The sequence below is a fragment of the Nymphaea colorata genome, chromosome 6, assembly GCF_008831285.2.
Source record: "Nymphaea colorata isolate Beijing-Zhang1983 chromosome 6, ASM883128v2, whole genome shotgun sequence".
Lineage (NCBI taxonomy): Eukaryota > Viridiplantae > Streptophyta > Magnoliopsida > Nymphaeales > Nymphaeaceae > Nymphaea > Nymphaea colorata.
This window is the reverse complement of record NC_045143.1, coordinates 2,833,596-2,886,575: the sequence shown is the minus strand read 5'-3', so window position 1 is coordinate 2,886,575 and position 52,980 is coordinate 2,833,596. Positions and strand designations below refer to the sequence as shown.

General features: G+C 38.2%; 3 protein-coding genes across 8 annotated transcripts; 2 read left to right on the top strand and 1 right to left on the bottom strand.

Annotated features, from left to right (window-relative positions):
* Window positions 1-17,523: 17,523 nt before the first annotated feature.
* Window positions 17,524-37,454, bottom strand: LOC116256025 (RNA cytidine acetyltransferase 1-like). Of its 4 annotated transcripts, none has more exons than XM_050078190.1 (27): window positions 37,183-37,454; window positions 36,294-36,735; window positions 36,088-36,179; window positions 34,919-35,090; window positions 33,931-34,053; window positions 32,785-32,958; window positions 31,901-32,011; window positions 31,674-31,807; window positions 31,472-31,565; window positions 30,341-30,433; window positions 28,851-28,987; window positions 28,551-28,648; window positions 26,822-26,948; window positions 26,645-26,735; window positions 26,442-26,541; window positions 26,312-26,364; window positions 24,224-24,400; window positions 24,097-24,134; window positions 21,687-21,792; window positions 20,673-20,852; window positions 20,458-20,566; window positions 20,308-20,377; window positions 20,071-20,233; window positions 18,956-19,084; window positions 18,703-18,873; window positions 18,384-18,449; window positions 17,524-18,083 (listed from the first exon to the last, which is right to left on the bottom strand). In XM_050078190.1, exons 2-27 carry the CDS (start codon window positions 36,396-36,398, stop codon window positions 17,835-17,837), a joined length of 3,162 nt encoding a protein of 1,053 aa, XP_049934147.1. In that variant the 5' UTR covers window positions 36,399-36,735; window positions 37,183-37,454; the 3' UTR covers window positions 17,524-17,834. The 4 variants fall into 4 exon arrangements, with proteins under 4 accessions (XP_049934147.1, XP_031488014.1, XP_031488015.1 ...); XM_031632154.2 differs by having other exon boundaries at window positions 36,294-36,699; XM_031632155.2 differs by lacking the exons at window positions 36,088-36,179; window positions 36,294-36,735; window positions 37,183-37,454 and having other exon boundaries at window positions 34,983-35,087.
* Window positions 37,455-38,476: 1,022 nt separating this feature from the next.
* Window positions 38,477-45,845, top strand: LOC116256919 (DEAD-box ATP-dependent RNA helicase 58, chloroplastic). 3 transcript variants are annotated; one of them, XM_031633488.2, is made up of 11 exons: window positions 38,477-38,988; window positions 39,933-40,026; window positions 41,110-41,223; window positions 41,320-41,442; window positions 41,601-41,705; window positions 42,143-42,217; window positions 42,314-42,382; window positions 42,596-42,685; window positions 43,092-43,232; window positions 44,071-44,337; window positions 45,349-45,845. In XM_031633488.2, exons 1-10 carry the CDS (start codon window positions 38,735-38,737, stop codon window positions 44,332-44,334), a joined length of 1,329 nt encoding a protein of 442 aa, XP_031489348.1. In that variant the 5' UTR covers window positions 38,477-38,734; the 3' UTR covers window positions 44,335-44,337; window positions 45,349-45,845. The 3 variants fall into 3 exon arrangements, with proteins under 3 accessions (XP_031489348.1, XP_049934149.1, XP_031489347.1); XM_050078192.1 differs by having other exon boundaries at window positions 42,086-42,217; XM_031633487.2 differs by having other exon boundaries at window positions 38,480-38,988; window positions 42,059-42,217; window positions 45,349-45,844.
* A 1,270-nt stretch (window positions 45,846-47,115) lies between these two features.
* LOC116256794 (uncharacterized) lies at window positions 47,116-52,768 on the top strand. Its single transcript, XM_031633280.2, has 15 exons — window positions 47,116-47,397; window positions 48,130-48,213; window positions 48,311-48,382; window positions 48,467-48,538; window positions 48,646-48,948; window positions 49,049-49,159; window positions 49,327-49,440; window positions 49,606-49,725; window positions 50,209-50,277; window positions 50,433-50,539; window positions 50,764-50,847; window positions 50,955-51,045; window positions 51,150-51,269; window positions 51,392-51,573; window positions 51,939-52,768. The coding sequence occupies exons 1-15, from the start codon at window positions 47,272-47,274 to the stop codon at window positions 52,246-52,248; spliced, it is 1,965 nt and encodes a 654-aa protein (XP_031489140.1). The 5' UTR covers window positions 47,116-47,271; the 3' UTR covers window positions 52,249-52,768.
* Window positions 52,769-52,980: the final 212 nt, after the last annotated feature.

Here is a 52,980-nt window from a genome sequence, read left to right as displayed (position 1 = left end):
TAGATAGTGTAAGTAATTGTTCACATGCACAATTACGAGCACAACCACCAAATTAAACTACGATCAATCCGACGACCTTCTTTATGAAGAAACAGCAGCAATCGCATCATAAGACTAGACAATAGTGGCTCAGGCAGATGTACCGTCTCTGCATATAATAAATCCCCCTCAACCAAGAAAAATGAGGGAGATGTATCTTAATCGTAAGGTGATGTCTACTAAAAAATTGGAACCAAAACCTTCCAGACACTGAAAGCAGCCCTGAACCATGGGAGGAAAAGAAGAAAGAGGAGGGAGGAAGAGAGGACGCTTGGGCCCTCACTTAAGATTTTCTCCTACTCACCCGAAAACGAAACACCCAACTTGGTAACTTTCATTTACAGCGGTGATGTGTTGGGTCTTGGCGCTTGTAGTGTTCCAAATAATTGCTAAGACTTGTTCTCCGTAGCCTTGACCATTAAACACTAAAGAAGACCCAATTTATGATAGTAATGATTGTCTAAACTAGTCCTACTCTATAATTCGGTTGATCAAAATATAAATTGTAAGTTAAAAAACCTCAATTGTGATGAAATCAGGCATCGCTTTTTTTCAATTTTTTGTCGAAATAAAGTAATGCGAAAATAGTGATCTTGGAATTAAATAATCATCTAAAACTGTTTTTCGAAGTGGTGCTGAAATGTTGTGACATGGTCGCCTACACAATAAGTAATGTTTTAATATGTTGATAACTTAAAGAACGAGTAATATAGGTTCGTGTCAAGATGGACCAAAGTGAGCCCAGTTTGCAGAAGAAGCGAGCTAAGCAAGCCAAAGCTTGAACTTGTGGACTTGTTTCCAGAAAAGTAGTTCATGAACAAAATGATAAATTATAAACTTTAGAATTATCTCATGCTAGAGGCAGCATGTTGACAACTTTATAATTCCTGAAACCACAAGTACTGCTTCAAATTCAGGACTCCCAAACATAATACCAATGTCAAATTTCTACAACTTTTGTCTCAATCTTTTCTTCCCCCTTTTTTGCATAACATAAGAGCTTTATGAAATTCTTGGACATTCATAACATGCTAAAAGAGTGTGGTTCGTATATCAAATTGATTTGCACCCTTGTCCATAAGATAATCACATCAAAGTTAGAAATTGAAAAGAATACATGTTTACAGCAACATGAACAAGAACAAGTTCTAACTGCATGCATTTCTATTGCGGCATCTTTATTTCTTACAAGCACCGGCCGGAGTTGCCCAAGTGGTGGCAGGCTTGTGGCTCCGGCTCAGACTAAGATGTGATCGTATTCAAATGATCTAACTAGCTCAAAACACAAAATCCAACGTTCAGATCGAAACCCATATAAAAGAATCACCGCTTCTTCGTTTGGCTTCACAGGAACTTTCGCTTCTAAGTGTAGTGGACCCCTAAAACGACCCATATTTCGAGGAAGTTTCTCCTTCATATGTGGCGGCAAAAAGGAGAAAGCGTTTATTCTTTAACGAGAATAGATAAGGACGGAGCATAAATTCTAGAGAGCAAGAGGATCTAACCAGAAAAAGGGGAAATCCAGCGAATTCGGGAAAAGAAAAGTTTTTCGTGAACTTGCGTGCGAAATTCAATATCGGACCTCCTTTTCACCACTGTGTTCTTGAAAAATGAAACTCAAAATCTGGTAAACCTTTCCGTCGTTTAAGATCCCAAGAAATTTACAATTCCTTTACAAAGCCTCAAACTACAGTGGAACAGAGATCTGATTCATAAGGCAACTTATTGCAGCCGTTCGATGGCCAAGATAAACGGTCCGTGCTAGTGATAGAAGGCAACGCGTCCTCGGATTGTCCATCCAAATAACCCCTTAGACGGCCAAAATATGGCTGCTCCGGCAACAACCATGCACGATTCATGCTGATCTGATAGTCCCAGGTCGCCGGAATCCGTTGAGCTGGAATTTCGTGGCAACTGAACACCCCCTGCTCGCCGTCGAGCTTCAAGGACCGACGCCGGAGACTACCCATCATCGTCCGACTGATGCGTAGCGTAGATATGGTAGTCGACGTTCCTGCTCACGCGGTGCCCTCGGAATCTGACCGGAGAATTGGGCAGACGCGTCAGTCGGAGAGGGCGTGGGCTTGCCAGCAGAGGAGCATAACTACGCAACGCCGGAGTATGTAGAGCCTGGTCTTATGCTGCTTCAGCATCTCGGAAAAGCGCCTCATGAAGCTGGACTTCCGGCGAGGCCGCGGGGATTGGGAGACGGCGGAGAGGTGGGAGGCGGCCGCCATTTGGTTGGTGTTGAAGATGGCATGCCAGCAAATGCGTCGACAAGAAACTTATAGAGGCGTGCCGCGTTGGAGGCCCAACTCGTAGGGCCCATATGGCCAAGAATCTAGAGAGAAGAGAGAGAGCGGTTATCGTTGCTTCTTTCCTATGCGATTTTTTTTTTAGACCACTCGAAGTTTTAATTTTTTTTTTTAAGTCGGTGGAACAGAGAGTGCCTTTATGCATTTAGATTTAATCCAACTTGTCCATAAATTTTATACACAAAATTTTGCTCGAATCGCAAGACCAGCTTGTTTTGACTCAATCTAATCATATAACGACATAAAACCATAGATGCATTGATACGAACTATAATTTTTAAAATTTATAAAGTTCGGCTTGTGAATCCAGCATGAGCTCTCTAGCATCTACAACGGGTAAGTTGGTTTGCCAAAAAGTTAAGTTGATATAGCGGTACCCAACTAATTCATGAGGGCATTCTAATAAATTTTAGTAACTACTTTTTTTTGTCTATTTTCTATGTAATTGTTTTTTCACCTTAAAACTTGGCATATTTTAGGCAAAATTGAACATTTAAAAGCTTCATTTCTTTTACATATACATATCTATCCCATCCCTTTTCTCTTTCATATCATTCTTTCTCTTTCTTCCTTCTTTTTTTTCTTTGTTCTTACCTTAAGATATATACATATATACCTTTTCATGCTAGGTAACTAAGAAAAAGCCAAGAGAAGAGGTTACATCGCTATGAAAAAGGAATGGTATTTTCTGGTTGTTGGTGGGATGTCCTTTCTCTATGGTAGAGAAAAATATTCCCCACCATTATTAATTCCTTGTATCATATGAAATTTCATAATAAACTTTGTTCCAATATGATAAAATCCATATTCTCTATCATCATAGCAGTCACATATACTCCACAATAAATTCCTGAACTCCCCAGTGAATCCCCAAGTGGCCAACCAACGGTGAAGTCGTGGGGCCGAGCCCTAATTAGGACCCTTTCTCTAGGTGCAAGTTGCGCCATTATGGGCTTTCTAGGTGCGCATGTGTGACAACATTTCGGTATTTTTTTTATACTGATAACATATTGTTACTGTCTAATTATTTTGCCTCAAACTTTAAAATATATTTAAAAAGCACTATGTTTCAAGGTTTCATGAATTTACTGTAATTTTGATGAGTCGATGACAGTTTCACTAGAGAGTAACAATTTGTTGTTATCACCAAACGGCCTTTTATGGATGGTGTTCGATAATGAACAAAGCACAAATTTTTATTTTGTATGAATAATTGATTAAACTAATCTTATTTTTTTCTCTAAATAGTCGTCACCCCATTTGACTAATTGCGCCAAAGAGATAAGATAAACTGCGATAGTCGGCTGATATTGTCGATGCAGGGATTATATTATAACAACGGAAATCCCACTAACCAGCTGTTACAAATCTGCTATTTTGCACGGAGGTGCCAACTAACGTGAACATTTGCATAAAACCGCGTCAAGTTTGAACAGTGACCAATAGAACTTATGCACGTACCTTTAAATAATCGAAAAGCTCGATCAGGCGCTTTTTATGAAAAAAAAAAAAAAATACGACGCATGCTTCCTAAAGGGAAGGGAAGGCGGTAGTATAAATTTGACTAAGTTGCTTTAATATGCCAAGTTTGCCAACACATCTCGAAAAAGGGTGGCAAAAGAGCATTTTGCTTTTTACATGTTTCTTTTGAGCGGCCAACCAAGACAAGAGTCCATTCGGGGGAAGAAATTAAAGAAAAGGTGTGAGGCGTTTGATCCTCGTGATCATGTTTCCTTGGGGGGTCCCATTCTAACATAATTTATAGGAAAAGGGAGCCTTAAATGTGATCCAACATGAGAAGAGAGGAAGCTTCATATGTGATGATGCAATAAAGACAAGGCGCAGTGGGAAGAGTCATAAATACAGACTGTCAGAGATAGGCCGTCAACATCACTGGCCCATCTCCCATGCCTGATTATGATGCTTAATAATCAAACACTACCCAAAAATGTCTCTGAATCTGAGAGATAGAGATGACTATGATGCTTACTGTTCAAAAATTATGTGTTGATTGTGATACTAGAGTGTGTGTGGGAAAGACAGGGAGATGACTATGATGCTTACTGTTCAAAAATTATGTGCAGCAAGACTGTTGATTTGATTGTGATACTAGAGTGAGTAAGTGTGTGTGTGTGCGCGCGTGCTTTTGTACTGAAATATGCAGACTATAATGCTGACTGTTTTATAATGAGAGAAATAAGATTACGAGTAGTTGTCGATTAATCTTGTAAAAAGAAAAGAGGAGATAAAATGTTTTTCCATCCAATCTTGGTCATCCGATGCAATATATTAGGTAAACCTAGTCTTATGCAATGCATCAAACAATGTGCTATGAGAAAACCTGGACAGAGGAATCCATTCATCTCATTCATGAGGGTGTATATATATATATATATATATATATATATATATATATATATATATATCCTGGACGCCCAAATTCTTTTCCAAGAATATCCAGGATTATCCTACACGGTGCAAATTCTAGGTGAAGCACGATGGACTGCTTGAGGAATATATATAGGCTGCGGTCTGGCGAAAGTTATGAGACATAGGTCTGACGTTCTGGAAGGTCAAAAAATCAAAATATAGACAACGAAATTTAGTCCGTAAAGATAATCCTACTAAAAAGTAGCGGCATTATTATTATTGCCCTTCCTATTTTTATAAAAAAAATAATATTTTTTGACATATTGAGTCACCTTGGAAGAGATAGGGGATCGGTGCCGGATTATGTTTACAACGGGTCAGATCCGTTCGAAGCCCGATCCGATTTTCGTAAAAGAGATAAGGCAGACACTCGTCAGACTCTTTTGTCACATGGCGCGTTGGAGGCGTGGCCCCGCTTTCTCGCCCACTGAAAAACGTGGAGGAACAAAAGTGGGGACCCTCTGCCCTCCCCTTTTCACAGCGTAGTGTGGGGCGAAGGCTGAGGACTCCTTCCGCCGCTTCTGCTGGTAGCGGTGGACCGGTGGTGGAGCGTCGCCGTCGCCGCCGCCCAAAATGGAAGATGACTAAGAAGCTTCGTCGTCGGCGTCGTTTCACAGCCGCTGTTGTGTGATCTCACGCGCTTCCATCTCTTTGCTCATAAAAACTTAAATTAAAAATAAAACAAACAGGTGGAGTTCAAGATTTTTTGCAATAATAAAGCCGAACGTACGCCGGTCTTTATCGTTGCTTGTTCAAAGGAATCTGATGAGAGCTGAGAATGACTTGTTGAGTTTGCTTCCAAGAAATAAATTGGTGGTAGCTCGAATTGCTACTCCTTTGCGGATAAACGATACTGTAAATTGCTAATTAAGATCATGGATCGGCAAGAGATTTGACTCAGATTCGATTCAGAGCTTCTTAAAATCCGCCACTGAGCTTCATTTTGTGGTCGAGGACGGGCGACGATTCAATTTTTCATGGTATTTGATTCCCACCGGCCACCGCCACCGCCACCTTTGCCCATTCGAATCTCATTATTCTTATTATGATCGTCGTTTTGTCAGGCCATCGTCACCCTTCTGACGTGAAAAAATTATGCCCTCCCAACTATTGGTCAATTGTTATGCACACTGCACAGTAATAATTACAGTATGCAAGCTAAACTGAATATATCAGCCATAAATTTTAGTCGTTTTCTCTCCTGATCCTTAACCAAGTTAGTCCAATATCTGGTAATCAATTCCACTTGGTAAAAACCATCTCAACAAAGTCGAGAAAAAGATTATTAAGAAAACGTTGAAAGTGGTACAAATATTTAAACAAAAAAGATTCGTTTGAAAGACAAAAGTTGAAAAGTCACCAACATTTTTTTAGATTTATGGCGAAGGGCTTTGGAGGTTGTGCCATCTGCAGCAGAGAGCATCATACTTTTTGCCTATTTTCCGATGGAACTTAAATGTTGAGGCTGATTCGTCAGCCGGTCGTTGCCGTTGCGCTAGCCCATCCCTTTCCGTGTATTGAGTTTAAGAGCTGCATCACGAAAGCGTTTCACGTTCTTCTGAAAGTGCAGTAATTGTGCATGCGTCAGAGAATATATATGTGCAGTGCGGATCTAAGCCGATGCTCTGCAACGTGTTCAGCTTGTTCACTGTGATCACTCAGCGGCCTTGATTCCTGTTCATGGTGTTTGTCTCCTTTCGAAATCTAACGACATCCTTTCGGTATATGAAGTCGACTTAATTGTGGCCCTTTCTGCTCTTTGGTATTACCGGCTTAGTGAGGACACTTTTTAATGCGTAAATTAGCTCTTCTTTTACTTGAAAAGATCTGTATATGGTGTTTGTAATCGTATCGAAATAAATCTGGGTGTTGAAATTTTATCAAGATTCTAAGAACTGATTAGGTATGTTGCTGAGATTTGGAATTGTTTTAGTGAGAAGAATCAGGAATTTTTATATGAATGTAATCGGAAAACAGATGTGGGGAGTTCCCGTATCTGAAGTTTGGACTTCTGGTCAACACGCCTATGATATCAGACGAGGTAAAAAAAACAATATGAGGTGAAAAAAAACAATCTGGAAGTTGAGATTCCGAGAAGTATATTTCCGTATTTCACCGACTTAAATGTTCGGTGGCCTGAATTTATGGCTTCTTCACCACTTATCTTGTGTTGGGAAAAAACAACGAAATTCCCCCTCTCAATAAATTTCAGTGACTAAAATAGGGAGACAAAAGTTACAGTTAATTCATCTCTTCGACGTCCCCCAACGACCTAAAAGACGAAAGCAAGAATTAACTCGACCTTCTATCTCTCATAAAAGATTCTTTGACCGAATGGAGCCCGCGTCTTGAGCCTCGCCGCGCTCTATAAATACTCGGTTTTCTATCCTATCCATCGTTGGCTTTCCATCTACGACACCAACAAATGGCGGCGTTCTCCCAATTCTCCGGCGTTCCTGAATCCCGGCGATCTCGCCGGAAAACCAGCTGCGGAAGGCGGTTCTCCGATATGCTGAAGCAGCAGAAGACCCGGCTATACATACTCAAGCGTTGCGTGGTCATGCTTCTCTGCTGGCACGCTCACGCCCTGTCCGACTGACCCCACCGGCTCCATTCTCCTGCCAGACGCCGGCGACCCACATGAGAATTTGCTCGAAAGCCGCCCTGATCGTGTTCGATGGGAGGATTGACGGTTGGACTCCGGGATCGGCGAGGTTCGACCTCGTCCCTGAAGCTCCACGGCGGCCACGGCCGGCGACTCACCGGAGAAACACAGCGTGACAGAATCCGGATAGCTTTTCAGGCGTCTCACGAGGTGGATTGACAGGAGGACTAATGGCTCCCCGCGTGTAAACCGACGCGTGTGGTGGCAGGACTTCTTTTGGTAATCTCTTGTAAATATAGATCATTCGTTGCTGTCTTGACGGACTCCCGCTAGATGTCTTCTGATCTTCAATGGCTTCCTCTGTTACCACTATGTATTCATCTTGGATCGTTGATTTTGCTAACCAACGGCCTGGATGCGCTCTTTCGTGGATTTCTTACATCCATGTACTATGACTTTATGAAGGAACTGTAAATTTCTTGAGTAGTTCAAATCAAGGGAAAATCTTGTGAGTTGTAGCCAGTTGAGCCTTTCTGTCTTGATCTCTTTGAAAAATATCTGGAAAAAGGAAGAAATAAGATTTCCAAAAATTTTGATGTACAAAATGAAGGGATTTTATCGTCCGGCGCAAGGAAGAAGAGTAATGAACCCTTGAACCCTTTGATGCATAAGGTGGGGAGCTATAATCAGAAGCGCCTCAACAGCCTTCATATAATTTATAATGAAGTCTTCCATTTGGCTCAAAAGAGGAGTTAGAATTGCTCTTTCGAGTGACTCGAAAATGGAGTTCGAAGTTTGGTTTTATAGTCAAAACCAGATTTTAGCACTAAATTTTGTTGCCAAGATCGTGTTTTCGTGTCATCCAAACAGGTTCAGAATAACCTAAAAGAACTCGAGAGTAGTTGGTTAGGGCTTCCTAATTTTCTTAAAAACATGGCAACTTTCCAAGTAGAAGCATGTTTGTGAGAAGCTGTACCAACCTGGTTTAACTAGGTTGGACTCAATCTTGACAAGGCTAGATGAATGGTTTGATTAGTTTGCACCAGATCCAGTGAAGAACAGGAGATTATGGATCAGCCCTCACAAAAAAAATCACTTCATCAGAGGGAACTAGTTCATGACTCTAGAAGATGTGGATATTTTAGAGTCAAAGATCTGGAGTGATGTGGCCCTGTAGTGATCCATACTAACTTGGTCCAAAACCTAGAACTGGAAACTAACTTTTGAACTTGACTAGGGGTTGATTGCATTTTCAAGAAAATTTGCATGTCTTTGGCTAAGGAACAAGAGACACCACAAATTCCTTTTGTTCTTTTCCATCCATTACATGGTGAAAGCACACTATGTAGTGAAGAATATATATATATATATATATATATATATATATATATATATATATATATATATATATATATATATATATGCCCATAGAGCCCTTATGGTTTGCCCTGCAAAGGGTGGCACACTGCAAAGAGACAAATTCGAGATTAGGTGGACATCTCTGTTAATTGTCGAGGCACACGAACACGTGTGCCACTTTTGCAAAATATTTGCCACCATACATGTGGACGAAGGAGGGACCTTCTGTAATCTTTAAGGTCCCATGGCAGATAGAGTTCTAAGAAATTGGCCTCATTTGATGTGATTATGAACTTTCTATAATTGATCTTAAGCTAAAAGGCCATTTGGATCAAGGTCGATATGCTTCTCGACATTATTGGAAAGCTTTGGTACATTATATCAATCAATATCAGTCTGAGAAAAAGCAGTTGGCTAGGGTTTTGCTAAGCATATAACGTTGTTTGTTAATTTTCCCAGTATATTAAGAACAAACAAGTTAGAAAAGAAGCATCCACTTTTTGCATCTAGTACTTAGCGAATACATACCTCTTGATCAAGCAGAAGATCTAAAGGTAACTAATCAGTGCTTTCTCTAATTAGGTTTGGTGCTTCATAATAGCCTTTTGCCTAATGCAGCCTACACATATATAGAGAAATAATGTTAGGTCAATGAAACTGGTTTGGTATATATGTTTCTTCTCTAAGAAATTGTGTTCAAGTCGCAATCTTTCTTAGTGTTATTCTCTGGGTCCTACTGCACATGATCTTTGGGACTTCTGCATCTTGTGGGTTAAGTTCATGACCAAGTTGCAATCAGAAATTTCAGTTAGAAAAATGAGATAGTGTTAGTCCTTTTCTGCCTACCTTCTCACTTGTTTAATATGGAAGAAAGATCAATGATGAGGTAGTGGGAATATATTGGTGGCTTTAACTCTCTCTCTGTTGATCATCGGCCTTGCACCGTGATATTGAACTCTTGATCTCCTTCAACTACTTAAAATAATGGAAATTAACCTAGGTCTGTCAAAGAGTATTTTGGCTCTCATCAACTTAAAATAAAAGAGATTTTTCTTTTATAAGACTGCTTTTGGTTATAACTTTGAATGTAGGCTTCAAAGAATTTTTTTTTCTATCGAGTCCTTGATTTTCCTGTCAACTGTCTAGAAGGCTCGAGTTAATCTTGGCACAGGAGGTAAAAGATTTTTCTCTCCTTTCTGTACAAAAAGAATGGATCATGTCATATTGCGTATCATAACTCATTTTTTAAAGAAATAGGGTCGAAGGGTAGCGGTGACATAACTCTTGTTGGAGTGAAACGGGTAATTTGTTAGGGCATTTCATGTGATGGTAGAATACCCAAAAGTTTGATACTATGAGACAAGCCATAGGTGGAACGTATCATAACTCATTTTTTAAAGAAATAGGGTCGAAGGGTAGCGGTGACATAACTCTTGTTGGAGTGAAACGGGTAATTTGTTAGGACATTTCATCTGTGATGGTAGAATACCCAAAAGTCTGATACTATGCGACAAGCCATAGGTGGAACCTTCTAACACCCAAGCCGTGTTCTTTGTTGGAGCAGTGTTGAAGCCTCTTGTTTAGAAAAAACACATGAAACTATGGTCAACGATGATCACCTAACAACTAGAATAAAAATTTTGGCACTTTATTGATGCTAAGCATACTGATATATTTTATTGAGTTAAGGAAAGCGAAAAAGTGAAGTGGTACTAGCCACAAAGGGTTTCACGCTGGAGTATAATTGGGTCTCATGGGTTTGGTGTGATGCTCCAAGGGGTTGACATACATGGCTACTAAAAGGTCAGTTCTTAGTTCGATTCTCATGGTCATCAAATCCTTGAATTAGACTGCGCAGATCTAAACCTTAGGACAAAAGGAAAAAGGGAGTCTTGGCTTCTCGTTCTGCCCTCGAACCAATTGTTTGTATGTCCAATGTGACATTTTGCTATTAGAAATGAAAACAAACGCATTTACAGCTAAAATCACTAAATCCTTAATCAACAGTTGAACATCTTTGGTATTGCACATATTTTATTCACTAAATAAGGTCGTGAGGAATTCATGGCAGAATCGAAATCTTCCACATTTCACTTTCAACTTTGGGTGTTGGAAGTGCATGTGGCCGGTGGCACATTTTTCTCACAATCCGTCAAAAAAAGGAGAGACCACTGCTTTTGTTAATCCTCTTCCAATCATTAACCCGTGCATTGGGTTCATTCTAATCAATTTGCCTCACTATTCAAATCACAAGTCCATGAGAGCTGCTTAAATTATATACCACCAACGTTCAACCCAAATGAGCAAACTATTTTTCTGTTGGCTTAGTTAAGTAAATATTCCCTTGGAATCATAAACAATGAAGTTTGACTTGTATTTTTTGTAAGCACCTAAGTTTTTATAATATTTTCCGGTCATCGGTGCATCTTTTTTACGTATATATCTCCCTTTATCAATCTCATTGGATTTAAAATATTGGAGACGACACGATATACTCGCTTTTGGTTCACGAACTCCACGTATGATGACATCGAAGGTGGGGCAGAACAGAAATCACAAAGATTCCCGAGAGCAGTTGTTGGCTGCAAGTAAAATATTAGACCTTCCTTCTCTTGTAATATTTATTATGATCCTCCTGATCTGCCATGGCGGTAAATGACAGTGAACCCTTATCATGTAACTGAAGATTGCAGTCACAAAAGCAAATCTGCATCATTGTACTATGGTCAAAACACGTGTGTGTAAGAGAAGGACACGTAGATTTCGCATCCACTTGACAAGATTCCTTTCTGTCGGCATATATATATATATATATATATAAAAGAGAGAAAAATCATTGGTTTTTTTTACGAAGTTACTACTAGTAATGAATTTAATGGCTTATGTATTTTTATAGTGTACAGGATGAGTATTTGATTTATAAGGGTTTATGTAATCACTCAACCCTTTTTCCTCCTACAATATATGTGTTTTTTCAATGTCTTGAAGCAATAACTCTTTTTTTTACAGCACCAAAGTTAATGTCACGTGGATTTAAAACAGAAACTGACCGCCTACCAACCTATCACGCCCACCATTGCACCAACTTCCTCCAAAACAATAAAATACATACTCATTATTTCACAAACTATGTTTTTAATTTTTAACTTGAAATATAGAAGAAAAGTGTGGATTCTCAATAAGACGAAAAGGTCTGCTTGCATGTTCTTTTGAGGTTATTCCAGAGCTAATTTTTGCTCAAATGGAACTTAAATCACATTTGCAGGATCAAATTCTAGTGAAGATGAAAACAGTGATCCTAAACTGTAGAGAAGACATTCCTGTCATTAAGAGGATCCAATTATGAGAGAGAGAGAGAGGGAGATGGCGTGATATTCTCTTTGCAGTTGGCAACCCCATTAAAATATTCATTCAACCTGTGGCTTCTGGCCTCGTTTTATACGGATCCGATATCGTCAAGGAAATAAAAGAATGCCTCTAGGAACCTTTTTCAATCATTCGATCCTTAGGGAAGTAGGTGTTCCGAAAAACATCAAGTGTTTTTTTCCAGGGATTTTCTTAGCGACAATTGTCGTTTTCAAGAAAACTTTTCTTTGAACATCTCTAACTGTGCCTAAAATTTTGGACGTTCCAAAGTGAATCTAATAGAGAACGACAACGTGATTAATCTTTTCAAGTAAAATTGTCACGTCAGCAAGATTATGATGTAATGGGCAATCGTGACCTAAGAAATACTTATAAGAAAAGATCTTGCAAGTCCCAAGTTAGAGTGGATAATTATGAGAGGAAGCGATCTTTAAACAGCGCAAACTTAGTGGAGATCTTCAGCTGTTCATGTTAAGATCCAGAGATCTAATCATTGAGTTCCTTTCTAAGCTCAGATCAGAACCACTGGGGAAAGCAATCGAAGGTCAGATCAATCCATTAATATTATAAAATGTTGCTCGTCCAGGTGAACTGAAGTAAACGCCGATAGGTTCTGGATCTAGATCTGCATCAAGTATCGCCAGCCGCATACTGGATACAGTACGGCTGAAGGCCAACCCGTTTCCAGCTCTGAAAGGGATGATAAACCAACCAGGATCCGTATTCGACAGAGAACTGATACAATGTATCTCTCTCTCTCTCTCTCTCTCTTACAGCTTTTGACCTGTCTTGATAATGTTGATGTTGGGCGTTGGCGCATACAGTTGTATCATGCTAATTCTTGGAACATTGAGGGAGAGAGAGGAGGACAAGAACCGATCCACTTGGCGGCACTCTTAATCTTAAAAATGAATGCTCCTCAATACCATCATGATAGCGCCCTCCAAAACTCGAACTGGTGACATGGTTACTAGGCGCCACCCAACCCTGTAGAGAGAGAGAAGCAAATCTAATCCAATTCCAGGGTGTACCTACAATGGGTGGGCAGTCTGAGAAGTGTGCTGCTTGCAAGTGGTTCAGAAGAGTTTGGATCTTGCTCCACGACCGACCATGGCATATCTTCAATCTTGGTTTCAGATGAATCACATCTCTCTGAGTGACCAAGATTGACCTGCGCAGATCCCCCTATCTTTGCCAGGTGACACTCTGGATATGAATTGTATTCTAATAAACGGTATTCGATCACGAAAATCAAGATGAATCTTTTCTGCACATGATGCGATGCCAATTTTTCTAGACGTAATAAAAAAGGCGACGCAGTAAGCTTCAAAAAATAACTTAAAGTTGTCAAAAAAAAACACTATGGACTAGAAGGAAGTTGGGCTGGACAGTTGCGCTCACATAAATTGTTTTATTTATATATAGACTCCTCTGAAATTTTTACTTATTTATATACAAGTCTTTTTTAAATTATTTATATACAAGTGTTCCTTAAAGGTTTAAAGTTTAAATAATTGACGTTAAAAATTTCTAGCTCTATCGATACAGTGAGACTCAGTAACCACGAATATCTCAAAGTTATTATGTAATGGACTATGCAATTTCTAACGTCTGACGAACACCCTAATATATTATTTTCTCAATCAATTCGTTGCCTGATTGAAATTGCTTGACGGTTTTTCATTTTCTAAGACGAAGAAGCCTCACGTAGGATATTGATGTGATACTCAATCGCACCCTCGGCCATGAAAAACCTATGGCTATTAGATAGATAGAAAGTTACGTGTGCCTTGAGCACCATGGACAGTAAAGGAGGGAAAGATATTTTGATAATTTATTAAAAAAAGAATGTCCTGATCCATAATTTTTTTTTTATTTTCAAATTTGTTTTCACAAAATGTTTTCTTTTTCAATGTGGACTAAGGGTATTTTAGTCATGACACATAACCAGGTTCGTAGCTACTAGCCCAGCTATTAGGACTTACACCTGCTTCGGCTGCGAAAGTGGTGTTCAGGGGATTTGAACTTTTGACTTATTTTCCTAAACCGCCAAAACCCAACCCAATACCTTGAGGCTAAAATTGCTTTATGTTAGATCATCTGTTGTTATGAATGTAGTGCACAGGTTTTATGTACATGTTTTATGTTCGATGATAGTTCATTTGTCAAGACATTTTGGTAGGAGGTGGGCAAAAATGCTTAAAGGAGAAAACCATGTGCAACTTCTGTTTATATTGTGTCTCCATGACTTTTGCCTGACACGAGTGTCGCTTTAGCATCCCCAAGTTTCCTGCCTCACTACAAAATTGTCACCCAAGCAACCATGCTAATCACTACCACTACTTGCAAATGGAGATGGAGATCCAAGGCGGCAGCATGGAACACACTGGCTGGTTTGAACAAAAACAATTCAAAATGGTTCTACTCTGTCATAGAACTCAATGGAATTGCAGAACTTCAGCTGTCGCAGAATTTACCCGTTGTAACTTGCTAATAAGTACCAGTATGCTTACAGCAATATTAATATCAATCTCACTACAAACCCCATCCCAAATGAACAACTACAAAATAATTGAACTTCAAATACTCGTTAAAAAACAGCTAGGCATCACTAGACATTGGGAAATGTAGGCATCATGCAGCTCTGCAGGCCTGGGTCCAGGCCTGATGGGCCCGCACGGATCGGCCCAACGAGGGTCCGATCTTGTCCAATAACATTTAAATATTTTTATTATTAATAATATATATTTTATTATTAAAATTATATTTTATATTCATAAAAAAAATTATTATAACCGGGTCGGGTTGGGCTGAGCCCGAAACCGAGTTTCGAGTATTAGGCCGAGCCGGACCCGGTTCTTATCAGGCCGGGCCAGCTAGATTAAGCCTGAGCACCTGGTCGGGCCGTCGTCGGGTACTCGGCATCTGACCCAACTCGAACCCGGGCTCGAGTAGCATAAAAGGCCTTATCGGGCTTGACCCGACTCCGTACTATAACAGGCTCGGGCTAGGCATGAACTAATTATAATAAAAAATATTTTTTAAAGTATAAATTTTGGCTAGATTAAGCCTGAGCACCTGGTCGGGCCGTCGTCGGGTACTCGGCATCTGACCCAACTCGAACCCGGGCTCGAGTAGCATAAAAGGCCTTATCGGGTTTGACCCGACTCCGTACTATAACAGGCTCGGGCTCGGCATGAACTAATTATAATAAAAAATATTTTTTAAAGTATAAATTTTGCAGTACTTTAGGAAAAATAGAAACAAGATACAACTCCATTGATGAAAGCTTAGTATCCTTCTAACAGTTGTTTACTGTATTGAACATGACACAAGCACCAACGAGAGAAAATAACAAAAAGTTCTCTGAATATTGGTATTACCAACTTCTCATACCCAGCAACACCATCTTCTTCGGCCACTTCAGGTCTTTGCTTCTTCTTCTTCGTCACGATCATCAATAGGTAGAGGTAGGTTAAGATCAATGTGCAGATGATTCTTTCTGCCCACATTATTGGTCGACTACCTACGCAAAGTCATATGTCCACCCAGAGCCTTTCTAGTCGGGAAGCACCTTCTGCAGACAAAGCACTCATGACGGCCCACCGTCACTAGGCGCTTCTGAACTGCACGCCCTCTGCCTTCATCTCTATCTCTACCTTCAAATTCTGTTTGTCCTCCAGCTTCTTTTGCATATCAAGAACCTTGTGTGCTTTCTCTTTCTCTCTTTGTACATTTAATAAACATTATTTAGCTCATACTCAAATTTTGTAGACGAACAATAAATTTTGTTAAACTATACTACACATCAAAATTTTCAACAGAGAGAAGCTTTCATAGACCTTATTATCTGGGTTGGGCCGTCGTCAGGTACTCGGCATCGGGCCCAACTCGGGCCCAAGCTCGGGTAGCATACAAAGCCTTATCGGGCTTGACCCCAGTCGGTACTACAACGGGCTTGGGCTCGACACGACACAATTATAATTAAAAAATATTTTTTAAGGATAAAAATATTTTTAATATAAAATATGTTTTTAATAATAAAATATATACTATTAATAATAAAAAATAATTTTTTGAATGTTATCGGGCCAAATCAGGCTTGACCCGGCTCGGTACTATAACAGGCCTGGGTCTAGGCCTGATGGGCCAGCCTGGATCGGCCCGACAGGGCCCGATACGGTCCAATAACACTTAAATATTTTCATTATTAATAATATATCTTTTATTATTAAAATTATATGTTATTTTCATTAAAAAATTATTTTTTTTATTATAACCTGGCCGGGCTGAGCCCGAGTTTCCGGTATTAGGCCAAGCCGGACCCAGTTCTTACCAGTAGACCGGCTAGATTAAGCTTGAACACTAGGTACTCGAAATCGGGCCCAACTCAGGATCGGGAACGAGTAGCATAAAAAGCCTTGTTGGGCTTGACCCGACTCGGTACTATAACAGTACTATAACAGGCTCGGCACGACCCAATTACAATAAAAAATATTTTTTTAAAGTATAAAAAAAATTAATATAAATTATGTTTTTAATAATAAAATATATACTATTAATAATAAAGAATAATTTTTTGAATGTTATCGGGCCGGATCGGCTCCCGTCGCCTACAGCGATATCGTACAATACCAAGACTGAAGAATCTGCTTCAGCATAAGATGAAATAAACATAGATTCGCTCCCTGGACGACTGCTTTACTAGATCCGGCTACAGTAATCAAGATCAAGACAAGCTGATTCATTATGTTTCCTCTGAAATCTACCAACTAAGGCTGGAATCGCAGACACCCAAACACTTGCACAATCGATGTTCATGCTTTACGAAGAAATCGGAAGTCACAAGCATACATTATTCGTCAGAACCGCCCTGCTGGAGACGATGCCTGTCCGACTTCAGCTGAACTACCTTGGCCGAGGTGCTGTGAATTTCAAAGCACTGTGGGCCGACCCAGCCTGTATTTTATCGTGGCACCATTTGAAGGCAGGCCAGTGGGGAACAGGCACTAACATAAAACCATGCCTCAGATTGGCACCACGCTGCTCTCCACAACTGCAAATAGAGGAACAGCTGGCTTGATTCAGAAACATGCCAGCTCGGTTAAAGGGGACACTTATCATCACCCAAGAAATAGGAAACCCAGTTGCATTTCTAAATTACAGAATGGAACGGAGAAGTGATGCAGACGAAGGAATAAAATGAAATATTAATAAACAAGAACGGAAACAATGGAAAATAGATAGTGCAACCACAAAGTAACAACTGTCTCTATATTCCCACATTTTTTGTCCAGCACAGAAAGGAAATATTCATCTATTTGACAGTCAAACCATCATTTTTTGTATGAGGCCCGTTTTACCCAGACGTAGGAAAACAAAGATTCTGCATCAGGCAGGACAGCACCATAAAATCAACCAATCCTACTTGTATAATCAAATAGAAGCCGTTTGGATCCTTTCTTATTACACATTTTGCTTAGTATGAAGTACAGAGAAGTCAGCTATAAAAAGCAATTTCGTATTTACAGGGTGAAATTCCACAAGGAATAAACTCGTTCATATTTTAACTCATCAAAATTCAAAATTGAATACAAAAATTTCAAGTGGCCGCAGCCATGGCATCTAGCCTTTTGCAATGATAAGAAGCAAGAGGCAAAAGTGATAGGTGAAACTCTTTGAAGGGAAAACCTAAACAAAAATTCCTCAAAGGAAAACTCTCACACTTTCCTTTTTTTAGGATTAAATTTTCCTCTATCATTTTCCCTTTTTTTACCATTTTTAAATTTAACTTTCCCATTCTCCTCCTTCCTTCTACTGGATTTGACACTCACGACGCCACTAGAAGAGATCTTCCCTTGGCCTTTCAACAGTGCTGCCTCAATCTCATTCTCCTGACCGACAATTACATACTGCTTTAGCATATCAGGATTCAGCAAATAATCCTGTTCTTCCTTGTTCATTTTCTCCTGCAAAACACATGGCAAAAGGTTACATGCTAAAGTACCTCAAAACATGAAATAAAAAAGCAGAACAGTCATTTCATATCAGAGCATTTCTATGATTAGTTGCCACTTAATAACCAACTTTCAATGGTCACATCAATTCTATTCATTTTACGAATGTCAAAGATTTCATCAGATGGCGCTAATGGATTTGCATTGCTAGCAAGGCCTGGCAGTCTACAAACAGTGGAATGAGAAAGGTACGCATCAGATGCATTATCCCATGGAAACAGTAGAAAAAACCAGACGAGCATCACCACTTACAACAACTTGTTTGGCTGCATCATTGAGATCATCCTCCACAGATCTGCTATCAGGAAGCATAACAACCTGCAGAGCCACATACACTGACATAATTCAGAATACTCTAGAAACAAGGGAGTCATCATCTATGCAGAATTATTAATTTTGGAAAATGGAAATAAAAATTTGGTTCCTTTAGGAACTATGGACACCACATTCGACACTTAGTAGCCAACAGACTAAGTTAGCTAAGTAAATGAGGCATGAAAAAAATCTAAGGTGCATGCACCTATTGTGACAAAGAGCATCTTAAAGATTAAACTGAGATGCACACACTCACCTCTCTTAGCCGAGGTAGGGTCGACTCAACCTCCTTTGTTGCAAGTCCATAAAGATAGCGGTATATCCTGGTCATAACCTTAAAAATGCTTGCAGTAATTTGTTCTCCGGATAGCTGCACCTCCTTTGCAAACCTATGACCTTCTCTACAAGGCAGAGGAATCCGCACTCCCTACATAACCAAGATAGGAGCTCAGTTGCAAATAAAACACTTTCGCATATATATCCTACAAGAGCAAGTAACTGAAACTAACCTTGACATAAGTGAAATCCTGGTTCTGTAAGCCAATGCAAAGCAAAATAATCTTGTGAATGTAATCCAGTTCTACTGGAAGCTTGCTACCGAAAAATAGATGAGAAAGCACAGGCACAAGATCCAAGATCTGACACCATACAAATGCAATCATAGAACAGTGAATAACAATGACTTGAGAAACAAATGAAAATGCAATGTGGAAGTTTCCAGAGCTAGAACATATACCCAAAAGCAATTAGCAAACAATGCATGGAATCAACTTGCAGTGGCAAATGTATATCATCAAAAAGGCATGAAAAAAGGGCAAAAAAATCAAGGAATTTGTAACCACGCAAGTATATATAGATCTATTCATTCATATCAAGAACTGAGAGAGAATACACTATTAGAAATCATAAATGTAGCTTCTCCAACAAACTGATAGATGTATTGAGAATAATTTAGTTCACAACAGTAAGGCTATCGTTTACAGTACACCAGGAGCAGCCACTTCAACCTGTTAGAAATCATTGATATAATATCTCGTTGGCCAAACATATGATAAAAATGTTAAGCAATCAGGCTTTTGGACATTCAGATATAAATTATGATTTTTCATGAAGTTTTGGCAAAATTTTGCCATTACCTCTTAAGGTTAACAACAGCTACATATGTGTGCCCCCAGTCACATGATTCAAATCCTGATTTCTACTAAACAAGCATGTAGCTTTTTTCTATCGAATAAGAAATATTGCATGGTTTCTGGACATATGTGCAAGAGCACTCTCTCTCTATATATATATATTTTTTTTATTTATTTATTTATTTATTTATTTATTTCTAGCCTGCCTAAGTTCATGCACAAGCATGCATGCATGTCCTTCCCCCATTTCAAGAAAAAAAAAAATGATGTGAAGAAGACTGGTTAGGAAAAAACATCAAGACACTCAAACCAGAGCACTTTGGTAGCTTGATATGTTGAGTAGAGTGACATCTTAAATCAAATAATAGATTGGCTATGCCTATACAAGTTAGGATATTTTCGCAGGTTAGCTTCAAAATCCATGACCTATAAAGACTGGTAGATCGTTCCCAATTTCTAAATGATAAAGAACAAGTGAAAGAGAACCCCACCAAATGAAAGTCCATACGGTTGTCAGTATAAGATTCCAGCCGTTTCATATCATATGGGGTCAATGTTGTAGCCTCTAGCCCCAAAACTCCATTTGAGGTGCTTGTGGGTTCTTTCGCCTCTGCACGTATATCCTTCTTGGCACCAACCCTGGGTTCCAAAATCCTGTGCATGAAAAGATTAGCATCATTACATCACATGACAAGCAAAAATAGGAAACAAATTTATTCAATCCATACCTCAGAGCAAGAGCTGGATGTAGAGAGCGGAAGCTAGATCCTAATAGACGGATAAATCTTTGCCTGAAATCTGGAAATAGCAACCATATAAGTTACAGCCTTGAAGTGTCAATAACCCAAAGAGTCATTTAATCAAAAGCACTTCCCAACCTTGATAAAAGGGATCAAGGAAGCCCCACTCATTTGCCCCATTTAGTTCAACATCATCAGTATTTAGCGGCCTAAGCATCATGCAGGTATGCTCACCAGTCACAGCATTCTGATTCACCAAAAAACAACCAGGTACTGCTCAGGTCTAACATACAATAACTTAGAAAAAGGAATGCGGAGGGGGGGGGAGAGAGAGAGAGAGAGAGAAGAGTAACTGGAATCTGGGAAATGTAGAAGGGCGCAAATTTGTTTTTTGCCCAGAAACCATAGAGACCCCAAGTCAGGCCAAAAGAGACGCCAAGGTAATGAAGTTTCTCCGGACGCCTCTCCTGAACATGCACAAGCAACGGTGGAAGGTTGGCTCTTCGTTTTATGCTTTCGTCAAGCAAAGAAACCTGCCAGATGTTGGATATAATGTTTCGTATATCAGCAAAATCGTAGGGAAACATTAGCTAACCAGCACAAAATACTTATTAATGAAAATCATACAATACAACAGTTTAGTGAACTCAAACTTCTTAGTTTTACACTTTTACCTAAGACTAGCCAGGATCTAGTTTCCTCTGCTGATGGGCATAATCATATAGTAAAATCTAGTCGATCAGGAGGATGATGTCAAAATAAGATCAAGTAAAACCACAAACCACAGCAGCTTCTAGAGTATGTGTTCACCAAGATGGAAAAACCATGCACCATAGGTGACTCCTATGCTAAAGCCACTCTTTGGATAGAAGAAAATTTGTCCCAAAAAAAGATGACATTAGAAAATTGGTACTAAATACCAACAGTTACATGACCAGGGACCAGATCCACCATGATATTTCCTGCAACCTTTATGAAAACAGCATAGCAATCAGATTGAGTGGCTAGGTTGCCGTGCCTTGGTTTTTCAACACAACAGGCATATTTCTAGCTTTTTCTCAAGCCAGGGAGGAAAAAAACAACATTATCTAAAAGGTCAGAAATTGAAAAGTATAGAACCATAAAAAAGGAAAAAAAATATTCTCATTGAAGGAACAGAGAAACAAACTGAACTTATGGAAAATCATGGTAAGGATGCTAGTGTGATTGCTGGCTACAACTATAATACTAAACTTTAGAATCAATAGGTAGATAAAAGCAAAAATATAGGCTCTTAAAAACTGTAAGCTAATGCACACAAGCCAACACCAAATAACTGTCCAAAATGAGACTGGATCATGCTTTGCAAACATTATTTTTCCAATTACCTTTTCTGCAGCTTCTGTAACTTTAAGAGACGCATTCTCGAATTCATCATACTTTGGATCATCGCATTCTGCTTCACTGATGTTGGTCAACTGCCCTTCATAATATCTGCATTGACAAAAAATATGCCGGTGGAGAAAATAAAGAAGACAGTAAATATCTTGACATGGAATTACTTGCTTATGTACCTCAGGCAAACTATTATTCTGCGGTGAGACTCTCTATTATAAAGAATTCATGAGCAATAATGATTGTGAACATGAATCTTAGTAGTTGAAGGCACTAATCGGGCCTAGGCAATGGACATTCAAAAAGGCCTAGTTCGCACCTAGGCAGGCCAAAAACAGTAAATGAAGAAAAATGGATGAGAAAGAGAAGAAAAAAACAAAAACAAGAAAAAGCAAAAAAACAGAAGAAAAAGGGTAAAAATAGGAGAAAATTTTTATTTTTACTTGGAAATTTTATTTTTACTTGGGCAACTAGACGCCCACCTAGCTGAAAATGTGAGTGCTTAGGGCCTAGAGGCACTTTGGACTAGTAAGACATCAATATCTACTACATGATTTAGCTTACTAAAAATCACTATATCAATGTGTTGTAAATAATCCAAGTCCTCAGCAAGAACACTCGTGGCTTTAGGTAATATGACTGTTTCTATGTGTCCATCACATCCTTGGGCTGGTTGGTTCTCAATTCCAACGATAGTCCATTTCTCTTATGGAACTATGCATGTATATATGATTATACATGATTGTATCTAAAGAACATTAGCTAGACGTTAGCTGCTTTTAACTGTTTCGGCACATAGATAGCTTCAATGCAGCAATTCCATTCTCATGAACTCATTGGATTTTTTGGATTTGTTTTCTGCATAATTGGTAATACTATCCTACCAGATGCATTGGTATATTACAAACTAAAACATTAAGCATCATTCTACAAACCCAAACAGTTGAGTAATGCAATTTTCTTACTTTTAATTGGTAAATTTTTCTTATTTGTAATTGCTTTGTAGCAAGCTAAAACAATTTTGTAGGCCATCCAAACAAATTTGTCTATTTATCTTTCTGACATACACGTGAAGGCTCATGAGCCAGGATGAACCAAAGGACCTATCGACAGCAAGCCCTTCACCTTGAACTCAATAAGAGCTTCCATTACTTCTTCTAACATCTTCCCAATCATGCAAGTAAAAACAAAAATTACCAAGACTAAAACCTTTTTCTATTTCACATCAACTATTGCACCTCTGATTTGCACAAGGTTCTTGCAGATCCTTAAAAGCCGGATCAATGATCAAGCAGGAAAATGGGCCTCCCACATACAACATAGCAAGGGAATAATGTTTAGTGCTGGAGGAATTTTGCAATCATCGCTGCTTTCCACAACCAGGAGAAATCAGTCGGATGTTGCTAAAGACAAATCATTCAAACTTCTCAAATATGAAAGACTGGCGTCATTTTTGCACGTCAAACATATGATCCTTCAAAATAGTTTCAGAATATTATCATATTGGTTGGGGAGACAGGTTGAGTTGAAAAGTTGAGGACCTTGATAGCAGCTTTAACATAAATATTGCAATATATATTGTTATGATATATACTTTAACCACATCTCTTTATATTCTTTACTTTGTTTTTAGGAAATTTCTAAAGGAATGTATTTCTTGGAAAAAGCTCACGAGTCCAAAAAATTATAATTATATAAAGAAGTAACAGAATAAATTATTTTGAGCTTTTACAAACTTCCTTCCAAAAGTACTGATATTCAAAAAAAAAAAAAAAAAAACTGAAACTTAGGAAGTAACAAAATATGGAAAATATAAAACTTAATATAAACAAAGGATTCTTTCACAAAAGGAAAACAGCCCGATAGCACTGAGATATTTCATTTTTAGCAATATTTTCAAAATATAGCTATCCAAGAACATAGTTATATCTAGTTTTCAGCAATATTTCGGTTGATTCCTTAATGCTGCTATTTTTTGGATTAACACGCCACTAAAAATAACAATGATTTACTTTATCGACTTTTCACAGCCTCATATTTCTAGAAGATTTTTCTTAGAAAACTAAACAGTTTTTTTGAGGGAAACACTACCCAGAAAAACCACAAGAAAAGCCATGTTAAAGTAACACTTATGGCTATGTCCTTTTAATAAATGGACAAATCATAGATGTTAAAACTTCACTAAACAAAAAATAAGGTTCTCTACCATCCAAGAATTATGGAGGCACGAAAGTTTCAAAAAAAGTAAAAGGTTGCACCCCATGCCTTTGACAACCATGTGAAAGGAACAGTCAGCAACAAGCTGGCAAGCATTAAAACAAAAATGAACAAACAGAATCCCACATTCATGAAATTTTCAGGAACATGTCAGTACAAGGAAACAATTAACTCGCAAGAGAATACCTGGTTACAAGATCCACAGCAGCAGAGCCATATCTAGACTACAAAAATATCAAAAGTAAACAATAAGAAAATTTCAGAAAGTGAATAAAATTAACATTGATAATGTACATCAAAATAAGATAGATACCCCAACTATGTCTGGATGGACAGCAATACGAACAATTCGAGCTCCAGAAAGACTGGGAAAAGCATTGTCTTGAAATTGCTCAGAGAATTTCCAAGGAATTTGATCTCCAGAAGGTTGGCTGCCATGACTTAAGCTTTTAATGACCGATTCTCGAGAAATTTGACCTTCAAGACATACCTATTGGAAATCACAATTGGTTAACCATGAAAAACAATTTCCAACTAAACTGAAGAATCAGTAAGCTTGATGCATATAAAAACAATTTTCACAGTGTTTATACATGAACATGAGTATCTCTATTTTATGAAAGATACCACCAAACAATTTTCAAGATGTTTGTACATGAACATGAGTATCTCTAAATTTTATGAAGGATACCACCAGTACATTTCTTAACAAAATTATTATACTGCAAGCAGAAACACATGAGCAAAGAACTATACATTTATACTTCCAGAATGCATATGCAACCGCAAACAACTATTGGGACAGCCTCAGTCCACTAAGAACAGTCAACCCATTGATGGCATCTCTAATATACCTAATGCAGCCCATGTACAAGTACTCACAATGCCATAGGTGGCAGGCCACGTGAGAACCATCATATTCATGACATATATATAATTTCAGATTTTGTTATTATATGTCATTTTCAACTTTTAATTTATTTATTTTTCTTACTTTAAGTGCTTGATAGAGCAGGGTCTAGAGGTCAGATATAGGTACCACCAATTCCCATCCAAGAGGGCGGAGAGAGAGAATTGGACTGAAAAAAGGATGATTTTCATGCCTGAAACTGCAGGGCTTGTAGTTTAGATATAAGCAATACTGAGGATAAAGAGAATCCAGGAACCTATATGGCAGGGTAAATATTTTCTCTATTAAAACAAAAACATCATCTCCTCCCTAGGTTTTGCTTGAGAATGCACGAGAGAACAATGGACTATGATGATCAATAATCATCTTATTTTCTGTACATTCCTAAGATCCAGAATGACATAACCAATATTAACTTAAGGTGACTTCTCTTGAAAGTTTCTACACATGATAGCTACTAACTTATTGAGCACAACGTAAGAATAAACTTGATGTTTGCACAATATATTAATAGCTTACCAGATACATCAAGTCCATGTCAAGCACAGACACATTCTGGACTTTAACAGGACAGAGTATGCATTTAGTATTAGGGGAACATGAAAGAGGATCTCAATACAGCAGATGAGTTGCTCAACTGGAGAAGGCGAGGAAAGTTATAGGCACATCCTTTAAACTAGGAACTAGAAAGTCATTTATCAATCATCAACTTGGCCAGGTCAATGTCATTAAAACTAGCCGACTCAGAAGAGGCTAAGTGGCTAACAGAACTTGTCCAACACAGGTCATGCTTTCTTTGAAAATGGGACCAATCATCTGAGGCCTATCTAAAATGAGTAAACCACTCTCCACCAGCCTAATTCCAAGTAAGATCTTAAATTAGCACATAGTATGAAAACTAACACAGATAACCAAGAAAATCCTGAAAGTTGTGTAATGTACCACTGAATAAGGTAACAAATAATTTAAACCAAGGCTTATCCCTTGAATATTAATAGAATTGAACTCCAGAAGAAAAAAAGGCAAAACTACACTTTGCTCATCGAAATTCCAAGGTTGATGCTTTTACTTCCACTTTATAACACTATATATCATTTGAGAAGTTGAAAAATGCCAAACATCTTCCTGTGAATAGCTCAGTTTATGGAAGTAGAAAAATGAAAGAACCCTTTAGCAAGGTATGTGAAACTAAAGTGTCTTCCATGAAAATAACAGTCACACTTACAATGAAAAATCATCCCCGCCTAACTCAAAATTAAAGTATATGCAATCAACAGAAATTGCCAGTCTATACCATCAAAAACATTAAAATGCTCATTCACTGAATGATTAAATAGATTCACAGACACTGCTTTCTCACTGAATAGATCCATTAAATCATCCACACGAAATGCCTTGTCATTAAATACTTCACTTCATTTATCTTGAAAGCAAATGCTGTACAAAATAAGCTTATGACAACTACCATGTTACCACAACCAAATTACCAACCTGGATAACACACAAAATATCAGGAAGTTGATTTTTAGATTCATCCACTTTACCTGTAAAAATACCATGAGTGAGAAATGAAACACGAGAAACTGAATACCAAAAGCAGCGAACTGCAAACCAAACTTACCAAGCATTACGAACAAATGGTGAGCAGGGGCATCTGCCATCAACTGCAAGTCATTTGGAGAGTTTTTGTAGTGAGATGAGACATATAAAGCCATCATCCTCTGCAGAAGAAACAAAAAAGGTAACATAAGCATAAAAATAAATAAATCAAGGAAAAAGCATAAAAAATTCTTTAAACAAAACAATCTAGTATTGTTACATTACCTGCAAAAATATTTCACTTTCTTTGTGGTAAGAAAAAAGTGTATCCCGATTCACATAGTAAAGATCACACTCACTTGGAGGAGGCAATCCACTAGAACAAGAGACCCCAAAAAAAAAAAAAAAGAGGCATAAGCAATCAATCATTCGGCAATAATAAGTAATATATTCCATACCAACCTACTATTTAGACGTGGGATCTGGTTAGTAGCATCCAAGCAAAGAAGCCCATGAAGCCAGCTTTCGATTGGATCCTTTACAGCATATCTAATAGATTCATTCAGCTCTATTTTTCTGAAAAGTGAACCTAAAAAAAAACAAGCACATCAGATCTCAGCAACAAAGTTCTTTTGTCCATGTTTATGAACAAAATCTGTAAAGCATCATAATGGATTACATCAGAAGGCTAAGAAACATGATTACCCATCACAGAAACAGAAGCATATCTGTCAATGATATAAAGTGTGCAAAGTAATGCACACCAGTCAGACCAATCGTTAGATGCGCAATGTAGAATAACCTAATGAGTAAAAAATTATTTTTGTAATTTAGAAAATATGAAATCAAACAGTAAAATCAGACAAGCACAGAAAAAATAAGGAAATCAAGAAAAATAAAGAAATTTTTCCTTTTTTATGAAAAGGAAAAGGGTCATAGTCTCATAGATAAAAATAATATAGTAGCTAACTAACAATCAACAGTTTCACATTCATGATCAATCTGTTCAGCTTAAACTTCTAAACATATCTTCTTCTTTTCCAGTTTCTCCTTCAAATTCCATGTCACTCCAACACATACTGGCCTCTTGTGCACTTTCAGTGTCCATTAGTATATATTTTCCTACTGAAATACAGCAGCAGGTTCTTCATCAACCCATGCATTCAATACATTCAAGTGCTCCAAGATTTTGGGATCAACCTGCATTTTATGCTTTTCTATTTATGCTTTCCCAATTGTTTAGAAAGTGAAAAATGCATATATCATAAAATTAGCATATATTAGAAAATTAACGTAAGAAACAAGTGTATATTAGTTTACTAACTCTATCTCAGGGGCATATTGTATCAACATATCCAAGGTCATCCAACCTGTTTATCCTCCAGCCTATTATTTCTCTTCTTGGCATGGATTTGTTGACAGACGCAGCAGTTTCTGCCATATCCACTTGCACTGCATGTTTAACTGAGAATTTTAACTTCAAAATTTTGAGGTTTGGGCAATCACTCCCAAACCTACTCCCCATATATCTAAATATAACAAAACAGTCTAAGAAAGCAAGAAATAAGCAAAATAATTATAAAAGATAAACCACAAAAAAGATAGATTTAATTAGAAGATACCTAGTCTTTGTTGTCCTATTTTGGACGTCTACATTTCTTTCCAATTTCCATCATTCCATGTCTTTTTCGGCATTATCATATATTTACAGCTCTTTGCAAGTGACATCTTGCATGTCCAGCTTAACTACCCAATATCTCAATATAGTGCAATAATTTCCTATTCACGTCTCCACTTTTAAATGTTGGCGAGGCGAACATCATAATGCAGTTACAAATCCATCTCTCATCGATAGTCTGCCATATAAGTATGTAACTTATACCCTTGAGATGCTCTCTAATAGCCACTTTTGTTTATTTATGGCTTCACAAAGGTAATCCATAGCAGGCTTACGCTCACAATACCAATTTCAACACTTTCATTATAGATATACTGATTTTGAATAGCTTCACATGCGATTACAAAAACTAACTGTCAAGTATAACATTCTAACTTTTCTTACTTCCATCTTTATGCATCCAATATCAAGAACATTCATTAGATGAGAAGGTTCCTGCTTTACTATGTTAACGCAGAAAGAGATATGCATGACACTCATACATAACATAAGATACAATTTAGAATTACTAACCAGACAATGATTTGTCATCTTTCTTAGCCAGCAAATGATTCTCTGCTTCCAATTTACTGAAGAGCTTCAAAGATAAGGACCGACCAGTGCCTTCATAACTTCAAGCAGGAAAACAAACTCAAATTAAATCAGGGAATCTCACAGACCCCAGCTGCATCAAACCCCCAACCAACTAAAAGGAAGAGATATTTGAAAAAAGGAACCCAAATAAGGTTCAAATGTTCACAACACAATAACAATAAATTAGACAATAACCAATTAAATGGATAACAAAACTTTAGTAACAAATGCTTATCATACCCATTGACTGTCGATGAGAGGAAAATCATGTATGGCCCAAGTAAAGATGTCACAACTGGTAAAGGAATTGCAGCAGCTTCATCAATAACCAAAAGCTCAACTTGAGAAAGCTTTTCATGGTCTTGTGGTTGTATATACTGTTAAAAGCCATAAATCAATTGTCTGCACAGAAATTGTAAAGCAAAATATATATATGTATATATATATATATATATATATATGTATATATGTATATATACAATGTTACCGTGTTCTGGATGTTGCCAAATAGTTAAAATCTAAAAATTCATTGCTAAAAGCACCATGAATCATTTCTAAAAACACTATGAACTGTTGTTGCATTGTGATGGCTATTTTTTAGTGACAGATTTTTATTTTTTAATTATCCGCCATACAGAAACATATATATACATATATATATGCCAGATAACAAAATATATACATATATATATGCCAGATAACAAAATATTTGAAAACCATCAGTAAAAACACCATGGAATGGAAGCACTGGAAATGGTTTATGTTATACCAACAGTTTATGGTGCATTAGCTACGGCTTTTAAATATTTAACCATCCAGCAACATCTGGCTGCAAGCAAAGGAGAACTCTATGCTGCCAAGTGTCGGATAGCTAAACATTTAAAAACTGTTGCTAAAAAGTTAAAAACACCATAAATCATTGTTAAAAACATCATGAACCATTGCTGCATCATAAACTATTGCTAATGCTCCTGAGATGGCTGTTTTTTGGTGATAATTTTTTAATTTTAGTCATTCAGCAACATCCAATACAGCAGCATAGAACTCCCATATATACATTATATATATATATATATATATATATATATATATATATATATATATATATATAGTTGTGCTTTGAGAAATCTAACCCTGTAGATAAGCATTATCGTGGACCACACTTGAAAAAGTTTGAGTTTTTGATGATGAACTTTTGGTTGAATGTGTATCATTGATTTATCACCTGTAAGGAAACACATGTAAGTATCAATCAAACTTCAATATTACCTAGTTTGATACATGTATTTCAATTTCACAACATGATAAATACATCTAGCGGATGGTTTTTTTTTTTTTAATAATAGACAAGTAATTGAAAAAAACCATCCGCTAGATGTATTTATCATGTTGTGAAATTGAAATACATGTATCAAACTAGGTAATATTGAAGTTTGATTGATACTTACATGTGTTTCCTTACAGGTGATAAATCAATGATACACATTCAACCAAAAGTTCATCATTAAAAACTCAAACTTTTTCAAGTGTGGTCCACGATAATGCTTATCTACAGGGTTAGATTTCTCAAAGCACAACTATGTTTTGCCAGGCCTAGCAGAAAGTAGCACATAGACACATATAGGAACCTGGCATCTTATCCAACCTCTCTCTCTCTCTCCTTCTGTGTGTGTGTGTACATATATATATACATGTACAGTACAGGAACCTAGAAGCATCTTATACAATACCTGAATTGTCTGCCTATGTTGCTTAAAAACATTTACTCGTGTGGTTGCATTCTTGTAGTCCGGATTTCGAATCAACTCATAATGAGTATGCTCCTGTAAGTCAAGAAAAGCAAAGAATCACTGTTCAGCACTAAAATCTCAATTCAACGATGTTTCATGTTCTGATTACTGATTAGGACAAGAAGTCACACACAAAAATCAGCTAGCCATTTGATTTTTCCGTACACATAAAAATGCCACTGATTGCAAAAATGCAAATGGGGGCAACTGTTTTACAGATTTTTTTTTCCCGACAATTCCTTTCCAACTTGTAATAACTTGATGCAATGTTATGATACTTTAAATGTCAATAGCATTTCCAATACATGATAAAGCAGTATTTGACATAAACATAGTCTTCGCTGAGAATTTTCTAATATAATACTCGCCAGGCATATTCTAGATCAATAATGATTATGGCAGAAAAGTTAGTATGAAATCTGTGTCTAAGTCATGTATGTCTAAAGGTGCAAAGCAATTTCAGAAAGCTTGGGTGTGGGCGAATAGCCACATACACACATGCATCTTTTCATATAAAAGCAGAAATTAGAAACTGCACATGCGAAAGCAAAAAAAAAAAATTGTTTATGAGACTGAACTAATGAATATATGACCCAATAACACCAAACTCAAGTGAGAGTTTAACATCACTTGTAATCGACTGCATCTGTTATAGACCCAAAAAACTAATAATATTTAGTGTCAACCAATTCTACGCAATTGGCACAACAAGAACGACCGAAAAAAAATCAGCTTATAAGGCATTGGAAATCTCCCAAGATAAAGATCCTAATACAGTGGCTCAGTAGTCAGTAGCTCAATTCCCCATAAAAAACCAAGTGTAAAGATATGCTATGGACATATCATACGGCAGGATGTTAGAGCGGTTTAGATAGGGTTCAATTATCTAGACAATGTCATAGGTGTAAAACACAATATAAATCAACCATTCACCAAACAGAGTCTCAAGCGAACTGAGGGAAAAGTTTGGACAGCAAGTAGGTACACAACAAAAGAATTCCCATCATATAAAATATCGGAAACAAAAAATAACAAATATTTCAGGACAGGCCACCAGTAACAGTCATCCACCTTGTAATCCAACGCTTCTAATCCTTTAGAAATAAATTCAAACAAAGTCTTCAAATTTTCCGGACTAGGCGCAGTGACAAATATATTTGAGTACCTGAAAAAACCACCTTTTCAGTTAATAGGAAAATAGGCCCACAAATATGTGTGCATGTGTCTGAATACATGTACTCATGCGTACTACAATCCCTAGAGAGAAGATTACCCGCCAGCAACTGCCCCTGCGATTGCAAGTCCAAGAGCAGCAGATTTGCCACGACCACGAGCAGCAGTTAAAGCAACAGTCATCCGCAAGGACTTCTCCAGAATTGCATCAAGGAAACTAATAACAGCTTTGCCCTGTTGAATACATACCGTAACTCCTTACATGGGGAAAATATTTATCTTTACCTCCTTGAAACAACAGGCTACAACCATAACTATGAAACACACCTGATCCAAAGTACGGCATTTTCCTATCAAAGGTCCAACAGGAAAGTCATCATGGAGCTGTTCTTTTAGATTTTTCAATTCCAACTCTGATTCTGACAAGCCTCCAGGACCCTGCAAAAGAGTATGAGGTTTAAACTTTAAAGAAGATATATATATATATATCATATATGAGAACATCATAACAAAAGCGATATAAATGACAGAGGCGACCTTATCAGGTTAGTTGGTTCCAACCATGCTCAAGAAAACAAAGCTTGTCATACAACAAAAAAGGAGTATCAACTATGCACACAAATATATGTCTACAGACAGCCAGATAATAGTTGCTGGATTTCTAGGTTACTGGCAATCAAGGACCTGAAGTGTCAACAGGTCAGATGCCAGCAGATTCACACACATTGCAGCAGATGGGCTTAACAAATTTTTGATAATCACTTGGATGTTAACATGCTGACAAGTGACCACAAAGTCAATCACACTAATTTTGAATAGACCATACGTACTTTCATACATACTTGCCACCATACAAGCTTTTCAAGAATTTTACAAGGAAAAACATGAGACAGTGTGCATTGCAAAAAAAAAAGCTAGATGTTGAATTGACAGCTGATAGATATGATCAAGAAGTATGAGAGTTGTTAACAAAGACAAACAATCAAACATCAGTGTAGAAATCATAACTGTGTACAACCATTAATCCAAGAAACCAGCCGCTAGCCAGCAATTTCACATGATTAAAGAGTATATAAAAAGAGATATGTGTGCCCATGCATAATAATTACATGTATATGCACATGTATGATGCACTATGTGTAAATCTACAACCTATAAATATTTAGAGAAAACTCAAGCAACTGGAAATTCCTGCTGCATTAGGAACTTACCTCAAGTGCAGGCACTGGAGTTATTGACCACATATGGGATGAAATTGGTAAAATATTCAACTCATCATCCATAACAATGCATGCTTCACACAAAGCAAGAGATAGAAGGAATCGTTCATTGAAGCGTGATGCGGCACATGGGTGGGCCTCAGTGCGGAACCTCTTATGTACATCCTGGAACAAAGAGAATGTCAAAAATAATGCTTTGTCCAGCATACTTCAGACGAGATTAATTCAATTTCAGTGTTGCAGTCTATGCCATTTATGAAAGTCCCTTTTTGTTCATCCATTTCAACTTTAAATTACTGTCAAACCAACAGGCCTTTCTCATCAAACATATTTTTGACATCCAAAGCAGTAGTCAGTTTAATTGTATGACAAGAAAATGAGTACGCTCTTGGCCCCGACTTTGTAAAATTCTGCTTAATTTTAGCATATATTGTTTTCCAGATGTATGGATGCTTCCTGACCATGTATTATCTAGCAACATGTGCATTATGAATTACGAAAGAGCAATAAAAAACAATCTTAATGAGTCTATAGGATGGTTACGGATCATTTTTTTCCCATGGATACCACCAAAAAAATTTGAAATCAAGTGAGCAATCTTGGGCTGCATATTCACAACCCACAAGAAGGATAACCAATGACATGATGGAGAAAAAAGATTTAGTAGACTACAACATCTCAGCAGTTTCTTTATGGAATATTGCTTTTAACAAAAGGTGCCAATCAGGAAATTTAAGGCTGAAAAGAATCTCACTTAATGTAAACAATTACAAAAATGAATCTCCAACGGTCTTAATATCCACATTTTCTACGCATTCACATATTATGACAATTAAATCTCCTTATTTAAAAGATATTTCCCACAAACACTTAAGTGCAGATTTATCACATAAATCCTCTTCAGCTCTGCCATATTACGTAACCTAAACATCAATGCGGACTCATTTAAAGTACTTTAACGTTTATACTTTATAGTTTATACTACATAGACAGCAAAACAAAGAAAAGTGTGACAAAATATAAAAAAAGTGAGAAATACACCAACTATATTATGGAAGAAGTTCTACAAGAAAAATGCTAAAAAAATAAAAAAGAGAAAAAAGCAAAATGGGCAGCCTGACAAGCAGACATACTGACCATAACCATCGTATAGAGACTGGTAAGGGATGTGAGTGAACTGAGAAGCAACAAGACCAAACCTCCACCTTCAACAGTTTCAATTGTTCTTGCAAGGATGTTTGGAGTCAATCCCTCAAAATCCTGAAAAATGTTTAGGTCAGGCCTTCAGGGTTAAATAACAATCAACAATGAGTAAGAAGAGTTCACATTAAAATATGATGCTTGCAGACCTAGAAGTCTCTCAGGAAGTTGATACATCTTCCGCTAAGCCTTCAGCTCCCAACTGACCAAACAAGTCTTACCGCCTATAAAATCCCAGCAAGTGGCTAAACTCATACCTAAAGCCAAATTTTCTTTTTTCTCTGCCTATAAAGATGCACTTAGTAGGACAACCTACTCTAAAGCATTGTCAGCACTTAAATGAGTTGGACCAGTTAATGTTCACTAGATTTAACCTTATAACTCATCAAACATGAAAATGCAAACTCATGTACCTCCACAAGGATTGAGGAAAACAAAAGAAAGCACCAACCCACACCCATGTTCTCTAAAGAATATTAGTTAGCCTCTGAACTGAAACAAAGCTCAAATGGGCCTTTTTCTGCGATTGCATTGTTGACAGTTGCAGAAATAGGATTTGAACATAAATGCTTGTAAGCCTAACTTTTCATGGCTTGTTTGTCGATCCCATTTTACGAATTCAAAGAGCACTTTACAGGATAAACATGAATGAGCCAAACACAGCTTGTGTTTTCATGCTTGTGCACATAGGGCTGGATTCTTGATGGAGAAAATATGCCAAGCTATTTTCATGAAACTACCCTCTTGAACATATTGCAATTGAAGAGGGAACGATCCCGTTTCTACATATGTGATCGTGGATGCAACAGCCCACACAAAGGCTTGTGCTCAATGCTCATCCACCAACTAGAAACTAACGTTCTTCTAAAATCTCAACAGAAGCAAAAGATAGAGAACTTTAAAACGGCATAGCAAAGTATCAAACCTGTAAGACGCACATGCCATAGGTACCTCCAAGAATATTTTCAGTCTCAGAATAATAACAATACCGTATCTTCTCACTGTCAAGAAACAATAGGTAGGAGTCCTCCTTCTCAACATCCAGCAGCCCACGCTGTCGCATTTTTTTAATCTGTTTCATGCGCTTTTTCTGATGACTGCCATAAAATAAAACACCAGAGTAAATGGATAACCAGAAAATGCTCCAACAGTAGGCATTAATGGGAGTCAATATCTCTGTAAGCGTTGAATGTCTTCAAGTACCAACTTGAACCATGCACCTATACAACAAGGAATGGTTGATCGTTCCAAATTTGGGAACGAACCTGAAAAAATCTGGCTGTATCTGGTACCAACTAATTCATTGCTGTCAAGCCGGTTGTCAGGAGATGAACCTAAATTATTTAATTATTTAAGTGTTTACTCTTAGCACTTGAAGTATCGTTGCTATTTGATAACTCTGCCACCACGACGAAAAGAATGTTATGATAGTTTGGAATATTGTTTTAACTATAGCAAGTGCTGCAAACTAAAGAGATCAAAATGCGGGAGAGCGATAGAGAGGGAGAGAGATGGAAGGCACGTTATCTTATCCAACATGTAGATACGTATATATTTGCTAGCGGAAGCACTACGGAGGCAAGTTGGTTTAGCTTTTTAGGAGCTTGTGATAACGGCAGCTGCTTTCGTACCGCCTCGCGTAATCACGTCAACTATAACGCCACTAAATATACAAGCCAGTGATAGTTTCAGTGTCTTTCCCCTCTAAACCAAATTATTTCTTACCTTGCTAGTTTGACTATGCTAACGGAAATTACCTCCCTCATGAACCAAACATCATCAGGCCACCGATTCATCGCACTCTTGCACCCCAAGTTCTGAATTGCAACAAAAGAATGCCTTCTGTGAGTTTCGAAGTTTGATGTCCCTTCGGTTTCCGCCTCTTCGGCCAAAATCGGGTCCTTCTTATAGACTCAGTAGCAGCTAGTTTTGTAACAGTACTTCTACGCAATGGGACCTTGACTGGCGTTCACTCGTCGCACTCAAGTACCTTAGCCAAGTATATTTCAAAAATCCAATACAAAGCGAAGCCATGTTGGAAACCTGATCTTATCCCAGGTTCCGATATGCTAAAACTTCAAAACTGATACTTACCTACTAAGTTGGAGGTTTTTCTTGTAGCACCAAAGAACTGAGGTCATTGGCTTCACCGTCGCCTGACGCATCATATGGTGAAGATTGACGATCTAACAATACGCAACAATCCATCATCAACCATCTCCACTTTACGCGCCCAGCATCAACCAAAAGTACAGAATGATAAATGTAAAATTCCAATGTATATGAGGGGTTGGAAGTACTTGGTAATGGTGCTTGTCGCCCACGATGACGAACATGGAGCGATGGCATTTCTTCACGCCGTTCTCTATTAGGGTCCGAATCCGCTCGTCGACCTTCTTCCTCATTTTCTCTTCCTTCTATTCCCTGCTTCTGAACCACCTGAGGAAGCGAACTACGTACTTACCGATGCCCGGACTTTCGCGTTTGCGCTGCGGGGGGGAACGAGAAAGGAGAGACACAGGGCTCACAGATACAAGCAACTGCCGCACCCGCAACCTTGCGGGCACTCTCTGGTTCTCCCGCTCTTTTCTTTGGCTCGGTGTCGGGGTCAAGTTTCTGGGCCGGCCGATTAGGGCATGGTTTAAAAATGTAGACCGCGAGTGGATCGGGTTATGGCGAGCGTCTGAATCAGATCCGATCTTCAACCTGTCGAATGCACGACATACACGCCCCGCTAAGCATCTAGCACCGAATTAAACAGAAGCCCCGTGAAAGCTTTGCATAAAAAATGGATAGACGAGAAGAAGACAAACAGAACACCGCCGGCAGTCCCTACCGACTTCAGCGGCCATGAGGAGCGAAGATCGAAACACACATCAAACGCTAAACGTAGGTGAACAAACCTAAACCTATTGCGTCCGGATATTCATCTCCCGTTCCCGGCTTCTACCTGCACATAGGCGAAGAACCCCCGTTCTCCAGGCGCAGTAGGGAGCGGAGGGAGATGATCAGAGGGAGGCTGCGACGCCCCCTCTTCTCCAGACGCGACAGAGAGAGGAGGGAGGAGGTTAAGGGCTGTGACGCCCGTCTTCTCTAGACGCAACAGATAGGGGAGGGGGAGGGCCTTGGGGGCTGTGCTCCGGCCTCTGTTCTCGAGACGCAACAAATATCGAGAGGGAGAGAAGGAACCTCGTTAGAGAAGAGGGAATTCAGGCGGCAAATGGCCAGCAGCTCCGGGCAGCACAATTGCTGGGAGAACGGCAGTGCCAGTGGTCTGGTGAGGAAGAAACCCTTCCCCTGTGTCTTTCTCTCCTCCCGCCTTTGGTTCCCGCGCGGACTTGAGATCGGCGGTGCGAATCGGGCCCCCGCCCTTTCCCTCCGATCAGAATCTACGGATCTTAACGGGGTCTTTTTATTTGTAACCCGCAATTTAAAATATCTTAGGTTAAGGGCGTAGCACAACCCTGCTCAAAGGGCGCAACACAACTTGGTGACATGTTTGTACTTAAGGAATTTGGTATTGGAGTCTCGTGATTATTGTCACACTCATTTAGACGGTAAATGATTCGTACCTCATGGCTATTGTCGCACTCATTGTCGCTAACATTTTTCGGTCTTTTTTTTAGTTAAGACAACAGCATCTTAGATGTTTATTTAACTCTTTACGTGATAAGCATTCCAAAGAATGATCATAAATAAACCTTGTTCACGTAAAGCAGGGGAGGACAACTTGGGAGACAGAGTTTATGAGTTGGGAAGATGATTCGGATCGTTGACTGGTCCGAGCTTCTGTACAGGCAGCCTTTTTTCTATATGGATGTTACCAAAATTATAATTTGATGGAAGTTTTGTTTCACCATGAGTATAAAATGACCGTTCTTATTTACCTTTCATTAATAGGGAACTGCAGACCCCTCGTTGACGTCCAAGGATTCAGATGGTAGGATTTTGGTGGAGACAATCTCTTGGTGCAGTAGAGTTTTGAATTTACATTGTGTTTGGATGGATGAAAATGAAATTATTATAAACGATGTAAATGAAAATAAAACAAAAGGAGATAAAGGGAAGGAGTGTAAAACCAAAGGAAAAGGACAATTGTGAAAGCATATTTGGATTGGAATGAGAGAAAATAAAAAGAAACTGTAAAAAAATCATCAGTTTGTTTAGCTGGGCAAAGAAAACGAAATGAAAGGACTTAACTTATTGAGTAAAAAATACTTTAAACAAGTTAACACCTAAAATAAAATGTTAATTTAAGTCATATTTCATAAAGCTAATCATAGTCTAAAATACAAGTAACTAAAAAATGAATGATATGAAAAAATAATAATCAACAAAACAAACTAAATATATAATACATTGTAAAAAACCAATGCATAATTGAAAAAAGGTAACTCATAAAATCTTGTTATAAAAATGCATAAAATGTTAGAACTAAATTAAGAAATGAAACAGAAAGGATGGTAGCGGGTGAACAAACACTGACTGCCAATGTATAATGGGAGCCGTAGTTATCAATAAAAAAAACACTTAAGAACGGATATGATGTAATTTTGTGAATCAGACATATGCACCCAAATTTGGGAACAGACGGTAAACACGGCGGCTGCACTAGCCCCTGTATCCTGTCCGATGAAAGTGGATCCAGCATCGTCTCAGGCTCTCTCAATCCAACCCGTTCAGAGTCCCTGCCGTTATCTGCGAAGGCGCGAACCGACTTCTCTGGTAAAGCGTTGTGAAAATGGCGCCTGTACTCCATTCTCCCTTTCCTTATTTCACTTGGGCACCGGTCCAACGAACACCTCATCTTCCTTTCGCTTGGCCTTCCCAAAATACGAGCCCATCGTCATGGAATGGAAGCAAGTCGTCGTTACTACGTCTTTCCCAAGCGACCCAAACAGCGGAAACTTCAAAAGAGGGGGCGGTATCATCGAAGGCGAGGGTGACGATCAAAGAGTTGTGCAGTGGACGCGTCCCGCTTCACATATTGCAGAGGTAATTTCCCTTCTTCCATCCTTTTTATTAACGAGTAACATTGAATTTCGAAATGGGTAATTATTTTCCGATGTGTTATTTTTCTCATGTAATTGAAGACATCCTTATGTAATTACCGAGAGAAACCTGTAATACGGAAGAAGTTATGAAAGAAGTACTTGAACATGGAAGTGCCACTTGGGACGCACTGACAGTGGTCTATATTGGATTACCACTGGGTAGCTGGTTTTTCCTTTTAGCCAATGCCCATTCTATACACGTTTCGTTTGGCTTGTTAGTGCAGTTTCTGTTCTCCCCGGTGTACTATATGGCAGAGGAGGCTTAAACTCCTATACAGTTTCTTGCTCGGAACGTGCATATGCTTATCTCACTCGAAACTTGCATATGTATATCTCACTCGAAACGTGCAAACAAATGGTTCAAACAAATTGCCGGTTTTGGTAAGAATAATTACTTATCGGAGCAACTTAGCTGTTCGTTTGAGAAGGGAAGAAAAAAGCAAATGTATCTCCTTGACTATGTGAACGTATGCTTCGCCATTTCCAATTGAAACGAGGATTCTAGGCTCCTAGCAGACAATCAAAATCAAATCAATCAGCGAATGTATCCATGTTCATTCCACGACTCACTAGGTTATACTCTTATAATGGCCCCATAGTTCTGAAATTAATGTGTCGGTGTATTTGAAAGATTACGTCACAGTCCGTTATTTAGCTTCTGTTACGTGCTACTTCCATGTTTCTGACCTATCTGTTGCAAGCATAGGAACGTTAACCGCAGAACGGTTAGTCTTCCTATTAGCTATGTTCAAGGTGGGCTTTATGGGCTATGTGTACAATTATTTCGGAATAACTGCAATTTGGTACATTGTTATATGCTTACCACTTGGCAATGGCGTGATAGAATGAACTAGTTAATTTATAGGGTTTACTCGTTTGTTACAGAGCAGAAGAGATTGGATATGTTATTCCTACAGATATACAAGAGCAAGCTTTGCCAACACTTCTTTCTGGGCGTGATTGCATTCTTCATGCTCAGGTTGCTAATAATATTTCTTTTGCTGAACATACCTTCTAGTCATTTGAATTAGTCTTAACTACTTTTGTCTATGCATTTGTCTACGGATGCATGCTTTTGGTATTTTTTGAAGCTGAACAGAGGAAATAATGAGAAAGAGTAGTTTCACTACAAGGCCACCTGGAATCATGACCAGATTATATGCAAGAATGCTTATCGTATTTTTTGTGGACCAATAGCATGTGAATGAGTTCTATATGACTGGAATTTGTTGTTTGAGCTGCTACAGAAGTTTCTTTCAAGATAGATGTTTCATGTAACTGACTCACCAACTTAAAACTTCACCTTCTCCATTCTATCATTTGAGTTCTCCAAAAGGAGGCCTTTAAAAGATTGTTTTCTCATGAAGCTCCAATGGCCTCACAGCCTTTAAAGGATAAATATTTTCATGAAACCCAATGTCTTCTAACCAAGTGTTTGAAAAGGATAAGTTTCAAGGAGTTGTGATTTCTGGTAAGTAGCTGGTCACTGTTAGTTTTGGTCTACTATATCAGCTCCTTCTACATTCAAAATGGCTGTATGTGGTAATTGTTTTCACCGGTGTAGTCTCTTTGTGTGTGTGTGTGTGTGTGCTCAATATACTTACACGTATGCGTGCGAGGTATCCATGTCTTGTATGAAATTTATAGGTTGTATGTTTCAAAATAATAAAAGAAAACTCTGGAAAGGGACTCTTCTGCCTCTCTTGACCAAGAAAAGGAAAAAAAAGAAGAAAAAAATAGATTGTGCAGGATGAGGTCAGAATTATTTAACGTAAATAGAGAGAACCAGAACTATTGTTTTTAGGTGCAACCTGAAAGTATTCTAACAAAAGTAGGAAATTGATTTGTCAAATTAGATAGGTATATGTAGCTAAGTTCCTCTCCTCATGCCATATTTGCAAATAAAATTAGGAAGTACATATTTATATGTGAAATAGTTGTTTGCTAAGAATAATATTTTCCAACTGCTGAGTCAATCTTGTTTATTAGCAAGCTGTTCATCAATATGTATCTTCTTAAACTTCATTAGTATGTGCATGTTGATACATTCAAAGCCCTTCAGACAGGTTCAGGAAAGACGTTGGCATACTTATTGGGAATATTTGCAACTATAGATTTACATGGATCATCTGTCCAAGCACTTATTGTGGTGCCAACGAGGGAACTTGGTATTCAAGTAAGATCTTCATGTTTGAAAAAGATATTAGTGGGTTTGCTATATCCATACATGAAACTATGCCTTTTTTTCCTAACAATTGTATTTCTGGATTAGGTTACTAAAGTTGCTCGGATGTTAGCAGCAAAACCTCTGGGTTGTAGCTTGGAAGAGAAAAGTTGCACTGTTATGGCTCTTCTGGATGGGGGAACTCTCAGAAGGCATCGAAGTTGGTTAAAGGTTCTCTACTGTAGCTTCACTCTACAAACTCTGCTTAGATGTTGAAATTCATAAATTTTGCCAGTAATATTCTTTTATGTTTGATCACATTTATCCTGCATAGCAAGTAGATATATTTCCTTGCTTCTTAATATGTTTACCTATCTAGAATTTTGCAGGCGGAGCCTCCTGAAATAGTGGTTGCAACAATTGGAAGCTTGTCTCAAATGCTTGAGAAGAGAACATTTAAGCTCGAAGCATTGCAGATTTTGGTTGTTGACGAGGTCACTAATCTTTAGTCACATTTTCTTTAGTATTTTTAGGTTAATTTGATTATTTGATTTAAAACATTGTTTATCTTACCTGAGCTAAGTATATGTTGTCATTAAGTGTGTGTATTGATGATTTTATCTACATATACTGACACAAGCACCTCTTATAATTGCTCAATCTTTTGTTCAATTTGTTTATTCTGTTTCATTTTCTTACTTTTTCTGTGTGTATATGTATCTACCAACCTATTGATAAAATTCCCTTGCTTTACCCCAAGCTTTTCTCTGTGGTATGGAAAGAATGGCTTGTTTCTTGCATTAAATTAAAAAAAAAAATTTGCAATCATGTTTCTCCATATTGATAGGTTGATTTCATGTTTAATTCGTCAAAGCAAGTCTACTCTCTTCGAAAACTCTTGACATCATATTCGACCATTGACAACCGCCAGACCATCTTCGCAAGTGCATCTATTCCTCAGCACAATCACTTTCTATCTGAATGCATTCAGCAAAAATGGACCAAGGTTTGTTTAAGAGATTTTTTTTGTTTGTCACTTCATTGCTGCCTATCTATTTAAGGAATCACTATATTGATATCTGGTATTTTGTGGTTGTGGCAGCGTGATGTGGTCCATATACATGTTCATCCTGTTGAGCCCATGCCATTTCGTCTTTGCCATAGATTTGTGGTGAGAAGAGAGAAAAACAAGTGGTTGCCTTTGAATAATCTCTTTCAATATCTCCCTTAGCTTTTTGTTTATTAATCCCATGTTTTCACATGGGTCCTTTGCTTCTTTAATATATGGGCATATACAGTAGTTTGTCCAGCTTTGTGTTGGTGGTATTTTCTTAAAGACTAAAAATAGTTTCACAGCTTGCTAATATCTTATTTTATTGTTTAGTCTTGCAGAAAGGATGCCAAGCTTGATGTGTTGTTACGCTTATTAAAGATTGATCAACCTACGTCTTGCATCATTTTTGTTGCTGAGCAGGTTGATGCATCATCTTGTTTCTCATAATGCAACTCTGTAAGATTGTATAGTACAAAAAATTTCATATTTTCTTGCTCCGGAGCTTGCCTGATTTTTGAATCCTAAGCATGAATATGAATTATTGTTTCTGTAAGACCACATTGAATAGCTGATGTAGTATGGAATTCATATTCCAAACATGTTCACACTTCCACATATGTAGATGTGAAAGTTGGGTTTGTTGGCAATAGAATGTTAGCTAGATTTGAGAGTCAACAATGGTTTGCTTACCATTGCTTCTAGTTCATTTGGTACGGGAGCTTGTAACTAGTGATATTTTTCTGCCTACGTAGTAGCAGCAGCAACAGAATATTTTATTGCAAAATGCACTTTGCTTTTCTTTAACTTATATTTAGCCATTGCCCAGTCTGAGAAGTCAAAGAAAGCAGGAAAACCCCCTACTTCAACAAGCATCATTGAATTTCTTAGAACTGCATGCACTGAAGGAACAGAGATTCATGTTCTTGATGAAGAGACAAATTTTAATGCACGGGCAGCTTCACTATCTGTAAGTATCCTTCTGTTTCGTACTTTTTAGATGATCTATAGGCCATAAAGCCACAGATCAAGAATGGCTTTGAAAATCTGAAAACTCTACATAATGCTTGAAAGGCATACTATTCTCATACATTGAATAAGTTCAATAAAGTTGAATAAATTATAAATGATTAGGTGGTGAATTTCCTGAGCTTGACCTCTTGATTTGGTGTATCTCGATTGATAGCACATTTTCCCTTTTGTTTCTTTTTTCTACTTGATTAGTTTCTTTTTTCCTTTTCATACTAAAAAAAATTTCTTCTGAAACCAGTGAGATTTATCAATAAGTGACGTAATATTCATAATAGAAACTTGTATCAGCAATTGCAACTACTTGTATCAATGTTTTTGACAAAAAGCATTAGGGTAGATAGGAACTTCATACATCAACATGGGATATTCAAGTTGCCTGCTTGATAGTTACACCAGAAAGAGACTTGTTTTGTGGCTTCAATCAAGATTTGCTGCTCAAAGGGCTTAAACTTGATCTCTCATGTTCGCTTGCTTGGTTTTTGTTGCCTCAAATGGTTTCATCGTTGAGTTACTGAGATTCTTCTATTCCTTCCTTTTAGTTTCTTGTGTAAATATTAAGTTGGCAATTTAGAATGATGCCATCAGGTCTGCATGCCAACAAAAAATGTACACCTAAAATATAGCTTGCTTGATTGGTTTTCGTACAGTTTCTAACTGAGTTGGATTCACATGCAGTAATTGCATGAGCATACCAGCTGGTTTGGTTTGATTTCAGCAACTTGAAGGTTGGTTTTTAAACCGCTCAATCACAATTAATGGCTTATTTGCTCATTCAGGATGCAAGACAAGGTGGTTGCTTGCTGGTTGCAACAGATATAGCAAGCAGAGGTGTTGATCTGCCAGAAACTACCCACATTTACAATTTTGATCTGCCTAGAACAGCAATTGATTACCTTCACAGGGCTGGAAGAACTGGCCGAAGACCGTTCTCTGACGAGAAAAGCATTGTCACCACGCTTACAGTACCAGAGGAGCGTTTTGTATTGCAGAGATATGAAAATGAGTTGATGTTTAAATGTGAAGAGATAACTTTTGACTAAAAGGTGCTTTCTTTGTCATGCTCATTTCAGAAATGTCTTTAACTCTGAATCATAATGTTTTTGTCTGTTTATTGTTTTAGTATTTTACGTGACAACTGGAGAGTTTCATCTTCCTCATGGAGCAGAAAGTTTTCCCCAGTTGCTTCTCTGCTTATTTATCTTTAGGAAATTATTGATATGTGCACCTACGAAATCCAGTCCTATTGTGACTGTGTTGCCAAATTTTTAGCAGATTAAAACTGTTGTACACAAACTTCTGTCTAGTTATACTCGAATGATGTGGTAAAAGAAAAGGTAAACTGAAAAGTGAAAATAACAAATTATCACTTATTTACACACTAGCTCCTATATTGGCTGTTCGTATTACACACTTATTGGACCAACTTTTCTGCTATTGCATTCAATTATCTGCTTTTGTTAATCTATTTTCACCGCACATGTAAGCCACAAGTTAATGTTTTTGCCCTTTATTGGTGAACTAGCTGACCTATGTTCCCTTGATAGAGAAAACAGTGTTAAGACTTTATCGTTTTTAAACTTTCAGCCAATTAATGAACTATAGGTTTACCTGCAGCTGAAATGATAAATAACTCTGCAATTGATTACACTAACTGAAAAATTGCGCAGTGCACACAGGAATTGCTTTTGTGAGGTTTCAAGGAAATTCTCCGTGCTACTTCCACTCTACTCTGTAATCTTCTATTTAAAGGTTTTTCCAGGACTTTGAAGGGTACAAGTTGCCTCTGAAAGGCCTTAAGTATGTGGGCACGCATATATCCATTTATGTGTATATGAAACAATTATCTTGTCCTCGTGTTCATCATTTATTCCCAGCTATATGAGAATGATAAATATAAAGTGGAAATTCTTGTTCCTGTTAAGGGTTATCTAGCATCTCTTCAGTAATTGTTGCTAGTCCTGGGGTTATTGTTTCTTGTCCCTTTCTTACGGAGACTCAAATATCATACCATATAAGCTGTAAAATTGTTGTTAACAGTTCATTATTCGTTGCAGGTTGAATTACTGATCGTTCTGCCACAGTGCTGCGTCTGCAGAAGATGGCCCAGCCGGGCCAGCCCATTACTGGTGATGGTAGCAAGAAGATTCCCTACTTTCACAGGGTCTGCTTTCCTAGCCTCCTGAACCGACATTAGTATGTCCAGGCCCAGCGGACTTCCGCACCGAACTCCCACATTTTACAGGGAACGCTTGTAAGTTTCACCTTGGGTGTAGAGTGTGGGTGTACATGCCAACTGAGAAATGAACCAAGCTTCTCGATCTTAACAAGGGAATGTTAGTGTCTTTGATAAAAGAGAAACTGACGTTGCATCTCTGCTTTTGAAGGTCTGGTAGGCAAACCAATGAGACCCTGTAGAGTCTTCCCATTGCCGACTTTGGCTTCTACCCACGCTGACGAGAATGTTAATCAAACCTGGACGTGACCTTGCCATCTTCTGTTACATTGAAAGCATGCGATTGTAAATATTCTAGTGGTTGTTACTCCACTAAACTTTAATTGGTAATACGCGTTATATTTTGAGTTGAAGGGAGGCTTCGAATCAGCCCTAAGGTCTAAAGACAGAGACAGAGAAGGTGGGGTGGCTTCACCTCTGGTGAACCCGAACCTGCCAAATCAGGCAAGAGGTCGAACACTCAAAGATTGAAAACTCACATATGGAGACCCAATTGAAGTAACGGTGCGTTTGAGAGTTGAGTGCCTTCAATCTGAAGATCTAAAATGGCAACCGATTCGCTTGGAGTTTTACTATGTATTCGCCTAACGGCCACATTTGGTGGTGAGATAAACTCGTATTTATCCTCTAATGTGAAACTAATTATAAGGGGATGATTGGTTTCAATTCATGAATTTAAAAATCTTATGATCCGGAAATCTAATATAAGTTACAAGAGGCAAATTTCAGTTCTATGATTTAGGATATCTGAATTTGGATTTAAGATTTTTGATATTCAGCAGCCTTATTTTCCAAATTATATGAATTGCTTTGTGCTTATCCTTAAAATAAGACGGATATGGATGGTTCCTTTGATCCAACAAGGTAGCTCAAGAAGCAATCTAATTCGATGAAGTTCTGATTTGGTTTCCGGTATAACTGGAGTTTTAAACTAGTGTGAAAGAACAGATCCAGGTATAGTTAATCTGGATATGGATATGAACTTATGATGTTTTAAATGCTTGTTATTTCCCATGTGAATGTGATTAACAGGATTACGACTTTAAACTTATAACTAGTTGCATTTCCAGTTCCGAGGCCAAATTGTTCCTAAACTTTGGGCCGGTTCACCTTTGGATTTATTCGGGTTCAAGTCCATCACAAATCTTAATAGAATATGGCGAGGAACGAAAAAAAAAGGCAATTAAACATCGGTGGCACGCAATTGCATCAACTGCTTGGATTTGGATTTGGATTTAATGCTAAGTGCCGTCTGGATTTGAATTCCATCGACAATCAATGTCTCGAACCCATATCCAAACCCAAAATGCAGATTCAATATGTCTGGATTTGAATTTATCTTTCGGATCTGAAATGCACATGACGATACGGGGAAAAGATCGAAAACCGGTTCGGCCCGAACTGGGTTGGATACAGAGCTAGAGTACGGACAGATCCAGACCTGATTCGATAAGTAAATTCAGAATAAACAAATTCAAACAAAAGACTTTTAAAACCCGAACCTCGATTAGCAGTGTCAGGTCGGGTCTAGAATCACCTTGTGACCGACCCGCATCCCTGCCTAGGAAAACCCTAAACCGTCAAGCGGCAATTCTCTTGGCTCTCTTGTTTGAACGAGCGCCTCCTCTTCTCTTTCCTCGTTCGTTCCCTCGCTTTCCTCCCGCCTCTTTCCGGCCCCTGCGGTTGGTTTGGGTTGTATAACGATCAATTTAGGGGTTTATTCTCGTCCAGGAGATCGCCACGCATGGGGATGGAGGTAATCAGCGAGGGTCCGGCCGCTTCTCCGGCGCCTGACGCCACAATTAGCGACTCAGAGGCGATATACAACGCGACCTTTATGATTCGGGAGGCCTTGATCCTCGCCACTCAGGTAATCCTTTAATCTCGGTATTATGTGTTTTACGAGTTACCCTGATTGCTGCCTGCTGTCGTCGTTCCGGGTTTTTTCCTTGCTTTTCTCTCTTTTCTTTTTGTTCTTATCGCACTGTTACAGTGAGGTTGTTTATGCGAGAAAATATAAATTCTCATCTTTTGCTGTTACTCCGTCCCGAATTTCGTTTCTTTTGGTGGATTAAGGTCTTGACTGGGTTCAAGCATCTTTTGTTTTTGTCCCAGATTTGCTTTCTACGTGGTTTATGCTGATAATTGTTATCCAGGTGCTCCCACATTTTTTGGTTGGCTCTTGGTGGTTTTTTATTTCTGTCGGTCTTTAATTAAGATTTTTAGGGCATTAATTACTAGAGATTGACGCTCCAGGCTGTCAGTTACTTTTCCTTTACTTCTTTTCTTGAGTCAGCGTCCTGTTGAATACTGCAACTGGTGCTACTATTACTATTGTCACTGTGGTGGTTGTTGTGGTTGATAGTTTTGGGAATTTATTGTTGACGTTACCTTATTTGACTCTAGGATCCTTTTCTTTTAGTTTATATGGTAATTCAGGTATGGCGTTCTAATGTTATCCATTATTTCGATTCTTAACTGCATTGTTCGTGGCCGTCTATTTTTTTCCGCATTGATGATATAGGTATCCACCTTTCGTTTGGTTCAGGACGAATTGTCACACTTATCAAATGTTAACGTTGATTAAATTCTTATGATTCAGGGGGATAAAACGCCATACAACCAAGTGATAGAGGAAATCACCACTTATGATCCGAGTGATCCGGTTCAGGAGAGCATGCTTGCGGTAGGTTGGTTCGCAGTGCTAGTGCGAGTACCTGAGGCGTTTTTATTTTTAGCTTTTGCATTTCAGAACTTGAATATCTTCATACTTTCTTCATTAGATGACACTAAGGGCCCTGTCAGGAGCAATTTCATCAATCGATTACAATTACCACAAGTCACTACTCTGTTTTGTAAGTCAAGTTTGAACTTATGTCTTTTGAATTTTCTAGTTGGCCAATTTAGTGGATTATCTTTTAATTGCTGAAAGTTTGCAGATATTTGACATGAGCATGTGGAACTGTGGACCTGACGTAGCTGATGCTTGGGTGCAGTTCATTGTTGACTTGGTAAGTAAAATAGGCTTTCTGTCTTGTGAATATATAACTATATTTGGTTAATTTATTCAAATTAATTTAGTTATTATCCTTTTTCTGTTTTTCTTTTTTGCATGAAGGCGGCTTCAAACAGTGGATTTGTTGATGAATGTTTGATTAAACTTGTCGGCAATTTTCTCCCTCCAACTTCTCTGTCACTGACATCAATGTCTCTTGATAGTTTCACTACACGGTTGGTTATAAATGGACTGGATAGAAATCAGTTAATGGAGAAAACTGCAGAATATCTCTCGAGAAAGGAAGTGATACTTCCTCGGGTGCATATGGCACTTGAAAGCATTATCCACTTGGTACCTAAGGCACCATTGAAGCTGGGAGCTTTAGTTGTCCATGGGATGCCTAAGAAGCACGAGCCTAAAAATGTACGTACTAAATTCGTTTTATCTGATCTATCCATGACAGGATACTATGCCCTTACGCTTTTTCATGATTTCGGTCTAAATTTTTGATTTTTTTTTCCAGTTCAATGTTCTTTATCTGGAAAACATGCTAAGATTGGAAAGAGGCATAATCGGGGAATACCTCAGGAATGATATTCTCAGGGCAGTGGTTTGTCGACTTGTGGACTTAGATGTGAGTTTTAAATATTTACAGTATGGTTTTACACTAATGCAGTGCCTACTAGATCTTATCTAACCAACCCAAACTAAATATGCACACACAAAAAGAAAGAAAGAAAGAGAGAATCTTTTCCATTATCATTCTTATGGATATATTTCTTCAACATGTGAAACTTTCAGGTGGACATAAAATGGGAAGATATACTAAAGGAAGACTGCAGCAAATGTATCTTTGATATGGAACTGGAAGATGGCGAAGAGAATGAAACTGAATCACAAAAGGGTGGTGCAGAGGTGTGTTTAAACTTTAATGTTATGTGAAGCCTTTGGATGTTTGCTTTTGTTTTTGTCCTCTTATATGTTCTAGGTGCTACATATCAAAACCTTCAAATTCGATGTTTTTCAGCAAATGTGATGTCTATTTCCATTAACTTGAACCTGATGATGTAAATTTTTCAGGTATGGAAAACAAATCTAGGTAGGGAAAGACTTGGAGAAGTTGCTGACAAGTTGGACGTTCTGATGGATGCAACTTTTGAACATGTCAAGTTGTCTTATGAAGAAGGTCGATTGTCACAGGTTTGATTCCTTAAGCAAAACTTTTTTTTTTTGCCTTTTTTGTATCTCTATGGTTCAATGTTTGACGATGCAAGGGGAATTACTTTCAGAATTTGTTTTGCTAATTGGGTACGAATTAGATGCCTCTATTTTTCCATGCCTTTTTAAAAAACTTGTAGAATTGAACCTGAACGCAGACATTGTTTTGATGAGAGTTTCAGCTCAAATTTATGATTTATCTGTTCTAGTACAGTCCTAGATTAATTATGTGCCTGAATCATGGCTCAACATTTTCCTATCAAAAGCCCAGGTACCCACAACCCAACGCCATGATGTTTTTTATCTTGATACTGTCAATGTTGGCAATAATAGATAGGCTGCTAACTTCATTGACAAACCGAGTCCTGTTGCGTCATGGCCTGCTTAATGTGGTGGTGATGCTAGGTCTTTTAGGTTATGACATTGTGTCTTATTGATGATGTTACTGTTTCCTGCTATCTGCAGATTTTTGATGTTCTCATGGAATCTTTCCGATTATATGTGCTGAACACATCCAGGTCAAAATTTGCTCAGGTATTCTGTTATGTGTTTATGTGATGTATGTGCTTGTTTGCTGTTGACCATCTCGCCATTGTCTATAGCTACTTTGATATTATTCAATTGGAAAACCACATCAGCAATTTCGATGAAGTTCCTTTCATGCTGAAGCTATTGTACCGCTCTTGCAGTTTGTGATGTTCTATGCCTGTTCACTCGATCCAGAAAAGTGCGGGGAGAGATTTGGCATTGAACTGCTGAATATATTTTTGAGTAGTTTTGAGCCTCGAATTACAAGGTACTTCCATCCTTTTTTTTTGTATATTTAATGGCTTTTAGGTTAGATACCCATGTGAATACTGTTTAGGTAAAGGATTGAAGTTCATGAAAATATTTTATCAGTATTTGTCAGGTTACTTGGATGTTTCATGCAAGGAGTGGCTTGCGAGATGTGGGCATTCCATGTTAAATAACATCAATGTGCACTATGGTACTTACGTGATGTTATTTGTTGATCTGTAGGATGAGTGCTATTGCCTATCTTGCTAGCTATTTATCCCGTGCAAGGTTCCTTCCATCCTATTTTGTTGCAAGAACTTTGGATCGGTGAGGGTTATCGCTTTATTTTCCTCTTCTCAAAGTGTTAGTTATCGGTGTATTTGTGGAATAGTGGAAATTGATAATGTACTTGTTCCTGGTGTATTCTGAGTTAGTGTGGGGAGGTGGTGCCTGGAATACTATGAGTCTTGCCAAAAGAAGTCCGTGGATCCTGAAGCTCATCAAGTATTTTATTCTGGATGTCAGGTACATTCTTTTTACCCATTAAGAGCTGCGTGTAGCTTATTGATGTTCACTCATGTGGCATACAAATGTTACAATGGTTTTAATGTCTCCTGTACTGTTTCCAGGCTGTGATATATGTTCTGTGCTTCCGCATGAGATCATTAATGGAGGTTCCCCAGCTGAAAGCACTACTATTTCAGATGCCTCTCGATGTCATCCTTAATAATACCTTAGAACCGTTAAGCGTAGGTTATTGGAGAGGAATTAAAGTACTTTTTGGTTTTCATTATGGGGCCAGGATGTGTTTATCTGGTTCAACTATTGATATGTTTCATGAGATTGGTAATTTGTTCGACCTTCTTGGTAGGTATGCTTGCCGTCCATAGTGGAGGAGTTCCTGAAACAGGCTGATGGAGCCCGTCTATTCAAATCTAAGGGGACTTTACCTGAAGGCTTGCTGGACTCGCTGAACTCAAAGGCTTATGGTGGCATAGAAAGACTGGACATGTTCTTTCCTTTTGATCCATACTTACTGAAGAAGTCTGACAGGTTTGATCAACCATCACCAATCCAAGTTTTGTGATTTCCCTATTAGGGTGATCGAAACCAAAAATTTCGAATGTTTTTGAAGTTAAGAAGGCAAAACTGATTTAGTAGGTGCCTGCGAGAAATAGCTGAGTTTTAAACTGTCGATTGGGAATCTTTATTTTTCTTAAAAATAGTAGTTTCCTGGATTTTGTTCGTTGATATGGACAAATTTGTGTTTTTCCTTTGTTTTGTTCCAAATTTTTGTAAAAATCTTCTTGACATGGTTTGGGTGGGTTATTTCAACAAGGTTTCGTCCATGGGGGGCCTGTTTGTAAAACCGCGAATTACTATGACTTACTCCTTTGCCTAATCTCAATATCCTGCAGATTCATCAGCCCTCATTTCACGTTCTGGTCAATGGTGGAAGCTAAGTACGAAGAAGACGACGATAGTGACATTTCCGATGTGGATACAAATGATGGAGATGAGGGCGATTTCTATGCGGGAAACGGTGAACTTGGTCAGAGCTTGACGGAAGTTGACATCCACGAATTTGAGAGCTCAATGAACATGATGTCAATTACGCCCAAGGATTCCATGAAGTCCAGATTTGCCGGGTCGCCGACTTTACCAGAATTCGGGAGATTGATAAAGATGCCGGCGAAGCTTCGTCCTTCAACAAGTCCCGACTGGTAGAAGATGCGACCGTTGGTCCGGGAAGAGATTTGTTATCAACCTGACGTAATGTCAGTCACACCCACGGATTTCTTGAAGCCCAGATTTGCCGGGTAAGCAACTTTACCAGAATTTGGGGAAAAGCGAAAGAGATGCGGCCGAGCTAACGACCTTCGACAGTTCTTACTGGTAAATTGTGCCAGAGTTAATCCAGGAATAGATCTTTTTTGGCTACCAAAAAACAAGAGAATAAGAAAAAAAAAAAAGGGTGCTCTGTTGGATTCTTTCTCAGCATGCTGTGCAAGCAATCGAATCATACTTGAAGAAAAAAACCCACCCTATCTGCGGTTCTCACAAAGCAAGTATTTGTAGAATTATTTATGACTCAACACTGTTGAACAAAATTAACTATTATACGAGCATGTTCGTCAGCTGGAACCCCAAGTATCAAACGATAAATCCTGTTGACGGATTGTTTCTCTGTATCGTTCCAATTTTGTCTGATGTCTTATTAAAGTTTTCGACAAGGAGGGATTCTTGACGTGTAAAAAAGGTGAGATCGTCGTCATGGTAAACATGTGACGTCTGTTATCTATGGCATACTTTACGTGTTAGCTTGTCACGTGCTGCTTAGTTTGGCTATCCGTCTCATTCTCAATCTTAACGGATGTATATCAGAAGTCATTGCAGTTTTTATTATATAAATATCCGGGCATCATAAATCGTAACTGCTGCTATTCAAATTTAATTTGC

Coding starts and splice junctions, on each gene's coding strand:
- LOC116256025 (XM_050078190.1), bottom strand. CDS start 36,398: ATGAGGAAGAAGGTCGACGAGCGGATTCGGACCCTAATAGAGAACGGC. Junction 26,949..28,550: donor AGATGACAAATCATTGTCTG/GTTAGTAATTCT, acceptor GTTTTTTTTTAG/GTTCACTTTTCAGAAAAATA. Junction 18,450..18,702: donor CCCTACCTCGGCTAAGAGAG/GTGAGTGTGTGC, acceptor GTGGCTCTGCAG/GTTGTTATGCTTCCTGATAG.
- LOC116256919 (XM_031633487.2), top strand. CDS start 38,735: ATGGCGCCTGTACTCCATTCTCCCTTTCCTTATTTCACTTGGGCACCG. Junction 42,218..42,313: donor TTCAGCAAAAATGGACCAAG/GTTTGTTTAAGA, acceptor TGGTTGTGGCAG/CGTGATGTGGTCCATATACA. Junction 42,686..43,091: donor TCATTTTTGTTGCTGAGCAG/GTTGATGCATCA, acceptor GCCATTGCCCAG/TCTGAGAAGTCAAAGAAAGC.
- LOC116256794 (XM_031633280.2), top strand. CDS start 47,272: ATGGGGATGGAGGTAATCAGCGAGGGTCCGGCCGCTTCTCCGGCGCCT. Junction 48,539..48,645: donor TGCAGTTCATTGTTGACTTG/GTAAGTAAAATA, acceptor TTTTGCATGAAG/GCGGCTTCAAACAGTGGATT. Junction 49,441..49,605: donor CACAAAAGGGTGGTGCAGAG/GTGTGTTTAAAC, acceptor TAAATTTTTCAG/GTATGGAAAACAAATCTAGG.